Genomic DNA, 72,089 nt, shown 5'->3' with positions numbered 1-72,089 from the left:
GACGAAAAATGAAAGGAAGAAATGAGGCAAAGAGAAAAAATTATTATTGTCCCACTTTGCATAAGCCCCATTGTGAGAGAAAAGGAAGCTTTTTGTGGCTTTTTCCGCTTTGTTGGTCTTTGAATGGTGCTAAAAAGAAAAAAGACATCCCACAGGAATAATGGATGCATATTTGTGGAGTCAAAAACCTCACTGAGCTTGCACCTGTGTTTTTAAAATGCACTAATTTTCTATTTGAAACAACTTGTACAGTTTTTTTTTTCAGGTATAACGGAAATTGAGTTACTCTATTTTGACCTCTGAAACTAACATGATTCAATTAAACTCAGTGAGAGCTTTATACATTGTTTTAAGAGTGTTTGGAGTATATTGCCTTTGGTTTGAAGCCTGATCTAGATGAGGTCATAAAAAGGCCCTGCCAATTTCCTGTCAGAGGTCGTTGAGGTTTCAGTGGGGACCTTGGCTCCCAGCTACGTTCCACATTAATTTGCTCCTTTCTTGGTGATTAGACCACTTTCTAGCCGTGGGTCCCCACAGAACAAGAGAGAAGGGCAGCTGAAGATCACTGATCACAGGGGTGGAGATGAAAAAGAGGAAATCCAAGGCTAAAAAATCTACAAATTAACACACATGGTCCGATGCCCTTGGAAACCTTAAAGGCATCCCTCTTCTTAAATCAGATTTGCACAAAAGCACTCGTGAAAAGCAGCCAGGAGAGCTGCTGAACATTATTTCTTATTTCCTGTTTGAATCTTGGGAGATTTGTCTCGGTTTTCACACATCAGTCTGCAGATCTTCACACTCGCAAGTGATTCTTTTTCTTTCCTGTGTTACTGTCACACATTGTTAACATGCAGTTGTTCCAAAAATCTAATCTCCAATATCATCGAGAGAAATTCAGGGTACCTTGATTATCATTCCAGAAATGTTCACAAATATGTTACAAGAGAAAAATATATACATACTGATTGTAGAATGCACTTTACACAATGCTGATCTGAGTCATCTGATGTTTTAATTATTGGATAAAAAGTGTTTCATAGTTTGATTTCCTAAAAAGATGAGCTGAACGGCATCTCCTGTGGGTAATACACTTACTATTGACAAGCACTTCATACAACCAGAGGTAACAGAGTTGATGTTATGAAGATAAGTCCTTCATGACAGTTGACTTTTTAATTCTGTTTAGAATGAACAGAAATGAACATTATATTAACGATCGGCCCTGTTGAAATCTGACTGTCCACCATCACTTCTGCTGCAACAGAAAGGGTCTCCACTATCCAAGTCAAGCACAAGATTTAATCCAAACACATCACATCCATAAAGATCAACAGATTACATCAAATCCACAAAGGTCTTATGCTCTTGCTGAAGTTGTCTGTGATCCATCATATTATGTAAGAATGGGGTGTGGATCCATCTTCTTTCTTAAATGCTCCCAGTGATGGGAATTACAAGTCTTTTTAGTGATCCAGATCATTTGGCTCAGTAAGAACCAGCTCTTTTGGCTTCCACTTGCTCTTCTTAGTACCACTTTGGCTAACAAGGGCTGACTCTTAGTTAGAAAAGTTGTTTGTGACTGAAACACAGGCTACTCCCCACTTCAGCACAGATGCTGTCTGCTGCCACAGTGTTGCGTTTCTGCTGTGAAGTCAGATTACATGAAAATGACAATGTTAAAGGAAACTGAGTTTGGGGTGCCGTTGGCCTAGCGGTCTAAGCACCTGCCCCATATACAGAGGCTATTGCCCTTGTCGGGGAGGTCACTGGTTCAATTCCAGCCTGGACCATTTACTGCATGTCCTCCCCCACTCTCTACTCCCCACATTCCCTGTCTCTCTTCGGCTGTCCTGTCCACTAAAGGCAAAAATGCCAGAAAATCTAACTTTAAAAAAAAAGAAAACTGAGTTTATTAGACATTTAAGGTTTGGATAATAATTTTTCAAATTAACGTCCAACTTAAAGGTTGATTAAAAAATAGTAACGCTGATATTCAAAGTTATAAGAATTAACAGAAGTGTGTCCAGCTTTGCATAGAGCCCCTCTTTTTAAAAATGAGAAAGAGAAGAACGAGAAGAAATTCCACCATGGCTTATGTCAACAGATACATTTTGACCTTTTATCTGGACAGCTTCATTGTTCAGTTCAAACTGCATATATTGTATATTTTTCATAGACGAACAGAATGACTGCTGCCCCTGCTTCTTTGTAAGACTTGGTTGGCATTGGCTTCTCCTTTTCATTTAACACTGTGGGAAAAGACTTCCAGATTTCCAAGGACAGAGAGGTTTCCACCTTGAGGAAGAGATTGCTTGTGTCCTTGTGCTGACCAGCTAATTAGAAGCAACCTCCCACCCTGTTGCCATCTTTTTCCCCTCCTTATACAGAGAGGTCGGCCACAGTGGCAGTTCTCAGCCCGCAGAGCAGCGGGTGGTGTCCCTATACTCGCCTTAATTAAACATTGATACAATTGCACCAACAGAGAGAGGGCGAGGAAGAAGAAGTGAAGAAGCAGCATGTATCTTCATTAGACTTGGCCTGTTTTTGGGATAGGGTTATTTTAAGCTGTGAAAAGTGTCTGTAGCCAAAAATAAAAATGTCATTGTATGGTTCTCTTGTTGTGTGGGTGTAATTGTAGGCCCATTGTGATGAAGTGTTTGCATAGCTGGTGTCATCTGCATCACTTCACTCCACAGAGGACATAAGCAATCAGATGGTGAGGGAGAGGAAATCCTCCCCTCAAAATCTCAAGCCAAGAACCACAAACTGAAATCAATTCAGACCGATGGGACATTTGGGATTAACCAAACACAAAGGACTGCTTTTCTTTCTCGGTCTTGCAGCCATATTTGTGTTAGTGTGTGCCAGATAGTTAGGAGCCGCATGCCAGATCGGTCTGGAGTTGATTTGGGGGCAAGAAAAGTCCCTCCTGGTGCTTTCTGGGAATACTGCCTTACAAAATAAAAGTCCCAGTGGGTCACAGGGTGACGCTTGTATTGCCTCAGCGGTAATAAACACATGCTATGTCTTTCACAGTTGATTGGATTTGCAGTAAAGTTACACATTCTTATTAGCTGACACTTTTTTTTATATCCCACTTACCATTTTAACAGCTGCTCACTTTGTGTTACACAGAGCCTATCCGTCTCTTAATGCATCCCCTTTTTGTCGAAGTGTTTATAAAAACTCAAAGAGCCAATAGAGGCAAGGTTAATTTATGGGACAGTTTTTTTTTTACAGAAATAGCCTTTCCTTTCCAATTGGCGTCTTTCTCGTTATCACCAGCGAGCAGCCTGAAAATGGCTGTTTAACTGAAGCCAATCATTCAGGATATTAATTAAAGGCAGAGCCTCGTCTCTCAGGGAGGACGCCAGGCACTCAACAGAAGACCGGCACACAGACGCTGCTGTTCAAAACACAAAGGGACAGCTTTGTCTCGTGTATTACACACTACAATGCTGTTTTGCCGGCTGAGTGTTTGTAAGCCATAGGGTGGATTGTGAAACCTGTCCATCACTTGGCTTTAATATGAAAATATTACTGGGTTAGGTTACTGGAGGATTCTTGAAATTGGATTGTGATCATCACTCACCATCTTTCACTCCACTCTACTCTCCACTCTGGAGAGGGGATGTAATAATAGTGGTGACAAATCTCAGTTGAATAGATGATTGGATGCAGGGAAACAGGCCAAAGTGAATATGTAAGAGATAGTGTATAGTGAGCACATGGTTATGCAGAATAGAATCCTGACAGGGTGAGACAAGACCTTGACGTGAAGCGGTGGTCTTATCCACCCTGAACCTTCTTTGGTTGCAGGGCAGTGTCCTCTCTAAGCCAGCCTATGTAATGTGTGTGCTTACTTGGTGCCTGTTTCCTATAGTTTTGTGGTGCTCTTACTTCCTTATTTCCCTCACTAGTTCTCCCATCATCTTTCTGTCTCTGCTGGTGACTCGTCCGCCAATAACTAAGAATCTGAAGTTTTGCGTTCTCCAAATAATCCTCCATGTTTTTATAGACGTTATCAGAAACATAATTTTTGCCACATGGTCAACAGGAATAGGTGAAATTAAAACTCATAAACATGCCAGATTCTGCAGATTATTTTGATATGACATGTGCAACCTGGCTGTCCCTGACGTCACTCTTTCTATTCAGAATTCCCAACCAATGTCATGCTCTTTTGACCAATCAGAATCGAGTATTTAACGCTGCTGGATGACACGTGAGATAGCTACGTAATAACTGCAGATGAGTGCAGATGACAGTCTTAGATGTCGTCTCTATGACTCCATTCTCGAATCTCAAGCTGCTAGACAGACTGAGAGGTTATCAGGTATCTTGATAATCACTGGCTTTAGAGGTGACAGATTCTGAGATTGCCTTCACACTGATTTGGGTTTATCAGCATGTTTTTAACCTGCCTGCCATGACATCTGTTCCAAGATGATGAGATGATGTCTACTCTGATGCTGTTTAAAGGGAGATACAAAACGGTTCCTTGGTTTTTAAGCAAGTCTGTACATCAGCCCCTTTGTCCTTACAGAAAGAAGATGAGATGAGAAAGAATATTATTTATGGTTCTGTGTAATGTAGAGATGGATCAGTTAAGTTTAAACTTGCAGGAGGCAGTTGTATAATGGAAGAGCAGAGCAGTGGGGCTCTTTAAATCTTACCCCAGATGTATGAAGGGAAATGTTTTGCCAGAAGCAAATGTGATTGGATTCGTTGCCTGTTACTAAATGGATGCAAACTGGATAATTATTCTCGATTGTGGGTTCCGGATATGGAAACTTCGGAATGGAGGATATATCTTCAGCTTGCAGCCTTTTTTTAAACTCCTCTTCACAGGATCAGATCAGTCAAAAATGAAATCTATTGTTGTTGTTATTGTTAAAGCTTCATGTGGAAAACATTGAATAAGTTGAGATCCGAACACAGATTCACTTCAACATCAAAATAAAAAAGGGTTGCAATTTAAAAACATCAAACAGCCTACATGAAAGATTCCACTTGTGCTGCTATTTCCCGCCCAAATCCCATCTCTTTATCAACAAGCCAGAAATATGTATTTTTCATAACGTAATAAATTTTACACCTGTTTTGCAGCTCTGGAAGCTGAAAACCCCTCTCTGTGCTGACTCCATGAGCTTTCACTAAATCCTCACTGCTCTCTCCTGTAGCTGGCAGAGTTCTCCCTGTAGCCCTGCGGCTAATGAAGCCTTTGCTTGCCTTCCCACATTTTGAACATCTTTCAATTCGGGAGACTGATCATTCCAACTGCTCTGATATCTCTGGCCAACCCTAATTCTCTCCTTCTTATTTGTATGCATGAGAACCTGTCCTAAGTGGTCCTCTTGTCTCCTGCTTCGTGGCTTTTCTTGAACATAATTTAGCGTTAATAAATTCAAAGTGTACTTCAACACCTTGTGCAACAAAATAAGAATTAGGATAAGATCTTGAAGTGCCCACTACTGCAGCTGAAGTGTTTATTGTCACCTACAGTCTTATAAAACCCAAAACACTCACTGTCAACTCTTGTTAAGAGAGCACTTGTGGCTTTAATTAAAACAGCTCCTGTGCTGCAGTTCATTTAAAAACCCAAACAGTCGAAATGCTGCTTAGAAAATTAAATCAATACCTATGAAAGCTTGTCAGTCAACAGTTTCACATTAAATCCACATGCTATATCAGTTTTCTGTCAAAAAATCTAAATTAGTTTTGAAAACTTTGTTTTGTTTTTGCACCAAAGCCAAAGAAAGCGGAAGTGATATGTCTAGCCAGTTGTTTGTGCTCGCACAGGCTATCAGAGACAGCACTGGGCCTAATGCAATTGACAGTAATTACATTTGATGGTATATTTTCTGGAGAGTGGCTTTGAGCGTCGAGTCAGAAAAGCAGAACTGAGAGTTCAGAGGAAATACTCCACTGTGCAGCTCTCTCTTCATCGCAAAATCCTCCACCACAAAAAAGGAGGGCAGAATTGTAACAAAGAGACGTGATCTGAAGATTGGTGAAATACAATCAATTGACCTTTTACTACACCCCCGCCCAACAGTTGTAACTGTTGATATGCCTGTCATGTTTCCTGTTCCTGTACTGCGGCAGACTTACCTCTCAACCTTTACACAAGTTGTGGCTAAAGATGCAGGAGGTGTTTCGAATGTGTGTGAGTCTAATAGAACAGATACACATCTATTTTGAGTCGTCTCTACCTGCCATGAAACAGCTGATATTAGCCAGGAGATAAGCAGAATGATGCATCGTGAATGAGTAGTTATGCGGAGTAGCATCCTGACAGGGTGAGTTGGACCCTAACGTGCAGCAGAGGGGTCTGGATTCTAATTTTTATAACCACCCATTCACTAATACATATCCTGCTTTTTACCTGGCAGACAGCTAAAGCTATAAACAAGTTGCATTATCCCTTATGTGTTTCTGTGCTGTATAAATGCATGACTGGTACAACATGTGTATGATTGCACTGCTTGTGAAATACATCAACTTGTGATGCACCTGGACACATCATCAGTGATGTAACCTGGGGTCATTGGGTGTTTTGGGTCTTTCAACAATCAGACACCCTCAACCAGGCGACCCAGCCGGGGTTGATCAAGCCCCGGCTTGTGTCCAGGTAGCTCTACCCCACCCACGGGTCTCCTCTCCTGATCCACAGCCACCTTGAAGCAACTTCTGCTGCCTCTGTGGCCGACTCGATGGCCCTTCGCCTACTGCTCCCTGTGATGCCGAGCATATTGTAGGTCCTGCATAGGGACTGGCCCACAAACCCTCTGTATCCCACCTCAATGGGCTCGCACCTTGCTTGTCACCCGTTGCTTCGGCATTGTTCCACCAGCTCGGTGTACTTTGCCCTCTTCCTCTCATTGGCCTCCTCAATGCGGTCCTCCCAAGGCACGGTGAGTTCCAAGAGAATGACCTGCTTGGAGGTTTCCGAGATCAGCACTATGTCTGGCCTTAGCAAAATCTATTATCTGTCTTTTTTTCTGTGTATAGCTCCCTTGGCTCTGTATTAGTCCTGAGTGGTACCAAAGTGTGGGTGACCTACACTTAATTCTGTCCTCAAACTTATCCTGCAAGGTTTTTCTGCTGCTCTGCTTACACCAGCTGGCTCTGTCCATGGTGCTGAATTGGTAGCTCCAATTCAAGAAAATTTCCCAACAATAGACACCCTCTCTCAAACACACAAATACTGTTTTTATGCTTTTATAAATACAACCCCAATCCATAAATAGTTGGGAAGCTGAATAAAATGTTAAACAGAGAAAAAACATATTTTAATAAAAACAGATTTTGATGGTTTGCAAATTATTCAAACCCAATATTTAATTGAATACAGTGCGAAGATATGTCAGATGTTGAAACTGAAAAATGTTATCGTTTTATGAAAAATATATTCTTATTTTAAATTTGATGCCTGCAAAACATTTAAAAAAAAGTTGTTTACCATTCCGTGCACTCCTCTTCTCTTAACAACACTCTGTAAATGTTTTATAAAGAACGAGAACTGTTTCTGGAGTTCTTAAAGTGAAATGTTCTGAAAACATTCATCCCGTGATGCGGCAAATGTTTCCAGTGGATGAGCAGTAGGAGCTGCAGGCTGGCCAGTTTATCACTATGAAGCCATGCTGGTGTTACACATGCAGATTGCAATTTGGCATTGTCTTGCTGAAATAAGTCTTCCCTGAAAAAGGCATTGTCTGAATGGCAGCATATGTTGCCCTAAAACCTGAATATATTGTCCAGGATTAATAGTGCTTCCCCAGATGGGTAAGCTACCTATGCCATTGGCACATATGCATTTCCATACCATGAAGGATGCTGCCTTTTGAACAGAATGTCAGATTTTCAATCATTAGACCACAGGACAGATTTCCACTTCACCCTCAGTCCAATTTTAATTGGCTTTTGCCAAGAGGAGTCGCTGATATGAGCATATGGAACTTGTTTATACATGGTTTCTTCCTTGCATGGTACAGCTTTAACCTGCATTTGTGGATGCAGCGACAAAATATGTTCACAGACAATAGTTTTTGGAAGTGGTTTTGAGGCCATGTGGTGATTTCCACTATACAGCCATTTACTGTATGTTTTGAATGCAGTGCTCCCTGAGGGCCATCCAGTATAGGATAAATACGGGGACAAATGAGCGTTCAGTCCTTTGGGGCATTGTTTTGTAGACTAATGGACTTTATCATTAAGCAGTCCCTTGGGCCCTGCTGATAATCTTAAAAGATGGATGTTTCAATCCTGGATGGGATGGTTCTAGACTTGTTCTGCCTTCATTGTAACCCTTAAACCAGTATGTAGTTTGTTTGTTTATCATGCCCAAATCTTCAGTGTGCAAACTGATCATTTATTTCTTTTGAATGCAACAACATCATCTCTTCTGCTTAGAATGGCTGTCATTCTAATGCTACATGTTTCACTGGTGCAATGACACGTGTTTTGACAACAGATGGATTGATTTCAGATTTAATTAATGCGGTCTGAAGAAAATTGCGAGTTTGACAACATGGAAAGTGTACGCCAGATAGAGATTTTGAGAGAGACTTGCACAAAGAGGGAATGGACAGGATTTAGGGAAACTGACGCCAAGTCAAGACAGCTGTTCTGGATGAAATACAGAGGGCTTAATAGAGTGTCGAGCCAGAAAGGAGTTATAGACCTTGTCAGAAAGCAGGAACAGTCGCTGAACAAAAGTCTGAGGTTAGACAGAATCTGATGCAAATGGAAAATGCAAATCTACCAGATCACTGAAGGCTGATAGTACCAGTGTTATTGCGTAATGTCTGAGGCCATAAAATAGCTGTAAAATAAAGAACAGGGGGATGGGAGATAGAAAGATCCTTATTGTAGTCAGACCTTTCTAAGTTCTGTGCAAGAAATAGTATTCCTAAACTAAGTGTCCTTTAGATTACATAATTGGAGTGCTTTTACAGCACTTTTTAACCACTCTAATAAGCTATTCACTTACTCTAAATCATAAAAGTGGATGTCCTTTAAAGGGCAACAGGTCACCTTATTAGCTGCATGGGAATTGCACGGCTGAATTAGAATGAGGGAAACCATGACTGGCCTGTCACAAAGGCCGCGGAGGAGCGTGGAGAGAGGTAGTGGAGGTAGTGGGGGGGTGGGAGGGAGGGAGGGACAGATCAGGGCATGCAGACGCAGACGAGAGGAAGAGACAATGAGAGACAGAAGCTGTGTCGCGGTAATATGTGTGGGAAAAGTGGAAGGGAGCAGGTGAGAGAGGAGGTGAAAAAAGCGAGAGACAGTGTGGGATGGAGAGAGAAAAAGAGAGAGAGATGCCTTCCTGAAGTAAACGATTGGTGCTGTGCTCCCCTGTTGTATGCACCAGATGGTGTTCATTGATTATTCATTGCATGCGATGGATGTCACTGTCACCGCACACGGCTCTGCTCCATTCGGCTCTCTGCCTCAGTGCACCTGGGGGCAGGGGGGGGGTGGGTGGGTGGAGGAGGAGTGCATAGGGCTGATGTTGCGGTGGTTTGGAAACTCCACAGTGTCTCTAAATGCTGCATACATATAGATGTGGATGTCCTAATTTATACATGTGCATCTGCACAGATGTACATACAGGGATCAGTGGGATTTAAACTGGGATTTTCTATTGGTTTAGGATTAGTCTATGGGTCAATGGTCGCAGGGATTCAGGCATCCATAGATAACCTGCACTATTCTTTATAATGTCAAGTTGATGCACCGAGCATCATATATCGTAATGACAATATCTGAGATCTTTTATGGATTTATGGATTACAAAACACACAAGCAAAATGACACACAATTGCAGACACCAAAGAGCTCAATCACTAACACTGTGCCTCCCACAGATCTTGGCCGAGCTTCACTCTGTCTCCCTGTGATGGAATTTACGATTGCTCTGTCACTCCCAATTTGCATTCTTGATGACTGAGGCGGCGACGGTGAGAAATGAAAACGAGGTGAGGGAGTCTGCGACGGAGACAAGCGCCGCAATTACAATTCTAAGAGAGATGAGAAAGAGCAGCGTGAGGTGTTTGTGCGTGGGATGAAACCTTTGGAGTGCAGGTCAAAGAACGTACATGTGATTGAGGTGGAGGGGTTGAGTGCATAATTATGCGTTGATGGTGCAAAAAGGAGCAAAATGCCTGGAGGTATTGATCCGGTTATGTCTAATGCAGTTCTGGATGCTTGACTTGAGGTGTGAGGTGAAACAGAGTAATCAGGCTGAGCTGACAGGACTCCTGCCGCTGAGTCAAATGGAGAGACACAGGGCTAAATGACTTTCCAAAGTGAAGATACTTTACTATAGCTAGGCTCTCTATATAGAAATAGGCTTGCATGGTATTAAAGAAATCGTTATATTGACATCTGGTGAAGTTGCAGATCAGGACTTACTTTAAAAAACTGCACTGCTGCAATTTACTGACTTGGTAATCTTCCTCTGACAGGATGCTTAAGTTTGGATGCTCAAATCTGGTAAACAGATTACTGCTTTCTTTTAGGTTTACAAATCATACAAAGTTAGAGATCCTGGAAAACAGTTATCATTTCAAAGTTTTTAGACTGATCAGCAACTGCAAAAGTCTGAAGCAGCATTGAGCCATACTTCAAGGGAAATCAACAAATTGGGCAACCGGAGTGAAACAGCTAATGCTAGCATTACGACCAATACATAGCTTACATTGCATTGAAAAGCAATGTTATGTTAGTAAGCAGTTATTTGCTAGCACACAAAAGAGTGACAGTCCAGATACAGTAAAAACATGTAGATGCTGCCTCAGCCTCGGCTGCTTATAGGAGTAATACGTCAACGCTGGGGCCATATTGGAGAGGTGGAGCTGCGTCTCCAAGTGAATCTAAGTCTATGTTAGAAGGAGGTTTATCCTCAATGAGATTTTTTAATAACTAGCTGAAATGTGAATCAATTTTTATTCTGTTTTTTTTGTGTCAAAAATGTCAGACATGTTGTGATCCATGGTACTTAACCCTCTTGTTATGTTGCGGCTCAAATTGACCCATTTTAAAGTTCAAAAAATTGAAATTGTTAAAAGTATTTTTTCGCTATGAAACTTCTTCTGCTTGGCTTAATAAGCGTACAACAACATATACAAAGAAAATGGCTAATTTCACACATTTGCATTGCACATCTGTGAGAATTAAAGAACACCATTGCACTATATATTGATTTAAATGGTTAGTAATGGAGTTATTAATGAGATTTAAAAAATGTTATTGGGTTTTTTTGGGGTTTGGACACAAACATAACAGGAGGGTTAAATCATATAATGGTAATAATTTAATGAAAAAAATTAAGTGCCTTTTTTAAAATACCAAAATGCTATGTCTGATATAGAAAATTACAGTAACATCCCTATTATACAGGCTACTTAACCTAGGAAACCTTATTAACTGATGCCTAGTTTTGGCACCTACTTCACTAACACATGCAAAATCTGCATAAAAATTTAAATTTAATAATCTCTATCGTTTCTAACATGGGATCCAATGGTTGAGAACCCCTCTCCAGAAGAAAGCATCTTCTACAGGTCTTCCAATATCTATGGGGTAGACAGTATTAAGCTACCAGTAGCTTGCTTATATTACTTTCAGCGAATTTTAACTAGCTACGAAGTGAGCGCTCACTTGAATTTCAATGTTGACATTTAGTTGAAAACTCATTAGCTAAGAGGGTACCATTGCTGGTCACTGTGTCAAGAATTCAAAAGCAGCTTTGCTTTATTGTAGTTTACATTTTTGACTGTGATGTACTGTTATGAGTCAAGACTCTAAATCTGCCAATATGCATTTGAACATGTAACAAATCTTGTAACAACAGCAGATGTCCTGGTGAAATCTAGTCTTGTTTATTAATGTCAACAAATAAGACACTAAAATGCCAAATGTTCACTTTCGAAACAGCTTTGAACATCTTTTCAGTGGTGTGAAATGGGGAAATGTTCACTTGGTTCTTGATAGCTAGCTAATGTCATCTTAAGCTACGAGATTGCCCCTTTCATATCCTTAAGTAACACTATCAAGAAATAAGATGGCTATGTTTGTAAACCTTAAATATGGACTGATGCACCTCTTGATTTTTGCCACTCATTGTTTCTTCAGTACCTTATAAATCAGGAAGCCATGAAAGGATAACTGACCAGACTTCCTGCATAACACAGCAGACCTCAGACAGGCGTTTTAGCATTTGAGTGCTTTTAGCCTCCTACATCAAAGGAAAATGGCCGCCATGTGAATATAGTGAATGAGTCTCGCCACAGGTGAGGCATCTGTGTTGCTCAGTTTGAAGTTCTTTATTGGAAGCAGGTGGTGTAGATATATGACTCTGCGATAGGCTCAAGTGAGGAAGGGGGGATTGTTCTTTGTTAACGCCGCTCTTTGATTTTATTCAGCCACATCATTTTGATTTTCCGTCCCTTGGTTTCATTCCAGGTGAGCAGCTGACACTGAATAATTCATTGTACTGTCGCAGCCTTCCGTCAAATCAGCTGGAAGCAGGGATTAGAAATGCCTGTACTGAATCAGAACACACACAGGCTACCCCTGTCAACTACATCTCACTTAAGACCACGTTAAGGTAACTAAAGATCCTAATCCCAAACTTTAAGTCACTGAGCACTGATAGGAGCAATAGTGGTGGATGTGTTGGTGAGGGGGTTCTGTTTACTTCTTAAACTCATAGTGTTATGCAGCTGACAGTCCTCTTCTTCTCTCAGTCCTCGATTTAGCCGTCTGTGAATCCTTGCAACAAATGTAATGTGGTCTCCCTCGTGGAGAGAGCCCACAATCAGCTCATTAATGAATATTAACTAGAACTTTTTATTTCCTGAACCCATTGTTGTGATATCTGCTGGACTTGAAGCTGCTTGACTAAGGCTGGCCACACATGATATGATTTTGGGCCCGATTTGCCATCCCCAATGATCTGGGGGGCGTGGCCTGATTTGAGGTTTGTCATAACTGCTTAGTTTGTCCAAATAATCCTGAAGTATTTGGTGTCACTACAACTATTGTACTGCTCCCAACAGAGCCGGAGCCTCCCCAACCTGGGATTGTGAATATCAAACATGTTTATGATATCCATTGTAGGGATAGACCGATTATCGGCCGGGCCAATTATCGGATATTCAGCATTTTGACACATATCAGCATCGGCTTTTTTAAAAATCCGACAGCCGATAAGAGTTCTAAGAGATTTAAAACTGGGTTATTTTGGCTCAAAATTCTCTAAATCACGTGGCAGAAAATGATACTGTCTGCAGAAACTGTAGCCTAGCTTGTGTTCCATTTCTCCTGCAGTTTCTCATTGCTGGGGGCCGAGCTGAGCAGCATCTGTTGTGGCCCCTACAATTACTAGTGATTTAAAACTCATACAACCCCACTTAAAAAAAACTGAAATATCCCCATAAAACAAAGATAAGTGACTGATTAACATTTCGGTTATATTGATATTTTGGAAAACTTTATTTACTGCAGAAAACTTTAGGGAGCTATTTATTTGTTTAAGTTTTCCTTTAACTTTATAAGACATGATGCTGAGCCTGGGAGCTCCCTGCACTTTGTGTTAGAATTTTAAAACAAAGGTGGCTATTGTCTAAGATAAAAAACCTTTAACATGTTGCAAATCAGAAAAGCTGTCTAATAAACATGTGCTTAAAGGCATTTAAATGAAGTTAAATGTTGGAGTTTGTATTATTCAAAATTTTGACGCCAATATTTCCCCTTTTACTGCAAATGAATATCAGCTTCAAATATTGGTTATTAGCCTCCTTGACTACTAATAATCAGTATTGGAATCAGCCCTGAAAAAAACATATCGGTCTATCTCTAATCCATTGGATGCCTCCAATGGAATAACCAATGGCAGGAGCAGACTCAGAGACATCCCATTTCAGACAAAATGGTCTGAAGTGTCCTTATGGGTGTGGTTCCCCAGGGTTTTAAAATCAATGAAGATCTAAAAGTTGTCTAGTATGTGACCAGCCTAACATGTCTTAATATTGTCCTCCAAATACAATCAATCAGACCGAGACAAAACAACCAATCAAATCACAGAACAACAAGGAAAGGTCAAACACCAACAATCAGCTGTGTGTGATTAAAAAGAATGGTTAAAGTTCAAGGTCGTTTCTCAGAGCGAGGGCTTGGTGAGTGCTCAGCCCGAGACCCTGCTATCCCAAAAAAGCTCCTGAAATAAACTTTATCTCCTCACACAACACGCTGATACACTTCTCCTTACTTGTTGCCAAAAACAAGATACTACTTTTTCCTAAAATGAAAAAAAGAAACACCTATTGTTAAGTTGATGGAACATTTTCAGACTGCAAAAAAATCAATAATAGACTGACACAAAGAAACGCAAACAACACTCACTCCCCATGTGGAGACCATATATTATTGAAAATCGCTGTGCAAACATGTGACTCCCTAACAGGCTGGAGCTTGTTTCCTTTCCTTTCCTGTGATGATTGGCCAGCGTCCCTGATGAGAATACTGGCACATCTCAAACATGAACAAGAGTGTGAAATCTCCCGTGTGCACAGATGGCACGCATTTTGTCTCCACAGCTTGTTAGTAGTACATACCCACACACAAGTGCACACACATGTGCAAGGAGACATGCACACACACACACACACACACACACGCACGAACACACGTACATGTAAAAGCACGACCCTTGGTGAAAACACCACCCATATTGTCCGGGTAAAATACTGCATGCGGCATAACTGTCATCTCTATATGTGGCCACTTAAGTGTGAAAGCAAATGTACTGCATGCTTGGTGGAACACAGTTATGGTTAGTTACACTCCATTCACATATAAACACAAATTATGCACCCATAAACACACAAAACCACATAGCCTGGGGTGTTTTCACTGAAGGTATAGGAATGGTTGGAAATAAGAAGTGTTGTGCTCATTAGTCCCTCGTAAGCCCACAGGCACTCAGAGGTTTAAAGGTTCAAAGCCGACTATTTCCTACATCTCAAAGAATTAGATTGAAAAAAAGGTGGTGTGTAATAAAGCAGGCTGCCTGAGGATATTAGTAAGTGCCATTTTGAAAGGTCACAGCGTGTAGACTTTGAGATCCTTTTTTGATCAGCTGTACATACAAAGAACGTAAAACCACGTTATTTAACAGTTTTACCTCAAAATACCTGAAAATCATTTGTAATAGTTCCTACAGCAGCATGTTCTGACAGAAATCCCTGATGGCAAACTTCTCCCTCTTACCGTTTTAGTTTGGTATTATCAGTATGGACATCATTGCAGGGGCAGAGAGGAAAAGGAGAGGTTAATGGAGGGAGCTAGATGAGAAAAAGAGAGAGTGGCGAAGCGACAATAAGTGACTGAGTTGAAAATTAATCACATTCCAGTTGTAGGATCACCAGGTCACAGAAACTTCCAACTCTGGCAAAATGTTCCTTAAAGGGTCATTAAGAAATATAATGCAGAGGTCACATTTTTTATCTGTGAGGAGTTTTTGGCATGAGGCAATTTGGCGCCTAAGAATCAGAAATATTTTATTTATCCCAGGGAGGGAAATTCTGTATCTCTTTCCTGATTTTGTCCTGTACTTGTGTAAGGTGTATTTTCTGATGATCCTGCTGTCTTCTAACAATCAAATGTATCACTGATTTGAAAACGTTTGCTGTGGAAAACAAACAAAGACTGCTCTGACAGCGTGTAATTACTCATCTTACACCTTCCCTGTGGCAGCAGTTTCAGGCATTACAACAACAAAACACAAATAGTATATCTTGTTGATTATGATCTCATTTACCTTTGTAGCTTATACAAACATGATTTTATTCATTTCAGTAAAAAAAACTCCTTACATGAGCTTTAATAAGTGGGGTGTGTTGGTCAAAAACCCAGACTAGATTTCAAGTCCCATGTGAGAAGAAAAGTCAATAAGTTATTGATTGTCTGTTGTTATTGGTTTCTTTGTTTTCAACACTTACTCTATATTTCATTGCAAATTGTTTGTATAACTTGATTTTTATATTTGTTTTGTCATGTTTAGTACTGTAATTTTGCACCCTTTCCATGGTGTAGACATGCTACTCTCATTTTGCAGTCATTTCAATCATTTTCTGCACCCAGCTTCCAGAAAGGAAAAAGTTAAACTGTCTTCCTGTGTGATGACTTCAATTGCACTCGGCATCATGTAGTTTCTGTGCAGCTGTGAAGCTCTTTCAGACATCAGTTTGATAGTTTTGAGTTATGGATGGATCCAATTGGCCTTCAGTAGCGCCAACCACCTCTGCCAGTCATTGGTCATAGAGTAAGGAGGAGTCTTATTAATCAAACCAGAACTCCATTGGGTTGATTTACTTCATAGTGTACCACAATTTTCTTGAAATGCATGATTATAACTGGATGAATTAGAAAAGCTGTAATAAGTGACGCCACTAGACTTGTCCGCCTCACTTTTTGGCCTACCATGCTCTGCAGCTGCTTGCTCTTTTGGGTTCCATCTTCTAGGAAACAATAAAATACCTCTCCCTGCATTTTATACTGGTGAACTGCTCACAGCAGTGTATAGGACTCTGCCCACTTTTCAGATGAAAAAAGGTGTTAAAAGTGAGACGTATACACCAAACTTGACAGTAATTGTTAGTGTTGTTACCCATCTGATTGATGTGCCAATATGTGACCAGTAGCTGACATAGTGTGAACTTCAAAATGTTGATAGGGTAAGAGTTTCTTGTTTACAGCTTGTTTCCGAATGAACAAGAAGTCAGTTTATACTGTTTTCAGTTTTGTAAATGTCATCAGATCTGACTTTTAACCACACGGGGCATGATGTTTTTCTCAGAACTCCACCAAAACTCAAATATTTCTTGGACCAAAGGCTTCAGGAGATTAAATCTAACCACATGTGGAGAAGAATCTTGGCTTCAGACTTGAGGTCTGAGCTCTCTGTGATCATCCACCCTGACATTTGTGCAGTGAAAAAACATAATACATATAAATCTGAATAAAGTGTCCCCCTTAGATCTACTTGAGGCAGCATAAATGTGTCCCCCCAATATGTTGGGATAACAAAACACCCCCTAATAAATCAGTAAGTTTGCTTTGCCAGAACATCTTGCTTTTTATTTGTAGAGAGCAGAATAATTGAGCATGGATTTGAGTAACTGGCGCTTCTTTATGAGGTACACGTAGCTGTGTGTGTTTGCATGCATGTACCCTTATGAGCACAGTGCATTACAGAGAATGCTAATTAAAGAGACATTTTGTTACAGAGCAGGTGTTTGAGTTGCTGACAAGGACACATTTGTAAACAAAAGCAGTGCTCCGAGAATCACAAAGGGGACAACTAGTTTTAACTTTGCCTTTTTATTGGCCCATAATTAAAATGAATGGCCTTTATTGCTGTTGTTTTTCTCTCTCAGTCCTATTCTTTATGGTTCTATTGATTTATTATTGGCTGTTATTCCAACCCGCACCGGGCTTGTAATAGTTTTAGCACAGATTTCTCCCAGCTACAATGAAAACTTGAAACCTGGGCTTTATTTCTTCTGTGCTCCCCTGCCTGTGTGATTAATCTGAATGGAAAAAATTGTAATGGAATAGTAAAAAGAGAGGTGTGTTTCAGAAGCTGTCGGTATGTGTCTTCTTGCATTAAATATGAAAGGGCTCACAGTAATTGCTTGAGTGCGGGGCAGGTCCTAGGCCATGGAAATGTTATTACTGCTGTGGTTCTCTTGACAGTTTGGGATTAATCAGGTTTTTATATCTCAAATAAAACTTTAACTATTTGGTGGATTGTGGGACTCAAAGCGGGAAACTAAACCAAGTGTGACTGGAACAAATTGTCTTTTATATTAAAATAATGAGGACAAAAACCTTGGGATTGTTTCAACTTTGCAGTGGTGTCATTGAAAACTTTGTAATTTATGGATTGGTCTGACCTTTTCAAGTCATGTACTTGGCACCAACATCAAAATGAAGGTTGCTGAATAGACAGACACCTGGTTCAGAGTCTGAATGTTGATGAATTGAATCCAAACTGGAACTGATGTGATAAAAAGCAGAGAGTATTTGCATGCATGTGTGTCCGTGTTCATGCATAAACCAAGAGACTCTACAAGTCTGGTGGAGCTCATAGTCGTCTCTGGCTCTGGAGAGGGCTTTTGATTCGACATAGCACATCTCTTTTTGTTGTCATTAATTCAAATAGAGACATTTAGCTTTTCATTTTCATGGAGAAGCAACAAGTTTTACATCGACAACTAATTCCTCTGTAGGGCATTTATAGAAGGAGCTGTGTTGGTCCTTGTGGTTTGTGAAGACAAAAGCCTCAAGTCTCGGCAGACTAACACGTTCCCTGTTTTATTTTTATATATTTAAAGAAATCAACACCTTCTTTATGACACTGCTTGTCTTTGTTAAACAGCTGATTTCTTGAGCACTAAGGTATATCTATTAGAGGCTGTAATGTGGATAATAAAACTTTATAAGTGTATTTAGTTTTATGACTATTGTTTCACAAAGAATGGAAGAGATATGGGTGCTCTTTGAAAGTAATTTAGTTGATGTAGCCATTGTCATGATTAATCTACAGTTAGCAGAATTCTGTCAACTTTAATATCATAATATTAAGAGTACCTGTTCTCTATATGAACAGTGCCAGAAAAATGCAATGATATAGCTTCAAATAAGACTCAGTTGACTAAATGATGATTGAAAGAAAAATGTTTGCAAAGAGAGAAGACTTAAAAAAAACTTTAAAACTTACCCTCGATAAAAAAAGGATCCTATGGTGAGTCATAATTGTGAGATAGTTATAATGAGGTAGTTAGCCATGCTTGGGCGTTGGACATGTGCACTTTAAATTTGGAGCACCTGGAGGCATTTATGCTCATTTGCACTGAGAAATGCTGATGCTGCATGAAAAATTGCGATGTTCTCGTTCGTATTCGTTAAAATAGATGACAGTGTGTCAAACTGGAAATTTGATTTTTGATGAAACACACCATGAATAATGAAGTCATGGAGAACAGGGCTCTATTTTTGACTTATATACTGAAAATAGAATTTGAAACTCCAGGCTGAGAGTGACTCCCACTCTGGCTCTAGTGACGGAGGGCCGGGTACATCGCTTTATTCTCACACAAAGGAAGGATGCAGAAATTAGCCTTCAAAGCTTGATATAGATAGTTCATTAAAGACCTACACCTGTAAGTAAAGAGCTACATGAAGGTATCAGTTATATTAAAGCACCTTGTACACCTGGATGAATATGATAATGCGTGAACTGATGAACAGCCCATGGATGCTGAAGCATGAATGAAGCAGCTGATGCCAATCAATCAGTGCAGGTACACCTTCAGCGCTCAGCTTGAGCTAATCCTGTGTTTCACATACCCTCAGTCAGATCTGCAGTCAGCTGTATTTGGGATCACTGTTTCTCTTGCCTTCTTTTGTTTCTGCCGTTGTGCTATTTTGAGACATTTCCCCTGGTAGTATTGCATAATTTCAAATAGACTTGTAGCACGTCTTAAGTGCAAACACAGCTCAACAAATGAGTCATATTAAGTGGAATATCAATTGACTGTTTGAGTCAGATTTAATAAGGGTTTGACAGTGAGTTTTTCCAGATTACATAACTTAACCTTGAAATGAACAAAGAGGCCGTAGAGACGCTGCCTCAGAGTCAGTTGTGAAGGTGTATTATGTAACATGGCAAGGGAAGGGAGACTTTCTAAACTGTGACAACATGCCTTTAGATTCCATGCAGCAATCTAAGGAGTAAACTGCAGTGCAATGCAACATTAATGCAAGCCTCTACAATGCTTTCTATCTGATAAGTGGTTTTGTCCTTGGGGGAATGATGCACCTTACAGCTGGCCTGAGCAAGGTTAAAACTCTCACTGTGTCTGTCCTTTTAATCCCAAAAGTGCTGCTGCAGTAGCCGTGGCATTTAGAGGGCAAGGTATACACAAAGCAAATTAGCCCATAGCACCTATTTAAGTCTGCAGTAAACAAAACAGCAGTGCAGAAATGAAAAGACAGCCTGACAGGCAAAAATGATGAAATAAAAAGCAACTGTCAGGTTCGCGTGTGTGTTGGGAATTGGGGAACTGGAACGAGAGGGAGTGGTGCGATGTCTCTTGATGAGCCAATCACCGCTTAAAGATGTAAATATATTCAGCTCCTGACTGACAGCTCATCCTGTCATACGCTGCGAGACCTTCCGACGAACATGTTTCTCTCTCTCTCCCAAAAACTCAAACTGTTTCTGGGGAGCAAAGCGGCATGTGTTGGCCAAGCATGAGGAGTGAAAATAGAAGCAATCATTTATTCATCGATTGAAACATCAGAGGACTAAGAGGGAGCGAGGGAGTGGGAGCAACAAAGAGCAGGAAAGATTGACTGGCTGGAGGATAAGGGAGGAAAAAAACAGAGGGTGGTGCTGGTTTGGGTAAGTGGATTGGATGAAGAACAAAGAAGGAGAGAAACTGTTGAGTGAACAAAAGTGGATCGTTTTTCCTTGATAAGAAGAAATCAAAACAAAGAAATAAATCAAGTGGAGGGAAGGGGGTTATACCAGTTACAACAATTTTCACAGGGTGATAGATGAAAGACAGTAACTGAAAAGAAAGTAAAACTCTTTCTAAAAGCATTTGTTATCTACTGATGCTTCCAGGGTGATAATCAAGCTAATGGAAGTGGTAAGAATTATTGAAACATCTCTCAATGTACAGTTTAGGAGCCATTACAGCTTTTATGTTTTCCCTTTTATGATGCAGCATGTCTGTGGCATAAGTAGCAATTAGGCTAAAATGTTTTTAACTAATCAAGATTACATTAAAAAGGAAAACAAATGTGTATTACCTTCTATACTGAACAGTGACAGGCGTTTGGTGTTATCATTAAAACCTTATAGATAGCCTGGAGCCAAGTTACAATGAAGGTAACAAGTGAAGTGTTCATTTGCAAAAACAGATAACTCACTTTTTAAAAATTAAAAAAATGTTTAAAAAAACATATTTCAATCAATATTATTGATTGATAATACCTAAAGCTAGTAACAGAAAAAATATGTTTTTTTAAACATTTTTTTAGTTCTTAAAAAGTGTTTAAAAAACATTTTTCTATTACCAGCTTTAGGTATTATCAATTAACTGAAGTTGGGTTGCTTTGAGTAAATAAAAATGACAATAATTAGAGGGATCTCAATGTTACTTTATTAAAAATGTGTATTAAAAGGAAATATGTTTTTTGGAAATTTATAAAAACAAAGTTCTCTGTTTTTGCAAATAAAGTATTCAAGTGTTGCTAACATTAACTATTACTAGCAAATTGATGCTTCTTTCATTACCAGACCAAGACTGGCTTTAGAGAGTGGTGGCCCAACTAGCAGTGCATTTTAAGACCTCAAAGTTTCAGTGTGGCCAAACTGCTCAAGCTAATAAAGTTTTTTACATTAGCAAACAATTGAGACACTGGTGGCAAATAGTAGTTAGATTCCATTGCCTGCAAATATGTCTTTTCACTCATAAGGTAAAAAAATCTGGGCATCTGAAAGATACAAATCATATTATAAGACTTATAAAACAAAGCAAATAGTAAATATGAAACAGTATAATCTCAAAAGTTGAATGTATTTTTCTCATTCCCCAAAATGTGTGACCAAGTGAAGTGGCACTGCAGCTAACAACTCTTTTCTACAGTGATTACCTAAGTGAGTGGTAACCATGTAGGAAAAATAGTATTTGTTAAAGCAACTAAAGTGTGTAATATCAAACCTTTTTCTACAACATCCCTTAAGTTATAGCCTTTTTCATGCAGAAGCAAACAAGCTAACAGCTCTTCGGCTAACTAAGGTCCTTGATTCGTTTTAGCTGCTGTATGCTAGCAGACAAAATGAGGCTCTAGTTGCATAACCTCAGTATTTCGGACCTAGAAACAACACTGTCATGTGCCCTAAGCTACAACAACAGATATTTTTTGTTCTGTAAAACCCTTAAGTACCAGGATGACACAACTGTTTGAGTGAATACAGTTGCATAAGCTGATTTTGAGCAAATAGTCAACAGACAAATTGAGACAGTGGTAGGTAAAGTCATGAATGTAGTCACATTTCATTTCCTGCAAATGTATCTTTTTGTTTTGTAAGGTAAAACACTTTGCCATCCAAAAGATACAACACATGCTTTAAGACTTTAAAAACCAAGCAAACAGTAAATTAAACCTATAGCAGTGTCAAAGGTTTAATTTAGGCTTTTCTACTGAAACCTTTAATGTTGGTCCAAGTAGCTTACATGCCATTATCAAGGTAAAAACAAGCAAATTTGATAAAGCACCTAAAATGTGAAGTGTCAACTCTTTTCCCCAAAATCTTAAAGTTAGCCTAGTGCCAGAGTAGCAAACAAGCTAACTAAGATTCAAGATTCTCAGTAGCTGTCCTAAGCTTCAATGACAGATGTTTATGTTCTTTAAAACCTTTAAAATCAAGCATGGCCGAACTGTAATATTAACTAACTTCACTGTTAGCTACTTGTCATCAGATCAAGTTAGACCATAGCAACAAAAGCTGAGTGTAGTTGTTTTGCCTGCAAGTTCATCTTTTGGCAAATGAGGTGACACCCTTTGGGATCCTCTTCAGATCTTCATGTTAGCCTTTTTCCCAAGAAGCAAACTAGCCAGCAAGGTTCTGAAGACTCGTATTAGCGTTTGGATGCTAACAGACCAAGCAAGACTGTAGCAGCTAGTGTTGTAGTCAAGACCACATTGACCAAGACATGTTCGAGACCAGAGTGCACCGAGACCAAGACAAGACCAAGACATTTAGGGATCGAGACCGAGTCAAGACCAAGACCGAGACAAGACCAAGACCATATATATCAATGAAAAATCATTATGAGAGTTAACAAAATAAAAGACTTCTAGTTATTTTATTTAAGTTTGCTTTGAATACTATTGACAGCAACAAACAAGGTTTGGTTTTGTCTTTGTTGCCTTTATTTTGACTCCTTAAGTTTAGTTTTTTCAGGGACACAGAGTGCATCAGTGGTGGTCTCAACCGGTCTTGATATAAAATACGGAGCCTGCCCAGTCCAAGACCGAGACAAGACCGAGTAAAAATGCTTTCGATTCTGAGACGAGACCGAGACCTGAAATAAGCGGCATTGAGACCGGTCTCGAGACCAAGACCGGTCTCGAGTACTACAACACTAGTAGTAGCAAAACCTCTTAGGCAGTGGACCAAGGCACAATCTGTTTTTTAAATGTGATATTTTATGCTAATGCTAAATATGCTCTTCCCTCTCAACTGAGCTAAAAGCAAAGTTTACTCTGTAATCTTCTTAAGGGTAACCCAAAAGGAGCGACATAAGAGCATTAGATTTGATGTTAATGTGATCTCCATATGAACATACTTAGCACTAAGTGTGCTGTCACATGGCTTTCTGAGGCAACAATCCCAAGCATCAGATTTCTCTGTTTTATTGACACGAATCATTAACTATCTCATCTCAGATACAACACATGTCCAGCAAAGCGCAAAAAGAGTGAAAAGCTTTTGTCCTCAGTTAAGGGTATACATTTAAACAGCATTATCCTTCACTAGCAGTGGGGGAGAAACATGACATGAGACAGGATTATCCTCTTACAGAAAACTCTCCCTACTACAGGCGCATGATGTGAATTGAAGATACGAGGACCAGGATCCCGGGATACAATACTTGATACATTCTGTTATTTTTTTTTTTCTTCTGAGAGATGTGAGCTAGATAGATTCCTCCCACACAGTCCAAATAAATAAATACAGAGAGGCAAAACCGGTGCCAACAGTTACAGTGATACAAGAACATTTGAAAAATCAAACAATAGCAAAGAAAAAGAAACAAACAAAACAGGGACTTAATAGTAAGAAGCAGGATAAAAAGTAAACATCTTTGCAAATGCTCAAATCCCAAAGGTATTCTACCTTGTTTCCCCTCCCTCCCTCATTTTTTTTTTTTTGTATCATACAGCAAAAGACATTCAGAAGAGGAGACCGGAGTGATAGAAAACACTCATGCAAAGAAAGCCTTTTTCACACGTAGTCACTAACACAGGAAAATCATCTCAAACAACAGCGCTGTCAACAGTCAGTGCCTTCAGGTCTTTTATAGCGAATGTTGTTATTGTTTGCTGTTTCTCTACAGACTTTTGATTTGCTACTGTACTTGATAAAAACGATATGACAGGCTTCACCCATTAGGCTAACAAGGCTTCTGACAAGACTCACCTCCCATTTCTCAGTCTCATGTTCATGGAAATGAGGGGGGGGTCCAACAGTTCATTACCAACAGTCTTTGTTTCCAGACCCCCCCCTCCTTTTGGCTAAAAGAAAAGTTCAGCTGGGAAGATTTCTGCAGAAGCACCAGAGCCATGAAATGAGCTTAGGTTGATATTCCGTTATATAAAAAGAAAAGGCGTGATGTTATTTTTTTGGCATCTGTTCTTATTCTTTTAAACTTTTTATATATTCATCTACTTTTACAATCATTTTCTATGCGGTAAACAATTAAAGAGTTTCATTCCAAAATAAAAAACCTCTAAGAAAAGGATGGCGTCTATCAAAATAAAGTCCACTATGGGTAAATATTAAAGATAGAAGTTGTATTAAGACCTTTTATTTACAAAACAGCTCTGTTTTTGAACAATCATCTGTGATTTTGTGATATGAACTTATAAAGCTTTGTTTTTCTATAACAAATATATCACATTTTGGAATGAAACCCTTCAATTTGACTTTTTTTTTTTTTCAGTCTCATGTATATGCACATTCAATCCAGTTTGCATTCTCTGATGAAGCAGTCTTTCAGTAAAAGTTTCTTGATATTATAAATAGAATGGTCTTGCCATGGAGTCTTTTTCTTTCGCAGATATATTTTCGTATATAGGGAGATCTCTACACAGACAATATGTATTCTTGTATGTAATCCATTTTTCTGTGGTTACAGTTCTTCTGAGCGGATCACGTGGAACAGCGTGACGTTGTAGAGCACCTGGTGGCCATTGTTCCAAGCATAGAGGGCTCGATCACGCGGGTTGTAGTCCAGCATGGAAATATGCGAGTACTTATTCTGGAAGGCAATGTCAATGTACTCGTACGTAGAAGAGTTGGTGGAGTAGGCGTAGTAGACCTTAGTACCTCCTGAGTATCCATTAGTGACGTACAGTGTGCCACAGATCATAAAAGACTCGCCCGCACTCCTTTTGGGGTGGTTGGTGGTCCAGCTCTTGACGATCTGCAGCGTGTTAGGGTTCAGCTTACTGATCACGATATTCCCGGCGTTCTGGTTGGTGGCGTAGACGGCCCACAGGCCTCCCTCGTCCACCATCAGGTCAATGTCCGAGTGGCCGCCCCAGGCGTAGTGATACGCGTTGTTAAAGCCCGCGTAGTCGAGCTGCCGGGACTTGCTGATGGTTGACGTGCGGAAGTCGAACTTGATGATGACGTGGCTCTGGAATTTGTTGAAGTAGATGGAACCGTTGTAGACCACCTGACCAGTTCCCGACCACGGGTGGGGCAGACGATGGGACGTGAAGTTGTCCGACGACATGAAGTCCTGCATCGACTTGTACTCCCGGACGAAGCGGTTGTTGTGGTAACCATCCATGTACCAGACCTAAACGACATGGAGGAGGGAGAAACAGAAAATGAGAAACAAACATAGGAAAGCTAGAGGCTAAAAGTGTACCAGCACTAGTGCTGAAAAAGCCTGTGATACTAGTGTAAATGCAGTACTGGCGAATAGGCCAGTCTGGGCATCTATCCAACACCAGAGTTCACAAGCCCCAAAATAACTCATCTTGCTCGACCGCAAACCACTTCCTCTTTATCTTTCAAAAACAGTAGCCTACACAGCACTTTCCCTTATAGTTGTTTTACAGCTGCAACCAAGTAACTGCTGTTTTGGGCTGTATTGGGATCGAACAGTGAATAGAGTGGTAAACTGGGACGAGACAGCAAGAAACGACGAGGAGAAAGGCTGTGGGTTGGAATCAAACTCAGTTACCCACACTGAGGACTAAAACCTCTGTACAAGGGATGAGTGATGTAAAGGCTAAGCTAAACGGCACCCCCTAACTGCTTTTTGGAGCAGCAAAGACAAACACCTTCTTTCCTTTCCTGACAGTCTTTCCAATGAGATAGCTACAAGAGGGGCGCTGGTGGCCTAGCAGTCTAAGCGCCCCACGTACAGAGCCCACAGTCGCAGGGGTCGCCGGTTCGGTTCCCGGCCGGTTGACCATTTCCTGCATGTCTTCCCCTACTCTCTACTCCCCAAATTTCCTGTCTCTCTTCAGCTGTCCTATAAAATATAGGCAAAAAGGCCAAAAAATATAACTAGAAGAACAGTACAACACCATATGGGGAAATAGTTTAAGTCACAGCAAAGGAATACTTTACTGTTAACTTAAAGTAGGTGTTTCTTCAAATTAAGTCTGGGGGGCTGGGAGCTGAGCTGCCACTAAAGTTACCATAAGGTGCATTTCCACCAAGAGTTCCGGGGTCTTTTAGCCCCCAGAACTACTTTCCCCAGAACTAAAAGGTTCCTGTGCCCCCACTGATGTCTGCGTTTCGACTGCATGCTGAAGTCCCGGATAGATTGTGCAAATCAGGCCTGTGACGTATGGAGGAAATAAATTATATTAAATAATCTTTTGGAATCTTTTTTTTTTTTTTTTTAAGTTATATTTTTGGCCCTTTTGCCTTTATTTGACAGGACAGCTGAAGAGAGACAGGAAATGTGGGGAGTAGAGAGTGGGGGAAGACATGCAGGACATGGTCGACCGGCGATCCCTGCAACGAGGACTATAGCCTCTGTATGTGGGGCGCTTAGACCGCTAGGCCACCAGCGCCCCATCTTTTGAAATCTTAATAAAAAACTAAACTAGTTTGCATTCCCAGGAACTCCCTCTGTGTTTCAACAACTGTGTAAACTCCACAAACACCCACAAGTCCCAGGACCTTTGAAAAGTACTACCCCTCAAGTAGGGGCTTTTCAGGGGGGAGATTATCTAGCCCTGAACTAAATTTAGACCCTGGTTCCTCCAGTCTTCCTTAACCACACAGAGGTCTCTTACTCTCCAAACCGAAAAGACTAGGCCGTTAAAACCGGAAACAACTCAAAATCAAGCCGCCTAACTTAGAAAACAACTAGTTTCCATGTTGCTCATAAGCAGACACTTTTGATGGATGGATTCTTCTCCATATTTTATCAGTCTGTCTTCCTAGATTACCTTCTCATGTTCTTGTTCTGTTACAACTGACTGTCAAACCGTCAAATAAAAGTGCCTGTCATACATTCTTTGAGACAAGCAATGCTAAAATGATAACAATCCAATCACAACCATTCAGGGTAATAGTCTATAGCTGTTATGTTTGAAGTCTGTAGTTCAGTTTGAAGTCTTGCGCTGGTATTGGATCAGTTCTCAGTTTTGGCTGATTCTCACATTCAGTTCATTCAGAATTGGCATCATCACAGTTTAAATGGCATCTCCACAATAAACCTGTATCATCTACATTCTTGTACTCAGAGTGCTTTGAGTACAGAATCTTCAATGCAGATCACACCAAGAATGAATCAAATCACATCGTCGACAAGCATCCCAATTAAGTTCGCACTGAGACGTCCTCCAGGAGGAGCCGCAGCAGAGATCCAGCAGCTTCTGAATACAAACACTCAGGATGACAGCCGCGGGGTGGCATGAGCCGGGCCCCGCGGGGATAATGCCCATCATTCCACATAAAAAGCCCGTCTCAGCTGCTTCGACCCGGCTCCCTGCTGGCCCCGGTGATGGTGGGCAAGAGAGAGAGAGAGAGCTCTTATTCCGGAGCTGCTGGCAGCTCAAACACTTCTCTATCTCACCGGGACTGAGACACCTGAAGCCCTTCCCTTACCTGCTTCCTCGTGCTGCTGTGATTGACTAAAAAAATTATTCAGAGAAAGGAAGTAGGTCTCCAGGGGGCCAGAAAGAAAAAAAAAACAGAGTGAGGAAACCACAAGATAAAAAGAAATAGAGCAGACCTGTCTGCTCTCGTCAATTACAATCACTCTTCCTTTTCGGCCCTTTGATAACGCGCTTCATCTTTTATGTGCTCTCTTCAAAATGCATTAGTTTCTACAAAAAACTAGCCCTCACAGTATGCTAAATATACTCTCAGTCAGCACTTAGATTCACCTTGCTCCCTGGAATATCTTAAAATACATGTTAGTTGTGTTGTCACGACAAACAACCTCCAGGAAGCAAACTGCAACATCTCTATGCTCCTTGTCCAGATCCTTTTCCCTGCCATGTCCCGTCTTTGATTAATGGTCCCCATAAAGCCCGCTCAGGACGAGTATTTTCATTCTTAGCTGACGAATAAACTCTCTTTATTTCCACCTCCCCGTCTTCTGTGCAGCTTTGTTGTATAGATTTATCCCTGGCCTTTGATTTTAATGTGTCCTAGTGATGAAGCGGACTCATTTATTGAGCCAACAGAAGCCACACTCGGATGTAATCAACTGATAAAAAGAACATTGAGCAATTAACAAAGAGTGTTAAATCTCAATTTGTGAGTCCATCTTCACCCCAATTGCAGTTAGCCCCTTCATTTAGAGTCAGGAGGACTATTTGTTGCAGATTTTGAGACACTTGTCTTTTGATTGAAGAGGAAAGACGAGCATGGGGTGTTGACTTTTTTCTCCAAAAGGGTGCCAGTTAAATATTGGCGGGCTGCAGAGGCGCTGGTTTGGCTTAGTGGTTAAACCGCAGCCCCCTGCAGCTCGCCATGTACAGAGGTTACAGTCCTCACAGCAGGTGGCCCTGGTTCGACTTTGGCTGTTTGCCGCATGTTGCTGCACACCCTACTCTTTGAACAGAGCAGGGAGTAACATGCAGTTTCCTTCTCTATCCACCACCCTATCTTTCTAAATACAGGAATATAAGCCCAAAATGAAAACTTCAAAAAACACAAATGATCCAATTTGGTGTCATAAGTTCATGATGTGCAGCTTTTCATTTTCTAAACCCAAATCACAACATTTAAATTCCTGGTCTTGTTTGACCAACAGAATAAAACCCAGTCATTATGCATGTCTTACATTTTGCTTTCAATTTGTAGAACACTGAAGAAATCAGTTAAAAAATCATCACTGCAGTTAAAATGTGTACATTTTTGGGTCAAAAATTCCATGTGGATAACCCTTCAGTCAACTTGTTGAATTGACAGTTGTCACATTTTTACCCTGTGCCTTCAGTGTGGACATACAAAGGAGAAAGTGGTTTTAGTGAAACAAATATAGTCACTGTTTTTATTCAACCTTGCACCTGGCCTGTCAAATGAAGCGTTGCAAAACAAAGCCCAGCCAGAGAGGATAAAATCACAGGTTCTGTTTCTGCCGGGTGCTGTTTTGGATTTCAAATTTTGAGAATAAAAACTAAGGTTTGATAAAAGTCTGAATAATGCATGCATGGAACATTTCAAGAACCTTTCTGAACTCATTTTGAAAAGTGATTAAAATTTGGGGAAAGAAAAAGCTGTATTAAATCTGCTAACATAACATTATTGAAAAACCGTGGGCACCTTTAACTCACATTAACTGCTCATTTGGGCGGCTAATCAGAGCTGCACTGACACATGAAGCACCAAATGGAGTTGATTAAATGAAAAGTGGCCAAACAATTCATCATTAGCATTTGTTTGCAGGTAAAGAAAGTTGGTTTAAAAAATTGTTGTATTCCCCTTATAGCTCAGTTTGGTTCTCCTCCAGCTCCAGAATACATTCTTTGGCTCCATTGTGTTCACTAGATCGTCGCTAGCTTTGATTTTTGGTGCAGGGTTGGTAGTTTCGGAGGGAAAAATAAAACTACATAAGGACATCAAAATGCTCCTTGTAGCTAGTGTTGAAGTTGAAACACCAAACCTCAAGTCTGAGTTGACTCCTAATTATATTCATTTAGCTGTATTTAATCTTTTTTGTATTCAAAGCTGTATTTGATCAGCTAACATAACATTATTGAAAACTGTGTGCACCTTTAACTCACATTAACTGCTCATTTGGGCCAATCAGAGCTGCACTGACACATGAAGCACCTAACGGAGTTGATTAAGTGAAATGTAGCCAAACAATGAATCATTAGCATTTGTCCAGGTTCACTAGATCGTTGCTATCTTTGATTTTCGGTGCAGGGTCGGTAGTTTGGGAGGGAAAAATAGAACTATAAAGACAGCAAAATGCTCCTTGTAGCTATAGTGTTGAAGTTGAGTCTCCAAAACTTAAGTCTCAGTTGATTCAAGTCCTCAAGTCTGAGTTGAGTCTTAATTATATATTTATTTAGGAAGCATAGAAAACACATCCTGACTGATGCTGTCTGGAGATTTAAATGATCAGTAAAGTTACAGCACTGTGCATCGTGCACAAATGCTCACCTCACAGGTGTCCAATAAACTCAAAAGTACCTGCAGCCTGCATGCTATTAAACCCAAACCTTAACCAACCAAACATCTTGGATCCAGTCGAGTCACCTTTGTTGCTATCATCACCGTTAGCTTTGTGACTCTACTTTTATCAACAATCCGAGTAAGCAAACATCAGCATCTTGCTTACTTTCCTGGGTGCATCCTCGACAGATCTGTTAAAGCATAAAACTGTCCCTGTGTTCTCCTCAATGGTCCTCTTACAAGTTGAACATGTTGCTCTGCTCTTAGCATTAACTGTAAAGTCTGTGAAGGCAGAACACACAATTCATGGCACAGCTAGGCATCCTGGAGGGAGCTGTTGTTTAACAAGACAGCACACATGCAGGTGAACACACGTGCCAACCCTTGCACGTTGGTAACAATAAACAGTCTATCAATAAATAAGTCTGAGTCCTCCTCTCCATCCATGAGTCTGAGTCCAAGTCAAGTTGCCAATCCTGAAAATGAGGACTCAAGCTGGACTTGAGTGCCTAGTTTAAGATGATAATCCTCAAGAATTATCACTCATATCAACAACTGTCACATCACAAATACTGTATTAATCCAGTGCTAATGCAAAAATGTTAATTACAGCAGCCTTCCCTGTAGAGCTGGTTATCATTTGATATTTTCAGCAAGGAGCTGATGAAGTACCTCAGGTTCATAGCACCAAATAAAAATCTAACACCTTACTTTGAGAATGTCAAGGTCGTCTGCCAACCCTTTTTTCACTTAGATAAAGAGACAAAACCAATCAGAAAGTGAAGAAGAGCACAAATCTGGGCGGTGATTTGATGTCAGTCTGTTACACATTCATCCACAATGACAGATGATTCAACCTGTTTGACTGTGTACGTACCCTTGTGTCTCCCTCAGGTGCCAGAGGGTCGGTCATCCAGGAGCCGAACCTTGACCCTGACGTCTTGATGGTGATGGGGTCGCTGATGCCCGTCAGTTTGCCGCATGCTGCAAGGACAAAAGCATGATGGGATGATGGGAACATCTAGAGTGACACCTATCCAGGGTATTTAGAATAATTCAAAAATCTATTACCAGGGATTCACTTTCATTTACTTCAAATCCAAATGAGTTTGCCTGCAGGATAGTGGAGCTGCTGTCCAGGCCGCCTCTCTCTGCCTCTCTCTTTGTGTAATGCACTCAGCAAAGAGGTGCTTATTATTCAGTTCACACATGCTAACGCCTGTTTTCCCCTCTCTGTGTGGATGTGTGAGAAAGTGTGAGGAACAGGGGATAGGGAGAAAAAAAAGGGAGAGCCTCTGTGTGTTCTGCTCCTGTGTGCAGCTTGTAAGCTGCTGTACTGTTAATTAGTGTTGATTGAGGTGTTAATGCGGATTTGACAAACCTAGCGCCGGGCTCTGCGGCTCGGGCTAATGTTCCCCTTCTAATGAGCACAGACGAAAAATGGAGACAGGATTCTGACCAAATAACAACCCGGCTGCAGCACATGCATTCATTTTCTGAGGTTACTTCTGCAGGATGGAGGTCAATTACATGATTTTGATGACTTCATTCCTTCCCATGAATGTAATGAGTCGTTCTATTATGCTAATTTAAAAAGTGCTACAGTGGCGATGGCTCATTTCTGCTTTTCATTAGCATCTCTCACTGCCAGGCGTTGCATCCATTAACCTCTGACTGCAACACTCATCATCACTCTTTCTTCGCAACATCTATCATGTTTCTTGCTCTTTTATTGTCGTGAGATGCCATTTCGCTTTCTTTCTTTTATCTCCCTCCATCTTCTCAGCACTTTTGTCACTTCCATGAGAAGAATCAAGAATCGTGTTTGGGGGTTTTTGTGCGTCAAACATCGTGCTGTGATTGTTTGTGGTCTTCACACCTCTGCGGCGGCTGAGAGACAGACACACACGTGGTCACGTGAGCATCATCCTCTCACTCCAGAGAGGGGGTTGAGTCCCTTACGTAACTCAAAGTGGGATTACAGACGACCAGTAATACACTGGACATTGATTTATTTATTTTCTTCTCTAATCGGGCTTCTATCTTTAGATGACACTACTTTCCCCCGGCTGCTGGAGAGCCAGCTGATGGATCTGGAGATTCAGACAGGCAGGGTCTAATCCCCCTTTGGCCTGAATGTGCCCCGGTTAAAGCGGAGAGAATGGGAAACTTAATGGTAGCTGAAGCTGAAATGTGAGGATTTAAATACAGAATAAAAAAGATTGTCCTGAGTAGAGAGGATGGTCGTTTTTTAAGAGGATGTTTTTTGGCTTTATGACAAATTGGATCTTACTGTACTTTTTGTAGTTAAATCATAATAGTGCTCACTGAGGTAGGAATCCTGTAAAAATACTGTATTGACAACCCTTAAGTTTGGCAGGATATAAAACATGAATTAACCCTTCAAAGCACATGGATTGGTCAGATCTAGGGTTGCAAAATTCTGGGAATATTCAAAGTTGGAAACTTTCCATGTAAATTAACAGGAATTTATGGGAATAAACCAGGAATTTATTAAATTAAAGGTTGGCTCTTAATAGGGAACTTAAATATTGTTGGGGAAAATGTATGTTAGCATAATCCTGACTAAAACAACCAGATTTCATGCAACTACAGATGAATATCTATGCTATTCCTCAATCACATGCACACAGCACACTTCTTACTGCAGGGCTATTGAGACCAAGCCTCCTACATGCACTTTTCATGTAACATTTTGAATGGGACTTTTTTGGGATTGCATTTTTGTTATTTTTTGAATGGGTTGGATCAGGGGGGATGAGTAATATTTAACTCAACATTCATGTTTTTGTTCCTCAATGAAATATTTAACACTTGATAAAGTTCTACTTACAAATAAATCTGTTTTAATTGTATTATTCTGGATTGATGTCTGCTTATAACAAAACACATATTTATGCTTGGATATGATACCTTTCCATTAAATTACACTCAATTCCCAGTTAATTCCCATTAATTCCCATAATTTCCAATTTGGAATATTTCCAAAAATTCCCCAGCTTAACTTCCCATGGAAATTTACTGGAAATGTTCCACCCCTTTGCAATCCTAGTCAGATCTCATGTCTCATAAATCTTCAAGCTGATACGCTTGTTCCCGACCAATCAGCGTCATTCTAGGAGAAAGAGGCGGTAGCTACGGGCGCGGTTTAGTCGTGGCGTTAGCAAGAAGCAACTGCAAGCCTGTAAACAATGGCTTCCCATAAAGAGATTAGCGTGGATGCAGAGCAAAGGCCTTCATTGAGCGACTACTGTGTCAAATGTTTTGTTGCTCTTATTGGCCCATAACGAATGTGACACACAGAACATTCGTCCAATCACCCTCCAAGTTTGAAAGGTTCTGCCCTTTCCTAACACCGTCTATAGGGGTTCATCTGCACACATGAGTAGTTTATATAAATACCACTTAATGTTATAACTTGACAGAAATCTCACCAGGCTCCATTTTCGCTCACTGCGAATATTAGCTTGGGAAAATGTCAAAAAGGCTGTTTCCTCAGCACGCTGTCATCGACTTGTCTGACACCTGCCCCGAGAAGCGCTAAAACATGTTAAAAATAACCGAACAGGAATAATCAGTCCTCTTTCTGACAGTCGTGTCTGCTTCTGTTTCTCCTATAGAAGCATCAGCGTTAATCTCAGGCTGTTTTATAACCAGCTGAAAACCCCTTACAGGTGCTTTAAAGACCTTAAATACTTTATTTACCAACCTGCTCCTTACCATCTGCGACAGTCTCCTGCACGAGTAAATCTTTACATGAGTTAGAACAAAGCCCATTCTCTTTGCTTTAAGGTGGGCGGGGCTCAGCTGGCGAAGGTGATGTCATTTATCCGAATTTAGCAACATTTGAATCTCCCCTCTCTCAAACTCTTCCACCCTTCCTTTCCACTATAGCACTTCCAGCATCTATCCAACACAGCACATACTAATCACACAGCTGTATACAATCCTGTCAGTCTACATTATCATTACATTGAGCTTAATGACCTCTGATCGTGTTGCCTACACATCTGTCAGTCTGTGAGCACATCTGTCATTACTCTGTTTACGCCTCAGTGGATGCGAGGACGCCAAACAAGCCTGTTTTTCTTTCATTCTGTGAAATATGACCTGCTGTGAGTGAGACATTATGGTATTTCTGGCTTCCTGCATTTGGCGTACATGCATTTGGATGCAAGATTGTCCTGGCACATGAGATATTGTATTGATATTGCAGCCATAGACTCTAACACTCACTACGCCTACGCATGCTTGCTCCTGCTAAGCTTTATTATAGGCAAAAATAATTAATTTAATTGAGAAATATGTCAAATTATAATAAAAAATTGTATTATGTGACTTCCTTTAAGTGTTCATATATCTCTTTTTAACCGATTCATTAAAATGACAGACCACCAAAACGAAGAAACGAGGTGATAACACAAAAATTCTTTGCTTTGAATTTCCCTCTCATTCATTTTTACTCAAGAGTAACTTTGAGGTTGTTTGCAAACAGAGGAAGACTGATTCTGTGTCACCTTGTTGTGATGTTTTGCCCTGTAATATTAGCCTGTATGATTCTGTACAGAGGAAATCAGCAGGTGAAAAACAGTGGTAAGAGGTCTTTATGTGCTGGTATGACTTCTCCAGCTCCATTCATCAGTACTTTGGCGCGAAGGGTCTGGATTTGCCTGGAGCCCTCCGTGCCTCCATGTTGCTGGGGCACGACACGGGGTGATTTATTTATTTGATTATTGCCCAGCAAGCTGGCATGTCCTCTTGATCGATGGCCATTGTGTCCCAGCAGCCACCGGGGCTGTTAGTCTCACCGGCACAAAACAGCTTGAAGGACAGCTCTGCAGGGACTCCACTTACTCTCTTTCACTTTCCCTGCTCGCCTTCACTTCATCACTCCTTCTCCTTCTCCCTCAGCACCTTCTATCAATTCCCCCCGTCACTCTTTCTATTACCCAATGCTCAAGTTTCTGCTGCCCTCTCTAGTTTTTCTCTTGTCCCCCTGCTGCTGTTGATCTGCGAATGCAAATTTCGCTGACTGACCTTCGCGAGTTTCATCTCAATAAGGGGGAGTGTACGGGAGTGAGTTTGTGCGCACGACGCATGAGTGCCTCTGCAATCGTGTGAAGATGAAAGGAGTAGCCACCCTCTGTCCTGCCTCAGCCGGTCCCACGCTGAGTGACCTCGCCTTTATCTTGTCTGATAGCACACACACACACACACACTGAAGTAACTCCTGTGGTCGCCTGCTTTGTCACGTCGCTGGCATCGAAACACCGACACGACTCCTGCTCAAGTCTGCCAGGTAGCGAGAGCAGCTAATGAACGAGTGTGTGTGCATAGAGAAACAGAAAACCCACAGAAGTTACTCAGAGTTGAGACTCCTTGTGTCATTTTGTTCTCACAATCATCACGTTTTGATTCGCTTTTCCAAAAAGAACAGTATCTTTTGTAAGCGAAAAGCTTTTCCCAACTTCTCTCTGTCATCTTGGACAGTGAATAATTCGAAACAGGAACACAATATACCCGTGATGTGCTGCATGGAAGTGTTTGTGCTCTCGTAATACATCTTAGTCACTGTCGTGTGGGTGTGCATCTATTAGCACTGTGGGCTGTGACAGAGGTGTGAAGAGACTGAGACAGGGGCTAAAAGCACAGATAAGACTGTGATAAGAACTCGAGCAGGCAGCAAGTACCTCTCGTACTCTGTACGCTGTTCATTTGTGTATGTTTGTACGTCTGTACTACTGGAAACATTTAAGATAACTCAAGCCTGGGCATGAAAATATAAACATCCCATCTGTTCCATCAGAGGATGCTAGTTTGTGGGAAAGAACTCTTCATTGTTAGACACTTTCACATAGGTCTAACTGATTTATAGTTACAGAAAGTCTTTGGATTGCATCATTAGATCCCTTCAGCATGCATCTGCAAAGTGAGCTGCAAAGTGAGCTGCAAAGTGAGCTGCAAAGTGAGCTGCAAAGTGAGCTGCAAAGTGAGCTGCAAATAACCCTTTGGGGCAAGTGTGCCTGACCACAATGTGCCCACTGAACGTGCCTATTTATGTCCCTGACAGGCTCAGGTGGTTGGTGTCCATGTACAGGTAAAGGATGCCTTCATAGAGACTTTATTTTTAGGGGTACGATGCTTTACATAACACCAGAAACAGCCCCACAATGCTCTCATCAAAGCCACCAGACTCTATTGACAAAAGCAGTTTTTCTTTTGCCTTCCCTCCTTGATTTGTTAGTTTTTCAGGGTTACAACAGTATTGCATTTAATATGAAGCAACCTTTTGAAACACTTGAGTCACAAAATATCACAAATAAACAAACCAATAAGGGCAGCATGGAACAAGTTAGTTCAACATTCTGAAAGGTAAAATCAATTTTTTTTCAATGGAGTCTGGTGGCTTTGAAAAAAAACACTGCAACACTTATTCATATTTTTTTTTAAGAAGGATATTACCTTAACCCACAGGTCCCTATCTACTGGGCTCCTGTTTTTAATTTTGCCAGACACCATAAGCTTTTGCCAGGAGGTATTTCACTGCAGCCTGTTCCAAGGTTTCCTGCTGGCTGAAGCAACTAATGAAGTACTCCCAAAACTTTTTAATACCTATGAGAAATTTAGACCCAAGAAACACTTTGGCAATTCCAAAAGGTAAAAAGAAGCACTGATCTTGAATTAAAATCCTTGATTTGATGTTTAGGGTTTAATGTAGGCTTGTACATATTATTTACATTTTTTCAGGATTAATGCTCATAGAGGGCAAAGTAGCACAGGAAGCCTGGCCAATAAAGCTGATTTGATTCTGATACTAAGATTAGATTTAAAAAAAACAATGGTAGGAACAAGCAGCCTTCTGCAGGGTGTAGACCACACACCCTTTGTGGGTTGTTACTTAGCTTGTTTTAAACCAGACCTGTTTAAGAATCTTCATAATGAAATAGCTAATTAAATTAAGGCTTTTTTTGTTTACTTTTCTAGAAGGATGGTTGGTTTATGCACCTTTTTGAATTTATGCTTCCACACCAAGGAGAACCTTCATTACACAAGTCCAAACTCCTCCTTTTAAAATGACAATATTTTCCTCAAGAATTTGGGATTTTTAAGAATGCAACTGATCACATTTGCACTATAGATTTTTTTTTTTTACTAACAATTTATTCTATCAAATTTTAATTTTCCATTTTAAGCTATTTTCTTTACCAAAACCCTTAAATATTCAAATCACAATGACATAAAAAAGACTCAAACTGGAGTTGCTATGCCATCAATAAAACCATTGGATGATTGAATGGTAAATTAAATGGCAATAACTTTTCATCAGTTGACCAATGGTTGAGCACTAGTACCTCGTTTTTTGTCTTCAGTCCCTGGAGTTACAATAACGTAACTCAAGTACTGAGTACATGCATAGCTCTTTACTGAACTTCATTGTTGGTTTATCTTGAAAATATAAGACACCAACAGCAAAGTTCATTGAAGAGTGAGCATGGACCAATAGAAAGACACAAACAGAGCAGAGTAAATGAGCAGTGTGTTATAAGACTGTTATAAGCATTAGAACCATAGAGTATTGCAGACACACATAATGACCCCCGTGATGTTCTGAATCATGTAAATGTGCCTGAGCGTCTCTCTCTGGTCAGTCACAGTGGAAGTGTTGCATGCCCGTGTTTGCAGCAAAGTGTGTGTTAACTTTCTGTGCCTACCTAATTTTTGCATGCATGCTCGGAGTCTCTCCTCAAGATTTGACACTCTGTTGTGGAGCTCCTCGTAGTCATAGGCCCCCATCTCCTCCTGAAGTTCGCTTAGAACTGACGTCAGCTCCTGGACCTCCTCCTTAAACTGCAATACCAATTTGGCATCGGCTTTGTACTCCTCCAACACTGGTATCAACGGTCTAATCTCGTCCATTTTCGTTTTTATGGCCTGAAAGGATTAGAATGAGCTCGGTTGAGTGTCATGCGCGACAAAATGAGACTGTCCATAAAAGAAAAAGAAAAAGGAAAGAAATAAAAAAACACCTGTCTGAGCCTGGCTACTCTGACTCTACCCTGCCTCTCTCTCCCACTGACATGAAGACCCCCTGTTTGTGTCCATGTTCAGTGTTTTTTGTGTGTGAACAGCTGTGGTGCAGGTGTGTGTCTGAGCAGACAAACCCGGAGAATACTCTCCACCCGCTGGACGAGCAGAGCAGGTGGCTCCGTCCTCAAGTGAGCAGCCGTTAAAAAGCAAGCCCTCGGTACACCGACAACAATTGGGAAAGCTCTTTATTGGTCATCATCGTTTAAAATGCAACATCGTATTAAGGGTTACATGCTTTTACATGTCACACACAACAAAGTGTCTCGAATTTACGTCTATAGTTTTACGTAGAGATTTGTTGAGTAACCAAATATGCATAGACAAAAGCCAAAAGAAAAGAAAATGAATAACAGCAATTAATAATAATAATAATAATAATAATAATAATTATAATAATAATAATAATAATAATAATAATAATAATAATAATAATAATAAATGTATTTACGATTGAAAAAAGCTTTTAGATGGAAAACTTTGACAGCAGTAACATGCAGGAAGAGATCAGTGGTGGGTTGGTTTGGGAGAGGGGTGGGGTTTCTTAGTCTTAATGGTGCTAAAAAGGTAAAATTAACTGTTTGACGCCCAAATGCTCTCAGTACTGTGGCCCAGTTCAGGGGAATCTGGAATTGACCTGCCTCTTCTTCCCTGTGGCTCTCTTTACATGTCTTAAAGTTAGCCCTGCAAGCAAGAAAATGACAAACTGTTGACAGGGGCTGGAGCTTGCTAACCTAGCTAACAGAGACACAAACAAACAAACAACTGCACACACACTTTAGTATTTTTGCACTTAGGACAGGTTACAGACAATTGCAAAGCATGCACTGAATGTGGCGTTTGGATGCATGGGGGGGTTCTGGAGCATGCAGGGGTGACAGGATCACGATACAGACATGAAGCTGCTGTTAAGTCCTGAAGTTAAAGAATACATGTTGGCAGAAGCAAAATACTTCTTTGGGTGAGCATAAAAAGGACTGGGTATCAAAGACTGTGCATAAGAAGTTGACATAGCCTCTACAATACAACCAATTTGTTTCTGGACTTTTGTCTTTAAGCCTCAAGTTTGGAATTTTGGCCATCTTTAATTTTTTTATCGTGCATTTTTGTCTTTATTAGCAAATAAAGCTGAAGACAGGCAGGAAATACCAGGAGTAGTGAGTAGGGAAAGATATGTAGTAAAGAGTGGAAGCTGGGAGTCAAACCAGCGACCACTGCAAGGAGGACTGTATATGGCAAGCTAGCTTTAACTACTAAGCCAAAGCAGCACCCCAAGCTGTCATCCTCTTAGTATTTTGGAACCACAAGTGTCTTTAGTCAGACAACAGGATGTATGGAAGGTAGCCAGGCATGCTTTTTTCCAATTCAACCTTTAAAGGGGGCCATTAAGCAGACTTTAACAACCATAAACTCATTCAAAACATGATTAGTAATGTAAAGGATCAACTGAGACTGGGTTTATTTTTTTATCTAGTTGCATACAAGTGCAACTTATTTTTGAACCAATGGGATCACTGCCTGCTTGCCATTACTAAAATGCAGGAAGAATGCACTTCTGCATGAACTCTACTGTTGGAACCAAGAGGCTACGTCCACTATTATAGACAGTCTATGACAAAACTAAAGAAAAAAGCAATAAAGCTCTTGAAGGTGGTTGCAAGCTTTGCCAAATTTGTAAAAAAAAGTGTAAAATTTTCTGTTTAGCTTGTGTTGAAACATTATTTGGCATGCTAACACTAGCAGTTAGCACTGATTCCAATGCCTTTAACTGAGATCTGAAACAAGTAGTCCCTTTACCAATTTTTAAATGACTGCAAAATATCTTAAACAGCTTTCATAGTCGATCAACATTCATGTCTTTTTTTTTTTTTATAAAAATGAATAAAAGTTGTCACTTCCATCTACATAATCCTGAAGTTTTGCTATTTCATTCACCCTGGAAAGATGTTGTAATAAAACGTATAATTTGAGGTTATAGGTTTTGGCTTTAAGAAACAGATAACTTCATTATTACATAATGAAAGTTATGGCAATTAGCATTTCTTTTAAAGTTGGTATAGTCAGACAAAAACTGGCCTGTAAGCACCAGTTTCAAAACATTTAAAGCTCCTGTGAGGATCAATGTGTTTGCAGGGATTCTGGCGCCCCCTGTGGTCAAAGGCATAAGTAATTTTGTCCCATTTTCTCAAAAAAATCTCCCACTGTTGACTTTTAACAGTCAAACACATCAATAACAGTGAATCTTCCCTGTAGAAAGTGTAAACAAAGTCTGATTCTGAAGCACTGTCTGACTGACACCTACCCCTCAGCAGTGTCTAGAGGCATCAGAAATAACCATGTAGAAAATTGTCAGTCATGTAGCTGATGGTCTGGTTTGCTTTTGTAGATGTTAAAAAGGTTTAAGTCTTAATTTTAGTGTGTTTCATGGACGGCTAAAAATTCCTTACAGGAGCTTTAAACGACACCCTTCCCTGTCTGATTTTGTTTCAACTATTAAATCAGATTGGATGAAAGATGTTTGTTCCAAGTGAAGACAGACATCTTGGTTTTCAAAGTACAAGTTAAGACTCTTAAGTCACTCATTATTCAGAGTTTATTACATTTAAATTTAAATAAAGGGATTCAATATGACTACTTGTATTATTTAACCTCTTAGTTTATGCATAGGTTATGGCATTTTTGACATGGGGTGAGGGGGGTTTGAGCAAAAGTTATCCAGAGTGGGAACACACAAACACACAATGGTTTCAGGCTGTGCTTAATGGGCTTCAGAGCAGCTGTGATAAAATGGGCTGTTGGGTTTAATGGCTGGTCGTCTGTCTCCGTACCTTGTATTGCTTGGCGATGTTCTGCTTGTGGTTCTCCTCCACCTGCCTGAACTTGGTCTCCAGGCCACGGAGCTGCACCTCCATCTTCTCCACGTACTGCAGGTCCCTCTGGGTTCGCTGGTCCAGCACCTGGATGGACTGGGTCATGTTCTGGACCTGAGGTGCCATATGGACAAATTGGACTGAGCAAAGTGGAATCAATATGTACCTCTAATGCTTTAATGAGGATGAGAAAAACGCAACAGATTTTCAATATGTTGCTTTGGCTTGGCTTTCTTATGTACATGACTCACAAATTCTGACATGAGGCCAGCTAGTCAGTGGCCTCACACGCATGGTGGAGGTGTAGAATGCATACTGTTAAGACATTTGGTTTTTCCAGACCTGTTGCAGCCTAGAAACTCCACAATCTTGGCACTTTTTGTATTTGTTGATGATCTTATTTGCAGCTTGTGTGAATCAGTAGGCTACTTTACATTATCCGGGGATTATCTGCATCTTTGGATACAAATGATCTCTCCAATTATGTGTTTAAAAATTCCTTTTGGCAAATGCAGTTTCCTCAGCTTGCAGTCAATTGGTATAGAGCTGTGTTGCATCATGAGATTTACTGCTTTGGATGTGTGTGGCACAATAGAAACTCACAGAAAGTGAGCGTATAGCTGCCTCCCATGATGCCTGTAGGGTTTCCAGGGAGCTCATTAGAGCATGATTCCTATTCTTGTCTGGCGGGCAGAGAGGGAATTGGAAAACCTCAAACATGGGTATACTTACACATGTGCATGAGTGTGGATGTGTTTTTATTTGTGTGTGAAGTCGCTGTGTGTGTTACTATGTGACTTTGACTGTCAGGGTGAGGTGATGTTAAGCAGTAATTACCTTCTCTAACAGCTGCCTCAGTTGTTTGGTGCGGGCATCCCGTGAACACATGGACTGCTGGGGCGCCACCACCGTGCAGACACACCTTCCTTCGCTATCCTGGGCTGAACTGTACACCTGCCACGACTCCTCGGGGTTTGCTGGCAACACCTGAAGACAAACAAGAGAATAAGTGGAAGAAAAAAGGGGGAGGGGAGCAAAACGTGAGCGGTAAAGATGAACGAAAAACACATAAAATGAAAGAAAATAACAACAGTAATAGTAATTTCCCTTTGAGGGCGTTGTGCAGATTTTAATCTGAAGCAGTCTTGCATTTTTTAAGCTCCACCTCTTTTGCACTATCATTTTTTTACAGCCACACAATGGAAAGATCAGCCAATCCGGCCTGCAGCTGAGGCTACTCCCATTATTCAATGAGCTGCGTGTGTGAAAGCTCAGAGAGTACAACTGGGAAGTGCATGACGTCAGGAATAGAGGGGCTTTTTTTCTCTTTTCAGAGGGGGAGACAACTCCAACCTGCTGAGTGCCTGGAAAGGAAAAGATATCCAGGACTGCATCAGAGCCAAATATAAATGCTGATTTATTCTGTTAGTGAGAAGGAGTGACTTCACAAAATGCCAAAAAAAAAAAGAGCAATCGCAGCGGCTGTCAGTCAGCAGCACTGCTTTCTACCTCAGGATGTGCTGACAGGACAAAGAAAATCACTATCAAGCACCTGCCGGGACAGCTCAGATTTCCTCTGTGCTAGTCAATCAGTGCCATCACACAGGATGCTGGTGAATATGCAAAAATGAAACCTGGGATTCCTCCCATAAATCATGACACAGACAGAGAAATCTGGAGTGAAATTCAGCTCATTGCATACACTTTTTTAAAACTATCTATTTCCTTGTCTTCGACATCCACTTGACAGATCTCTCATGTCATCCTGGCACAGGAGCTGCTCAGGATGTGCCGACAGCCTGACAGAGAAACAAAGAAATGCTTCATCTTGACTCTACAACGGTATCTTGGCTTTGAGCGCCTCGCTCATTCACACAGACCCGTGAGAGGAGGAGAAATGAGCTCTCCTGCTGTTTCAGAGGAAGAGGGGGAGAAAAAAATTAGATTGTGCTGAAATCTGAGATGTCAATCCTACTTTTCCATCACAGATCTCTCTCTGTTACATCGATATGAGGGGAGGAAAAACAAGTGATAACTTTCCACTTTGTGCAGGGGGCACAAATCACAGAAAGAGCAGTGCTAGTGGCAGCTGGAGGAACATCAAACGCAGGAGGATGATATCTCTAATGCCTCTCCAAGTCCTTACTACTTCTGCACCCATTCCTCGTTTTTACGCACCAAAAAGGCGCACACATGTTGCAGGTCTTTGGACTCATTTAACTGCAAAAATTCATTCAGAAAAAAAAGGGAAACAGGGGCAGGAATTACGCGCGCACTTACTCCTGTACTCCGGTCTGGGTACCCTCCCTGCGCTGCCGTCAGCTTGGTAGTATTGAGCCCCACCAAAGAGGGGAGGGTCTGCGACATCCAGTTGGTAATCATCGCCATGGTGCTGAGCACGACGCCGATCTTCAGCAAAGGCACCGACATCTTTGCTCTGCTTGGGACTGCTCGGACTTCTCTTTTCTGTTTTCTTTTTTTTTAAGCCGTCTTCATTCTACAGACTCCAGTGAGAAACAAGGGAGGTGAGGAGGCATGGTGCAGCCCAGAGCAGCTTGCTGTTTCACCCGGGACTCCGGATCGGCTGGTGGTTTTTTGGACATCTCCAAAGAGAGCAGTGGCGACGGGACTCTACGTGGAGAGAGACGGCCGAAAACAAGAGGGTCGTGGTGGTGGTGGTGGTAAAACTGCAACACTTGCTCCAGTTTGGGAAAAAAAGAAGTGGGAATTTTTCAAGCTGGAAACGTCCTCCTGGATAAGCTCCTCTGTCTGCGTTGTCCCGCACACTGCTGCCTCTCCGCTTCACAGTTACTATTTCGTTCACGCCCGTCGGTCCGCCTCCTGCCTCTGTGCGCTCTGTGATTAAGTGCCACTGACTCCACACACAGGCTGCTGCTCCAAGTGGATGAGAGGAGGAAAGAGGAGGTACTACGGATCTATCTATATCGCCAGACGCAATGATGTCAGCCAGGTTGGGGTCCGCTCGTGGTGATATCTGGGATTGCGCCTGGTTCGTTCATATAGCCGCCCGACGCCTGCTGCTGCTGTCCCCCCTGAGAGAATGACAATGAGCAGTGCGGCTGACCCGGGTCCTCCGACACTGATGCTGAGGGATTATTTAGAGCGGGCAGTGACATTTCTCTCTCCATGCAAAGCACAGGAGGCTTATGTGCACCTCTCTGGTATCTGGCCTTCATTTCAACAACAAAAGCACTGCAATGCATGACCACAGAGCTCACATGTCAAAATAAACTCTCATTTCTCTACAGTGTCGCAGTTCAATGACAGCGAGGACTCTCAGAAAATGTGTTATTGATGGTGTTCAGGATGCCTCGAGCTCCGAATGAGCACGAGGTTCTGATTCGTGTGGCTCTGGCGCCATCTTGTAGCAGATTGTGGCGTTGCCAACATCAAAAAGTAACCTGGAGGTCCCAAAATAGTACAAATAGCTCAGCAATATAATGCAAAAGATGTGATTTACAACAGAACTACAAAAAAAACTGTGTTCCAAAATCAACTTTTAGACCAGCACTGACTTTAAATGATAATAAATACATGTTGTTTTTATTTTATATTATTTTATTTTATTTTATTTTATTTTATTTTATTATTTATTTTTTTATTTTTATTTATTTTTATTTCATTTTGTTTTATTTTGTTTTTTGTTTTTCTCTTGTTTTTTGTTTTTGTTTTGTTTTGTTTCTTTAAACTTGGGAAGCTGGTAGCTTTATTTGAGAAAATGTAGGCTAGGCTTAAATAAGCATTATGCTTATGCCTAGGCCTTTTCAGCCATCACTACTATGCACTACAGGTGCTTTATTGAAAGTGTCTGTACTGTAAAAATATATTGTTATGTATGTTCACTGTCAAGTCAAGTCAACTTTATTTATACAGCACATTTAAAAACAACCAACGTGCTTTACAAGGTAAAAAAGACTGAATCAAACTACTATTACATGCTATAGAATCTGCTTTTAATGGAGCTTTTAATTGCAATTTCCGCTGTCATAGTGTGTAAGCTTCAGATGTATTTATGTATTCATTTTATTTGTACAGTGACCTTGTACAATATTTGACACAAATGTTACCATTTGAGGAATTGTACCAGAGTTCCCTTGAAGCTAATTGACATCAGCAGTCCTAAGGAAGCCTAGGATATAATAACTTTAGTATAAGGTACAATATTTTTGGTAACATGCATTATAAATACATTTTTCAACTTTGTATAATATTTTAATATAGCCTACATGTTGTACTTTATGTAAGGTATACATTTTATTATATGTATAGTGTGATAAAATGTGTATGTATTGTAATTTACAAAATGTAATATTTATGTAAAGGGAATATTCCATGTATGTATTCTTATTAATACACTGCTACATACTTATTTGTTATACTGCGTACTGCACTTTAAGTTTTTGATGGATGAGTGTGTATGAATGCTGTGTTTTAACATATATTTTAATATATATTTGTATACTGTATTTTGATTGCCATATTTTCTTTATTACTATATTTTATAAACTGATCTCCTGGAAAAGCTCTTTCGTTTTGTTTTTACAGTGGTGTGAACAAAATGAAAATAAAGCTTGATTTGATTTCTTTAAATTCAAGTGAGCATTTGAATACATTGTTTTGTGTTAGAAGTTGTCTACTGTATATTTAACATACTGTACAATTTTACATATTTTATTGGTGTACTTTGTTTTCCATTTTTAAAATGGATTATCTATAGTGATACAAAGTAAATTACTAATATTTTTACATAGGTTTTGTACAGATTTGTTTATATTTTATCATATCAATGGTGTATTTTTTAACATCTTTGATCTGTTTTTGGCAGATATGACATAGATTCTTATATTCTTTTATAATAAATGTTGTATTTAAACCATAATGTTCTATATTGTTTAGTTTTTTTGTGTTTGTGTTTGTATTTCTCTCCTGAGGGGTATATTCCTGTTGTTAGTATGTTGAAAACTTGCTTCTATAACAAAAAATAATAGTCCATCTAGCTATCTAGTTTTCTATCTTTTTATAATGTCTTGCTTTCGTTTTCATATCCCCTTGAAAAAAGATTTTAATGGAAGTGTGTGTGTAGTGGAGCAACACAAACAGTCTTTTATTTTGAAGGGCAAAGGAAGCTTATCTGGGATTTTAAACTATTTACAAATATAAAGTATGAAAGCTTTGAGTGCTTTGTAGTGAAACCGCTAGCTTAGATCAGCCATCCCCTTCTAGTTAACTCAATTATCTAAGAGATATCTGATTTGTGGCTTGATGTTGTGAGAACATAAATTAGTCTGTTGGATTTCCAGGCTGTTACACTGTGCAATGTGGAAAAGTCCAAGTTGAGTAAAGACCGAAATGCTGTTTCAATATTGTTTGGAAACAGAGCTCTCAGACGCAACTCATTATTCATCTGTCTGCAGTCATCTGCAGGCTTATGGGCTAATGCTGCAGCCTATGGGCTAAACTGCAGCACTGCATGATACATGAGGTCCCCAGAATAGCAGAGAGAGAGAGGCTCTGTGTCCACAGCTATTTCTGTCAGCACCATAATGCACTTCTCTGGTAGAGTGAAAGATAGAAGTGAGTGAAGTTTGCACTCTCTGCACATCCATATTTCACCCTCTCTCTCTCTCTCTCTCTTCCACTCTCTCCACTCCTCCCTCCCCCTGTCTCTCTGGTGTCTCTCTTATCTCTCCCACTTGTTTATGACCTTTGAGGTGAGAGCTCAGAGGGCTGATGGCTCCACAGATTGCTGTGAAGTATCGACCAGGGATTGGGGTGTGTATGTGGGGGGGGGGTTAGCCCACCGCTGTGCACTGCTGATGCCCAGAGTCCAGTCTGGTCTGGTGTAGTCTCAGGACAGCACAGCAGTCTCTAATGACAAGCTTTCAATGGAAACCGCTTGTTTCCTAAAACTCAAAGGCCTGGCTCTAATTCATTTCCAATAGAGGTGAGACAAAATGACCCAAAGTGGTATTTGTCACACCTGTAATATAGACTCCTAGGTATCCAACAAACTAGGTGAAATGCCACAGGTGCACCGATAACAGACAACTGATGCAAACGAAAAACCAACCAGTGAGACTACTTATCTGCTGCATTTGAAGACAGATCTTTGCATCGTAAAACCTCCAATTTCAAAGTACTTTAATGCATCATTAAAACCTGCAACTGATTATTTTTTTAATTAGCAATTAAACTGCCATTTCTTTGACAATTAACAAACAGCTTTTTCAATCTGTACGAGTCAAAAGTAGTGAAAGAACTCATTAAAGGGTCCAAAAAGTCTAAAAATCGAATTATAATAACACAAGAAGAAGAACCCCCTGCATTAGGAAGTCACAACCAGCAATTGGGGGCTGTAATTGCACAGAAAACCATCAAAACAATACATCAATTATCAAGATACTTGGAGCTAATTTTCTCTTCACTGAGTCAGATAAATCAATAACTCACTGTGGCTTTAACAACTGCACCCATTACAGATGGGCTGATGAATACTTCTGTGTCATGACTCCTGTCTAAATTCATAATGAAAGCCGACTTTCAGCCTTGGATAAATGAGCTTGTGTAAGAGAGGTTTGAGCCAATTATGTGGAAACCGTTTGAGGAATGCTCTAAGTGTTGTGCTGTTTTGAAGGAGTACCTTTAAAGTTATTCTACCTCCAAAATCAAGGACAAAGATAACAACTTAGGCTTGGTGAGAAGTGTAAATGGGACTGGAGGGGAAAACAAGTGGAATATTTCACAGAATTCCTCAATAGAATAATAAATGGTAAAAAAAAAAAGACTCATCAGAATGATCAATACACATTAAAACTGGAAGATTAAAATGATATTAAAGCAGTATTTTAGACTTGGCTTTTGTGCGGTTCAGCATTACAGCTAACAGGTGTTTAGATTGTACTTATACAGTCCAGGAGAACCTCTATGACACACTCAATATCAAATGCAATAAATGGTCACAAAGTGGTGAAAAATCCCATTTCCAGCCTGCAAGTGAACTACAAAATGCACCGTGTCTCCGCCTACTCCTCTTCTGCTCGCCTTCTTTCTTTCTCTCTCTCTCTCTCTCTCTCTCTCTCTCTGCTTCCTAACTCAACCAGCCATACTGAATAATAAATAGCTTCAACCCCAGCTGCCAATCACACCACGCATATTGCAATTCAGCTCCACTCCGTCTCAGTTTCTCACATAACACCGGACTGATTTTCTTCTATAAAAAAATAACTCTTCAAAATATTCCCCTGCCGGAGCCCTTATAGCTTAAACTTCAGCTGCACACACATAAACCGAATAATGATATAGACATTCTTACTTATGCGTGCATGTAAAACCTTAACATGTGCAGGTGTTTCATGTTGCCTGCTTCTAGGATGGTATGTAGGTTGCCTGGTGTCAAAGGGGGAGGCTATGGCAGCGCCATCTGTTCAGTCAGGTGTCTGCGAGATGCTTTAGGATGTGGGCCTGAAGCCGAAGGGGAGCCACTAGGTGAGGAACAGATGCCGCTGCTCTGGCTGCTTACTATTCTTCTCTGTGTGAACACCAGGCAGAAGCCAAATCCTTCGGCGGAGGGGATAGAGGTGAATAAATGCGTGAGGAATTGAAGGAGGAGAGTGAACTACTAATCAGGTGTCTCCCAGTTCCCATGACCAGATGTTAAGAAAAGAGACACAGCTGCCCGACTCTGTGTCAAACTGGGTGAGACTTTTGAAGCAAGCTGGTAAATGTGGTCATTAAGAGAGCGGCCATTGTTCAGGATCTAAGGTCAAGGCCAGAGTCAGTGATGGCTTATTTCTCTCATGAGTAGGGGTGAGGATCTGCAGAGGCCTGACCATACCACACTGTCTCAATACTTCAGTCTTTACACAATGCCATACCATACAACACCACACCATACCGCACTATACCATAATACACAATATACCAAGTAATACAAGATGCAGTATGACAGATAATCACAATACTCTGACCTGCCATACTGAACCATACTGTACCATGCCATTAATCACAAAATGATACAATGCAATATCATAAGTTATCATCATGATACTTAAACAATATGATGCAATATTATCGCAACCCATTGGTCATGATACTATATAATATTAGCACAATAATTCAATCATGATACCACACCATAGCATACAACACCATTACTGTCACAACAAAAATACACAATGCAATATGATACGACATTATCAAGATACTTATGTCATGATACAATATAATATCCTGTCATGATACAACATGAAATATCAATACCCTACTCAAATTATGATACAATTTTATCTCAATACCATACTATGTCTTCATATTACTTTAGCTATGATTTGCTGTTATCACAATATATATCATGATAATGGGTTGAATCATGATACAGTATTGCAATACTACTGTAGAAATACATTGCTTTTTGTTCCTGAAGTTCACACAAAAAGGAACTATCATTAAAGTTCCCTCATCTCTCTCATCCACTTGGACAAACTAAGCAAAAAACAAACATGGTGACATAAACAACAAAATATTACAATACATATTTGTACATTTGGGGTCTATTATGATACAATATCACCTTGCAAAATATTGTGACAAGCTTTGTCAATTCTTTTTAACCACCTTTACTAAGTGTGTAATGTCTGTGCACCACCTGTGGTTTGTATGTTTTCATTAGTCCACATTACATACACATTAAGTTCTATTTAGATAAGCATCAGTTAATCAGAGGAGGCATGATGATCCAATATTATCATGATACTTTAGTCACAATATGATGTTATGGCTGTTTAAACATTTTCATTTTGTCAAATGCAATAACTTACATTAATATTAATGCAAACTATATTTACAGTGTTTGTTCTTACTGAACTCAAAAGTCATATTTTTATTGGCAAGTAAACATAGACGTGAATATTATTACAGAACACCTGGTGCCCTTGCGTTGAGTCAGTATTGCACATTCTGCAAACATATTGTGAGGTTCTGAGAATTGTGATAGATTGTACAAATATTGTGATATCTCACTTTTCTGACTGCGAATACATTGCTTGTTTTCCCGTCAATCTTAAGACCAGACGTGATTAAAATGCTACAGGTACTTAATGCAACCTGTCAATAAAAGTCCAGATAGTTCAAAAGAGATGTAATTTACTGTGAAATAATGATGCCTTCAACTTCATTTTAAACCAACCTCTGCTGACTCCATGGAAAAGGGCTCAGCAATATTTAGTGATCTGAAAAAGCTGTTTACGATTCTGCTACTGAAAGTTAAATTTGTGCTTGTAATACACTGGAAAACGTATAAAACAAAGTGTGACATAAGGCGTACATGAATGAACACAAGGTTCCCAACCTTTAAAAGATATTGAGATCCAGCCAAGTATGGTGATAACAATTGTTGTGATATATTTCCTCCCTTCAACTGTAAATTAGGTCACCGCCAAAAAAAACGTCCTCCTTCATGTTTTAAAAAGTTTTCAATCAAAGTAAAGTTCAGACGCTTCTGAGCTTCTTCAGGGATTATGAACTAAAAGGCTCGATTTGTATTTACAGCATTGCTCCAATAAAATATATCATGAAAGATTGATACTTGGGATATATTTCCAGTGTAACACTGCCTGACTAAATTATTGCAATACTGTGATGTATGGCTGTTTTTGCATCCCACCCCTGCTCATGAGTTATTTGGCAATGATAAGGCTCTCTATTTGTAGATACACCTCTCACTTTTTATATCTATGTTCAAACAGAGATGTGCGGAGGCCTGGTGGTGCTCTTGGCTTCTATAGCCAGGGCAGTATAAATAGAGGCTGTCAGTGTCTCTTGTGTTTCTGTTCTCCTGGAAGAGAGCAGACTAATATCGACTTACCTTCAAACAGATGTCACACAACTCTCAGTCCATCAGACGAGGACTGTCACTGAAACGCGGGCCCTGACCTGCGCCGCGCAGAGTCCGACTGTCATGAAACCCAAAGTGAAACACGCTCTCCTCGCCCCCTCTCTCTTCCTCCCTGACTGATGGCTTCCATCAATCAGTGCAAACAGCCCCATTGTTCGATTGTGTCAGCATCTTTGTGCACTCTGCAGCTGCACTGTGAGAGCGTAGTTCAAATTATTGGCTGCACATTTTGATGCTTCAGTAAAAAAAAAAAAAGGAGGATCCAGATTTGATTTAATTACAAATTAGGCTGCACACGTGCATGTCAAAAGCAAGCTGTTGCTCCATGAATAAACAATGTCCCGCAACAGCATCCTGACATTCCTCATAAATTTGCGAGAAATCAATCGCCGGCATATTTCCACCAAGGCAATAATACATCAATATTTTTCTAACACATGGGTTATCAGGGCCAGCCGGGCTTGCAGCAACCTACTTTCCAACGCATATTATTGAGTTTGTCACTTGCAGAGGAGTATATTACAGAAACACAAGGAACAGAGATTAATTTATTGATGGTACCTCAGTGGCATATTTGATTTTTGTTTTTTTCTCTGAGCCTCCAATTACCGACCACAATTGGATTCACACAAGAGTGAAGAACATGAAATATGACTCAAGCAAGGGCAATTAAATCATCAGATTCTTCAATCTAGTGTTGGCGGGGCCTGGCAATAAACAAACCCCTCCTTCACACACTCTCTCTCTCTCTCTCTCTTTCTCACTCCCAACCTTGAGGATTTATAATAGCAACAGTTTAATGCAACTATTATATGTATTGCTGCAAATTGCCTTGCAGAAAGCAGGAAGTAATTTCTTGTCCCTGCATGAAATCACTGTTGTTTACTACTGCTGGGCTGAGTTGCTTTGCATTGCTGGACTGAATGTTCTTCCCCCCCCTCCCACCACCACCACCTTACACACACACACACACACACACACACTGTCAACAGTCCCTCACACACACTATGGTCACTGAGCATGCCCGAAACACCTTCTTGGAGACACTGCATTTGATTGTGGTGCTTTGATTCAAGAGCAGCAGCCCACAATCTAACAATTGCCCCCTTTTAAAGACTAATCCACGGGCTGCTTTGTGTTGGAATAACGGTGCAGTAGATTAATGTGGCTATTTGCTAATGAGGAAATTGACAGATCGAGCAATGCATCCTCATTCTGTATCTGGTTGGTGATACAGAATGGGGCTCCCTGCCCGTTAAGCACAATGTATTCACATCATGTAATCCCACCCGTTAATCTGTCTAAGCTGGGTAGAGGGCTAATTCAGAGAGGGGGCTTTTTTATGCGAGGTAACCCTGTAATCTCTCCCAGTATATGGAGGCAATTAACAACAGGGTTACAGCTTTTGATATTTTTTTAATCAAGAAGTGGAAAATGGCGTTAAATTAGTAACCTACTTGGGTGAGTTCTGTGCCCATGAAGATGAGGAGAATCAGAGTCAGGAGCTTGTTCGCAGGCTGCATCTCTTGCCTCCGGTGTTGGTGGACCAGCAGGTCTCACATGCAGATCGAGTCCCCTTTGCGTCCCCCCGCGCGCAGCAGTCCTTTCCTCCTGGATCTCTCGTGCGTTTCTTTTCTTTAACGCTATGATGATTTGATCCCCCTCAGTAACCCAGTATCAGAAAGCGACCGATCTGTTTCACGGACTCGTCTCTGTGCATATTCATTTCATATCTGGAGCCTCTCTCTATCTTCCCTCGGTGCCTCTCCCTCTCCGTCTCTTCTGCGTGGCCGCACTTATTTCTCGCTGCGTCGGACTGGGATGAACATTGGGCTAAAGACGCGCAAACACTGTGGTATATACACGGCTATAAAACCTCCACTCCCGGTATTGCCAAAAGTTTACCTCCCCGCCTCAAGCTGCCGTATTAAAAGCTCTCGATGAAAAAAGGAGAGTGACGGCGCTGTACATGGTGCTGAAAACGGAAGTTGCATCGCTGGGAGAGGGAGATTTAAATTGGCAACAATACAAGAAGGAGAAAGCGCCTTTCCAACAGGATTTGTAGTTAGCCATTCCATTATAGGAAATCTTGCCTGATCATCATTTATCCCTCATTCGTCTGGATGGGATCTTTATTGAATGACTAATTCATCAAAATTACTGCTGAATGAACACCTCAGCATTTTATGGGGCTTTTTTTTTTCAACTCACACTCTCAGCTACAGGGGCATTTTCTCTCTCCTTCAAGCAGAGATTATCATCTCTCTTTCTTTCTTTCTTTCTTTCTTTCTTCCTTTCTTTCTTTCTTTCTTTCTTTCTTTCTTTCATTCTTTCTTTCTTTCTTTCTTTCTTCATTTAACAAGGTAAAAAAACTCATGGAGATTTAAAGGTGACATATTACACTCTTTTTAATCAAAATATATTGGTCTAAGAGGTCCCCAAAACATGTCTTTAAAGTTTATTGCTGAAAAAAAACACTTTGAAATCAGATTTTGGCATGCCTGAAAAACCCTCTTTTTCAGCCCTGCTCAGAACAGTCTGTTTTCTCTCTGACCACGCCCCCTCAGGAAGTGGATGTGCCCTCGGATGTTTACATGTTGCATGCATAGACATGGCTGCTCACAGACCCGCGTTACTTCAACCCTCTGAATTTGATCCACAATCTGATCCTGACGGAGAGACGCCTGCAGCAGGACCTTTCTGAACCATTGGTCACAGATTTTGTGTTTCTTGTTGTTTTATTTGTCAGTATGTCGACGTGTGTCTTGGTACACAGCTACGAACATGTAGCTATGTAGCTATGCTAACTAGCGCTAGCACTTTTCCATGAAAAATAAAAATCATCCACTAGATCTTCAAATCTGCAGACGTGGGGAGTAAAACCGACCTTTGTGTTTATTAAGACAGTCTGCAACTAGCATGCCTCCCTCCTAAGCTCCTTGTTAGCACACATTTGTGCAGGTAATGAAAAACAGAGGAGGAGTTGAGTTGTATTTTGTACAGTCTATGGGCTGAACAAGCTCCAAGCTCTGACTTCCGGTATAGACCGGATGTTGTTGTGACGTATGAAAAACACTGAAAACTGAAACGGCTCGTTTCAGCACACATTTACAGAAAGGTGGAGAAATCAGAACAGGGGCAGAATGGATTGTTTTCATTTTCGGGGGGGGGGTTTGTAGACATGCCAGGGACACATATTTCAGGTAGAGAACCATTAAAAAGTCGATTTTGCATGATATGTCACCTTTAAAACCTCTTTTTCAAGAGTGACCTGGCCAAGACGGCAGCACAAAACAGGTTACAACACACACCAAGCACACAAAACAACACAAATAAAATACGGTCACAGTTTCACATGGTTACATGATTACACAGTGCAATCACAAGATCCAATTGAGCTTGTTTCTTTGTCTTTTATGATTGACTCGAATTCCCCCAGAGTTACAAGATGTGTCAGTTTCAAGTCCTGAAAATTTAAATGCCTTTTTGCCCAGTTCAGTTCTGACTCTCGGGACCTGCAACTGTATGATGTCCTGAGAGCACAGGCCATATCGGCTGAGGTTTCTACACATGTATACACACAAGTATGTAGGGAGAAGTCCAAGATTAGATGTATAAGTAAAAATCAGCCAGTGAGAGAGTCCATACAAAGATGGACAGTGTGCGACAGCATATGGAACAGTGATGTACATGATAGTGTCGTATCTTAACAGACCGTGATGTGTAGATGTAGAATGAACTTCGTGACACTGGCCATCTTGGATAGTAATCAGATTTATTACAATCAAACAGCATCAGTAACAAGCATCGCGACTGCTTGGAGGACGACCGGGCCAGATGAAGTCGCCTCTCTTCTATCTCCACGTTCTGGCTTAAATACTATGAAGGTGCACTCAAATTAGAATGAGGGTGTCCTTCAAACATACACATATATGGGCTCTTCAACACAAGTTTCAAGTTAGCTGCTATTTGACTCCATTTATGGACGCCTTGTTCTGAGTATTTACAAGGACATCAGCTGTCACTGTCAACCATATATTTGCCTAGGTCAAAGGTGATCTTTTTTAAGCCTTCCCTATAGAGACACCTGGAGCCATTGTGCTGTAACACATTCTGTTGGACAAAATTGAGTAAACATGAGATACTTCAATAGCTGCAACTGGTAATAAAACGCAAAGCACAGTGATATATCACAAAGCACATATTTTCTTACTGTTGGTTCTGCATGCCTCAGGGGCCTAAAAATTAAGACCAAAACACAGTGTAAGCATTGCATGACAGTTTTATTTATGAAGCACATTTTGTAGGCTTTGCAGAGGAGATTTAAACATCTACACTCCCCCCAAAATTGGTTGTGTCTAAAAAATGTGGAGGAAATATGCACCTAAAAACATAAATCTTTAATCTACATTTAAAAAAACACTGCTTGGGGCACTGCTTTCATTTTAAAAAGTTTGAGGTTAGGTAGTGTGGCATAAAGTTTGAATTAAATCAGCTGTGGTGTAAGAAGTGTGTAAGTAAATTTGGGGATAAAGCTCAATTACAGCACTTCATTGCTGGTAAAAGTCATGTCATGATTTGATATTAATCCTTCTTGAGTAGAAGTACAAATGTATGCCTTTAGCCTTAAAATGTAAGAGATTTTTAAGAGTGAATGAGCACTCTCTCTAGGGATTGCATTTCTTGGGATGAAGTCAATCAAAACTTAAATAACAAAAAAAAAAGAAGAGTGAATTAGTAACTGATAGGGTAAATTATGAATGTTTGTATTTTAAATACTGGTCCTAAAGTTACTCCAGTGATTATTAAAGCTCCTGTAAGAGACTTTCTGACGTGTTGACTTTGGCGCCCCCTGTGGACAAAGCACTACCTCACATCTTTGCTGCTTTTGTTCTGCATATGTGCAAATCCTCATTCTGTCTTTTAACAGTGAAATGTTTCAATACTGTGAATACTTGCTGTGGAAAAAAGTAAAATTGAAAAGGCAAATTTCTCCTACCACCTCACAGCAGTTAGCAATGTGCCAGTTGCCAACAACCTAGCTTTAAGAACCGGCTCTTGTACGTGAATGTTGGTTTCACTTTGTCCCCTCTATGTTGTTATATAATACAGAATTTTTTTCATAATGCGGCAATTTCAAAGATATTGAGATTACGAGTCTTCCAATGAGAGGCACAGCTGACTTGATTGACAGGCGGGAACACTGTAGCTGTTGGCCAGGAGGCTCAAAGCCCGCCTCTTTACCTCACAATCACTCTACAGCAGCAATATGGCTCCCGCAGACGATTGGCCTCAAAACAGCGCTTCAGAAACAGATGGGTGACATCACGGATACTACGTCCATTATTTATACAGTCTATGGTCCACACCACTTAGCCACAGGCTCGTGCTGTGTGACCCATAAGATGCAGGGGAGGGGGCGATGACGGTGGACTGGTGCCTGGTAGTATGAATATTTTTATACCAAATGGGATGTAGAATAGTTTTATTCTGGGAATTAAATGGGTTATTATAATTACAGTTAATACTTAAAGTAAAATTCATGCGCACATATGAGTCATAGGTTAAAACATTGCTTCAAATGGCTGATTTAATATAAGCAAAAAAGGTCTATGAAGAGATGTTGAGAGCCGAGAGGCCCGGTTTTTATTGCTGCGCTGAGCCAAATGATGTGGATCACTACTAAGAGCTGAAATTTCCATCACTTACAGTGGTTCAAGGCTTTAAAAACTTCAATACAGAAGTAGTCAGTCTTGTTAATGGTGGTCTTGTTTGCCTTTGTAGGTCATAACAAAATGTCAGTTTTATAACCCGATAAAAACTCCTAACAGCGGCTTTAAGGAAACACGATGGAAATAAAAGGATCTAAAGAGGATACAGAATTACTAGAAGGATGATTTAGATTATTGTGCTTGATTTATACCTCTGAGCAGAGTTAACTCACTGGCCTCCTTCTTGACTTTGTCACACCAGTTAGTGCCGGACCAATTACCGTACATGTTTATCCTTCTTACTGGAGCCTGATGATTATGTAATTCCTGTTGTAACTCACTCTCATCAGCCAGAATAAATGAAAACACCTGTGGGGATGCGCAGCACCTCTAATTTCAAACGGTAGGGTTATAAACGGATAGATTAAGTTTGTAAATATTCACACATTTCCCCCCTAATAACTGCAGTCTCTCTGTCAGTATGCTTTTATTCCTCAAGCTATGCACAACACTTCTTTGATACTGCGTCTGTGTGGGCAGTCCAAGCACTTCTGCCATTGTGAATGTCAACAATAGGCACTTAATTGGGTGGTCATGTGGTGTTTTAAACGGCTCTCACTCTGCCTGCCTGTTACTGTCTGAACCTCATTATTCTCTAACAGATCTGTAGCTTATGGACATCTGAAATTAGTTCTCTGTTTGAGGCACTTAGAAGCATAAATCATTTTGGTAAAAGCATCAGGGCAAGTGCAAAGCTCTACTCTAATGTGGACTCGTAATTGTGTGTTGAGTAGTTTGGCAGGTCCAGAGCAAAAACAAGATCAGACCGTGAGGAGATTCAAGCTTTAAAGGTAAGATAATGGATAGTTAAAGTTTAAAGCTCCTGCTTCTTGTGCTGCTTTGAGGATTGCAGTATCCACCGTGCTTTGTAACTTAAATGTGTTCAGGTCATAGACTGGACTCGACTTGACTGCACTGCATTTTGTGAAACAGGCACGAAAATCTGGACTTGAGATTTAAAATCTCACGCTCAAATTTATCTTTTTTCAGTATCAGTCAACACAACCTTATATTTACAGTAGGTCTTTCAAAATTCAGGTGACATATTATTAAGGGCAACAAAACTCATCTTGGTTGGTAGATGGGAGTAATGGGCAGATCAAACAAACAATTAATAGTACGTGAAAGTCACCCATCAAACGAAACTTCCCTTATTTTATCTTCATACCTTTTTTTTTAAAGGAATGCTTCATTTGAACCACAATTTTTTTAAAGTCTTACAAAGGTCTGCTGACATATTTTAAGGTGACAAAACTCATCTAAGTCAGGAGATATAAGTGATGGATGGGAAGACAGAAAAACTATCTCTACAAGAACGTCACTTATCATCTACATGAATGTCCCTTAACAAACATAACTTCCCTTTCGTACACGTGAACGTCACTTATCAAACATAAATGTCACTTATCAAAGTTAACGTCACTTTCGTCCATGTGAACATCGCTTATCAAACCTAACTTCATTAACTTTCTATGGGGTCATCCCTATGTTCCCACAGCCCAATGGTCCCACATTTGGAGGACATTTTCAAAATTAGGTCCCTTCACATTTCCCTTCAATTTAAGTCCTAAAATATTCTTTTGGAAGCACTTTATAGCAAATGAATGAATGAATGAGTAATTTTATTTCGATCAGAAACAGCAAAAATCGTCACAATCATTACAAGAAAAAGCAAAATAGGCCGATCAAAAAGGTTTTCGGCTGAAGCAGAGCTTTTATTTGCCGAAATGTGGGAACATAGGAACGTTCCCATTTCTATAAGAACGTTACTTATCAAACTTAACTTCAGTTCATTCTTCAAGAACGTCACTTATCAAACTTAACTTCACTCACTTCTACAAGAACGTCACTTGTCAAACTTAACTTCCCTCACTTCTACTAGAACGTTATTTATCAAACTTAACTTCCCTCACTTCTACAAGAACGTCACATATCAAACTTAACTTCACTCACTTCTACAAGAACATCACTTATCAAACTTAACTTCCCTCACTTCTACTAGAACGTCACTTATCAAACTTAACTTCCCTCACTTCTACAAGAACGTCACTTATCAAACTTAACTTCCCTCACTTCTAAAAGAACGTTACTTATCAAACTTAACTTCCCTCACTTCTACAAGAACGTCACATATCAAACTTAACTTCACTCACTTCTACAAGAACATCACTTATCAAACTTAACTTCCCTCACTTCTACAAGAACATCACTTATCAAACTTAACTTCAGTTCCTTCTACGAGAACGTCACTTATCAAACTTAACTTCAGTTCCTTCTACGTGATCGTCACTTATTAAACTTAACTTAGGTTACTTTACTTCCTTCATATTTCTTGGAGAAAAGTTTCAATCAAACCACATTTCTCTTTGGACTAAAATGTTACGTTCATGTCGTGTTTTGGTTTCATGAACAACAACCATCTTTGTGAAAGAGAGACACAAATTATGTGTCTAGGCAGCTTTTCTGCCACAAGGCCTTGAAAGCTGCCTAGACACATAATTTGTGCCTAAACCAGAAACTACAGCTGTGCTAACTTACAAAGGAAAACAAAGACTATTGTGTAGCAGGCACTTATTTGAAAGGCATCTGTTTGAAATTTGAGCCGGCTGGCATTGGCGGAAAAAACACAGAAATTCCAAACAATGCTCAGAAATCTTTCCTCAATTCATCAGGGACTATTTCACATACTGCAGTGAGACTGAGCTGAATGTTTCTGCCTCAGCGCTCTTATTGAGGATGTGATTATGGGGAAGGGGGGATGGATCTTGGTGGGTAGTGGAAGTGGGTGACTATACACATAAAGAGGAACATTTGTTTGGCGGCAGGAGCTTGTCCCTGCGTGGTGGCACTGCAGCCCACACACTGGACAGCAGGAGACACATCGCACTGGTTCGTTGGCCAACATTAAAGTTTGTTAGAAGGCATGAAGCCACAGTAGATACAACTAAGCACAGTGGACAGTGAAATCAGCCCTGATGAAATGCTCTGTTAATAAGAGTCGTGAAGGGAGACAGAAGAGCCTCCGTGCCTTTGTCTTCGGATATGTGTTGGAGAAGACACCAAGCTCCAGTTAGATAAATTAATACACAGTTGTTTCTGGCACATCTTTAACTTGCAAAAATAAAAGCCCCATTACAGTGGCAGCTCTGATTATTCTTGGCCATCCTAGTTAGTGTGAAGTAAAGACAGGATAATGTGTCTCCTCACTTTGTAGAGGACTGTGATAAGGGCAGTGGCAAAGGAGTAATAAATGGAAAAACAATAAGTGATTGAAGAACACCAGCAGAGGATAATAAGAGATGATGGAGCACTGCTGTGATTTGGAATAACTTGAAGAAAAAGATGTTCAAACAGAGCTGAAACTGAACGGGGACGTTGATTTAATACGGCTGCTCGTACAATTATTCCTCCTCAAGATTTATCCTCTGCCTATTGAGCTCAAAATGCAAATCCCCGGCCTGTCTTGTTTGCATGTAAATATATGTAAAATGTCTTTATTGCAGGTGCATTGAGGGGGAAGTCAATCTCAGTTAAATGCATAAATCACACAGTAACCCACACCTTCTTTACCTTTTTTTCTTCAGCGTTGAAAGTATACCTTAAAAGCTGTGATTTGGCATAGTTATCCACAGAAAATGGATGTACCTTCCAGATTTTGTCCTGGTTTGAAAAAAAAGGCAAGCTATTTTACCAGTTGAGCTCTTTTTTTTTTTCCTTTTTGTCCCTGTTGAAAAATGTGTGAAAGAGAGTGGGAGCGAGAGACAGAGAGAAAGTGAGTAAAAGAGCTCCAGTTTAAATTTAGGTCCTAATAGAATTTGTGTCTTTCCTCTCAGGCGTGCTGCCATTACTTCCCCCTTTCATCACTTTTCCTCCCAGTGCTCTCTGCAGGGTTGATGCCACAGAAAGCCGTTAAAGCTTTTCCTTACGTGTCAATTAGGTCTTAGTAATGCTCCGTAAGTTACGTGTGCTGAAAGCCTTGTTTGGATGAGTGAAGGACATTGATCAGATCACCTTCTAAAGGGGAGAGCTCTGTAAAAGTATGATTTAACAGTTTCCTGTGAGTTGAACTTGAGTCAGTGTTAATGTATTATAATCACTCAGCATTCAGCCTTCAGACCTTCAGAGGACAAAAAAGGGGAAATGCTCGAGTTTTGCACGGAATATAAAAAGAGCAAAGATGAAGAGAGGAAATGAAAGGAGGAAAAGTGCTGAAAAGATGAGTAGTGTTCATCAGCTGATCTCTTATTAGAACCAATACCTGTGTGGAACAATGAATTAGTTGAATAGCTGCCATTTGTGCACAGTTTCTTTGCAGGACAAGGCTATTGGACAAATAATGAAAGGCATAAAATCCACATTCTTGCAGCATAAAAAGCGTGGTCTGATGAATCGACACATTACCAGAACCAGTTTCACCTTCAAATGTGAATCATGTTTTTCAGTCCGGAGTGATAAAGACAGCTGTCGACTGCAAAATGTTGAACCAGATGATTGCTTTCCATGATTGAAGCCTCTACCAGCAGAGGGACATTACACTGTGTTTACAGCATCATGTGCACACAGCGGGGGCAAATATTCCTCCCTCTTGGTGCTCTTGTCCCCACGGTAATGTCACCCGGCACACCTCTGGAGTAATTCAGGAGTGATTTCATCAATGTCAGGATGAAGTCAACCACATTATACGACCTCGCCCATCACCACGTCCGAAAATCATTAAAGCTTTATGGGAAGTTCAGAATCAGGGAGATGAATTAGATCGTTAACATCCCACCTCGGTGATCTAACCTTCTTCATCAAAGAGAGAAAGAATTTGAGACTGTGTCTTCTATGATGGACTAATATCTCAATAAAAACTACTAAGGACTTTTTCTGACATTGAAGCAGTTTTATGCATTTCAGTATCTAAACCTATCCATCTAAACAGCAGTTTTTTTAATCATAATTTCTCCTCCAAGCCAAGGCAGATCAAGCTTTGGATTCCCTCCATGTTACGATTTTTCATTATTTTGATAGTGTATCTAGACAACGGTGTCTGCTTGTAAGCCATCCCCCAAAAGCTCAAACTAAAAGAGGAGCAATGGTTACACAGCAATTTGCTCTGTGACAAACAAGCTGTAGGAACTGATGCTTCACATGGAGAGATTATAGCTATTTCTAGTTTCCAACATCTGTTCCTAATTACACTTTCAGTAGATTTAAAGAAAAAATATATGCATCAAGGATACAAAAATAACATGCATACAATAACAGTTGTGTTAACAGAAAAAGAAGACCAGAGGGTACTTTGACTTTTGACCCTTGGTTTAAATTTAAACAAATGCTGACCTTCCAGTTAGTCATAGACTGTATAAAACATGGACACAGTCTTATTGACCTCACCCATTGGTTTCTGAAACTCAGTTTTGAAGCCAATTGATGGCGGCCACCATATTTGAAATGCTGACTCAACTTAATTGTCAGTCGACCCAGCAAGAGGCAAAGAGGTGGAGTTGAGGCAGGTTTTTGGCCTTCTTGCCTAACCCTAACCCACAAATAAAGAAATGAGCATATCAGACCAATCAATCTGTAAACATGTTTCTTTTGTAAACATCGGCACTTTAACATGGGTGTTAATGGTCTCTTCTGAGCTTTTGGTACCAGCCTCAAGTGGACACTTGAGGAACTGCAGTTGTTTATCACTTGTGCATTAGCTGCATTTGTAACACCAAAGATTGCTGCAGGGTTAAAGTCCTTTAAAGGTTTGACCCAACCATCCAACTCCTTTTTTCCTCTCAGTACAAATTCATGTGTGACTGATTAAACAATATAACTTGACTTCCTGCAATTTTGTCATGCAGACACCAAATTAAACTCTTCTTGGTTGGCATTTTAAAAAATGTAAAATTTGTGCCTACAGGGATCAAGATAACATTTTATGATTACACACAAACTGCTGTAATGCCGGGTCTAATCAGCATAACCTCTGTGTTGCTTGTCACCCACCAGGTGAGTTTTTCTGTAAGCCAACAGGGAATGTCAGAATATATTAACTGAAGTTTTTTCTTAAACTAAATGTAATGTTGGACTGGTTTCTACCCTGTTGTCCAACAATCTTCTGCCTTGAACTTCTTGCTTTGGCAGATTCAGTCTTCAGGCTTCATATCATGTTAGTTGCATACTCTGGTGTATTTAAGATCCTATAATCCCTTATATTTATATCATTCTAGCTTGCTGCAGTGCTTTGGTAGACAAAATGCACCAGCTGCATTTGTTTCAGTTGGCAACTAATGGCTTGAACCAATCGTCCTGCTTTTGTCTACCTCTGCGTGAAATCATGGATTCATGGTTTCAAGAATAACCCAGATTTTTACGTGGTAAATGTGCCTCGTCGACTGACATAGAAACCTGAGGGTGAGTCATTCAGGGCTTGTGTGACAAATTTGATATGGGCTGATTATTCTTCTCAGTTGTGTGGGCTGTTCTGTGTTTCTGAACCCACACAGTTAGCTTCGGTAAACACGGGCAATACTAGGCCTCGGGGCGGAGAAGCCTACAGGCCAGCCCTCGGGCCTTGCCTTTGATTCACTGACTAAGCACTGTGATTTGACTAATGCTGACATTTACAGCAACAGCAACAAATCCTAAACCGGCAAACACATGCTACCCACGTATACATATTCAGCCATAGATGCACCTATTCCTGACACAGTCACTATGCAACATGCTTACACTAGATGCTCTTTTTATTTAGTACTTCCAGACTAATAAACAGATGGCATGAGCTGCAAAGAAGCACATTGTCAAATACCTTTACAGTCGAGTGACTGTATGAGTTTGAAAAGGTTTCAATGCGTCTATATTTGTTTTCCCTTAAACTCAGTCGGCGGCTTCAACCCTCTTTTTAGACCGACATTTCTTCATGTCTTAATTATCCGTTCCATTTATTTCTTCATTCACTACATCCAGAGTCTGTGCCGAGATATTATCATCCCCACTCAGACTGTGCAGCCAGTTCTCCATGTTTCTCTGCCCCTGAATAGGCTGCAGTGCTGTTTTTCGAGTGTGTTGTTGCTGGAGGGCTTATGTCAGCAAACGACTGCTGTGGCTCTGATTTGTGCCCGTGTGTGTGTGTGTGTGTGTGTGTGTGTGCGTCCGTTTGTGTGTGTGCATGTGCTTGAGTGACATGGCGCTGCTCACAGCACCCGAAGGGACCTCTCTGCCATCGGGATCCATGCATCATAATACATCAGCAATACAAAATTGATGGCCGGAGGTTATGTAGGTCAGCCAGGAATGATGCAGCAGACACACACAGAGGGATGTTTACGGACAATGGGACACAGGAGGAGGCTGAGTAGACGAGGCCATCATGATTTAACAAAAAAATGGTGAAGTAGTCAGGAGGAATTCATCAGGAGATGGACAGATGGACGAGGCAAACAAGATGATGGAGAGAATAGAGCAGCGTAGAGCTCTCAGTCGTACTTGATGTTAGTGTTTCTGTCATACGGTACCATCCTTTGTTTGCACATCACACACAGCATCTCTGCGTGGTTCTTGTATTCATGTCAGAGCTAATTACAGGACGATGCTGCCAGTTGCCAGATCAGTAGTTAAGAGGACAGAGCTGCTTCTCAGCAATGTGCTTTCCACCCTACTGGGTTGCCAGATTTGTGAGTGTCTTAATTACACTGTATAAGCTTGCAGCCATGCCTCACCTTCTGCATGTCCTCGAATATAAGTGTTGCTAGGCTCCAGATTTCTGCAGTACGTTTGCCTTGAAGGTCAACACATTGTATTTTTTGCATTCATTTAAATTCTTCCAACTGTACATGGGAAGAATACAGCAGCTTTGAGTGCACTGTTTTGTTGGAGGCTTCGCCAAACAGAGAATGGGGCTTCAAAACAAAGAAAAGGCAGCGTATTCTCTTCCACGGTTTGTCTCTGCAGTGCAGTTTCTAAAAAAGCTGTAGTTAGTAATGTTAGGCCTTATAGATCTGTTGTTTTTCAGCAGCGTGCTCTGATAAAACCATGTACTGAGCCTAACTACCCAGCACCAAGCAGCTGATACAAACTTAAAGATAAAGTGGTGAAGAGGGTTATCTGGGGTTTTTTATGGGCCTTTTTAAATTTGAAATAGTCAAAGAACAAAAAGAGATAGACTCTTCAAATGCAGATCAAGAACAAAATGTGTTCAACATCAATGTTGAAATTGAGAAAACAAAAAAATTAAGAGGTGTAGGTTGAAGAAGTAAGGCAATAAGCTCTATGATGAACCTAATCGCCAAAGCTTCAATTGAAACTGTTACCTTGAACTTATATCAACCCCTTTTGTAAATGTATAGATACATTTTCGATACAATAGATACAATAGATATAAGAATCTACCATTAAGTCTCGTGTTGAAATATGAAGCCAATGTGGAAGTGCTAAAAATTGCAGTTCCTCAAGTGTCCACTTGAGGCCGGCACCAAAAGCCCCAGAAGTCACATACACACCCATTCTAAAAAGGTCATCTTTAATGCCCCCACTCCAGCTCTTTATCTCTTGCTAGGTTGACCGAGGGTTAGGTTGACTTTACATTTCCAATATGGTGGCTGCCATCGATAAGCTACAAACCTCTGCTTCAGAAACCAATGAGTGACGTCACTGAGACTACGTCCGTATGTTATACAGTCTGGTTTTTACACAGCCTCACAGAGCCAGTTGACTGACAGGTGGGCACATTGTATGTTTACTAGGAGCTACTGCCTCAGCTGGACCTCCTTTGCTTGGGTCCAAACCATAGACTGTATAAATGATGGACGTAGTATATGTGACGTCACTCATCTGTTCCTGAGCGCTGTTTTGAAGCCAATCCTTGGTGGGAGCCATATTGGAAATGCGGAACTCAACCAAACTTAGTGTGACGTAAAGAGGCGGGGTTTGAGCCTCCTATCCTACAGCTATGTGTTCCTGCCTGTCAGTCAAGTCAGTCATGTCCTTATTTGGGCAAAACTCGTGATCTTAATATTTTTCTGAACTGTTGTGTTAGAAAAAAATTGACACCCGTACAGTATGTGCGAATAAAGAAATTAGCTATGTAGACCCAAGCCGTGTTTTGAATCAGGCTGTAAACATGTTCATTTATGCTGTAAAGATCGTCTTTTTTGAATTGGTGTGTATGTGGTTTCCAGTGTTTCTGCAGCCAGCCTCAAGTGGATGCATGGTGAATTGCAGTTTATAACACTTCCGCATGGGCTTCATATTTTGAGACCGGTCCAGGCTGAATTCAAGTTAGGTTGAGTCAGCATTTCCAACATGGCACCTGCCATCATTGGGCTTCAAAACACCTCCCCAGTAACCATCATTACTGAGTGAGACATCACATGTTTCAGATAGTCTCCGCTTGAGCTGCATTTCAGTGTTGTTTCAAATAGAGGGGATGTCTATGAGCTTGTTCAGGCAGGCAACTCAAGCTGAACAGACTTCACATTGTTTTACACTTGACATGTGTATTTCCTACAATCACTAGACAAGCGTATCCTTCCACTTTGGCGACCACATTAAGCTGCCAGATATCCTGTCTCTTCCTCTGCTGTCATTGCTCTGCTGCCCTGTACCAGAGCTGCGGCCATATTTTCAGCCCCCCGCCTCCCCAGTACCCACCTGCAGGCTGCAGTGAGGGTATAAGAGACTATCTCATCACTCCTCTGTTTTTATGGAAAATAAAACCTTGACAAGTGATGAGGTTGGAGCCTTGACGTCAAACACAAACAATGTTCTGCTGCTGCAATAAACATTTCAAACCATTACAATGTGAGATTGAAATGCTCCTTCACTGTTCTCTGTCTCAATGAGCCATCAAATCTAGTAATACAGGTCTTAACAAAACACCTTGTTAACTGTGATCCCATTTAAGACAGTTCCTCTAATATTTCACACTAATATATGATGTATGAGGTGAGTCTTTTTGTCACTGCACATGATTTGGCCGATACCTCACAGCAAATTATATCTCACTGGGTCCTATTGTTTGGAAATTGGGTCTGCAAGCCTGACACTGTGCAACTGTTTCATACATAAATTGTTCAATTATTCATCGCGGGTGAAATTGGTTGAACAGCACACACAAAATTGAACGCCCTGATGAGTCGACAAGAAAGTGACTTAGTATTCAAAGTGGGTCCCGGGTAAACTTTGCTTAAGCCGCTTGCTTTGATTTATGAGGATGAATATGTGTGATTTGTTCCTTTTTTGAAGAAAAAAAAAAAAGCTGCCCTTTCAATTCGAATGCAGCTCAGGTTTCTTACGGTAGCAGTGTTGGGTTCAGTTAAACACCATTTCAAAGCCCATCAAAGGGAGCATTCAGATTATAGTGATGTATTTGCTACTTTGAGATATCACAGTGCGAGTGCTACAACTTCAAAGTGGCGGCTGCTAGCTCCTTGGGTTGAACATTGGGGTGCCTGAGAAACCAGAAAGAAAAAATCCTGCTGTGATAAAATGTAGACAGCCCTGAAATCAGACAGAGTTGAATATCCTGAGTCTGTTGTAAAATGATGATCTTCCTAACATGCCAAAAAATGTCTGGCTTTTATCTGCCGAGTCCTTACAGGCTGTTTGTGACACCTGTGTAACCGCTCACAGTTGCATGTCGCTGCAGACTCCAGACTCTGTATCATTAAAAATAAAACCAGGGGGTGGGGGGGTTTCACAGCTGTTTAATATTTGAACATGAGGAGTATTGTAGTGGTGAATTACACAGTTGGTTTGTTACTGGCAGCCAAAAAGCAGAACACTGCATAAAGACAGCCGGGTCCATTAAGAACAGAGAGAAACTAATAAGGGAATCCACAGTCTTGGAATCCACCAGATATTGGCTAATTTCTATTAAATAGACTCATGTGTATAAATATTGACTCTGTACACAGGGGTCTGGATTTGTTGGCATGGGAAATATTGTAGTTTCTTTTTGTAGTAGAAGCAGAATTGACCAATCAGGTTTCAGCAGGCTTTGGTGTATGCAAGAAAAGCAGTATTTGGAAAGAGCAAAAGCAGGCGGTACACACGCCACTGTATTGACAACACGGCTCCTAAGCAGTTGATGATGAGTCTGATGATGACTGGTATATCTCTATAAACAGATTTGTTCATGCAAGTGAAGCTAATTAACTGGTCAACTTGAGACATGAATCTGCTCGATGCTGTACAGCCCATCAGTGGATCGATTTCCTGACTACCTGGAATGCATCAGAAATTATTGATGTGACCTCCATTCAAAAAATATTGAAGAGTTTTTTCTTTCCATCTTGAGAACACTTCTGACAAAGTTTGCATTTTTATCATAATGTTGTTAATTCTGCAAACTTAACCCTCCTGTTATGTTGCGGGTCAAATTGACCCATTTTAAAGTTAAAAAAATAAAATTTTAAGTATTTTTTTCACTGTGAAACTTCTTCTGCTTGGCTTAATTAGCGGGAACAACATAGAAAATGAAAATGGTTCATTTCACACATTTGTAACCCCCCCCCCCCTTCATATATTTATATTACTTAGATGCTGTTTGTGGGTCAATTTGACCCTGCAGTCAAAGTGGAGGCTAAAAGGAGTCAGAATAGTTCAATTCAAATTGTTTCTTTGCAACTGTGTGACATATTTTACTCCAATCACTTTCCAATGTACATAAAAAAAGTTTTAACATGAATTTTCATTAAAAAAAAGAATGAATTATCCTCATTGAACTATGATCTGTGAAAATTAAAGAACACAAATGCACTAAATATTGATTTAAATGGTTAGTAATGGAGTTAATAATCAGATTTTAAAAAATGCTTATTGGGATTTTTTTGGGGTTCTGACACTTTTGAATCATTGAATATACCCTGTATTGTTGTCCCTAAGAAACAAACATAACAGGATTAAGGTTAAGACCCATAAGTTGTAGGTCCCGATAAAGCAAGCACAAGAGTGTGTCTACCAATGAACTGAAAATTCTGTCTAATCAAATATACATCTGGGCATTTCTTGCATACACAAAATCACATACCATGTTTATGTACTACATTGACAGTGTGACACCATACTCAGAAACATCTAATTGGATCATCTACACTTATGTGCAGATGTTGTCAGAGGATAGTGTTGGGTCCCAGGATTTCAACATGGTTAATTGATCCCGCTTCCTTTGCTATCCACACACTGTTTTCATGTGTACAACCAAAGCTGGCTAAACAAGAAGACAATACTCAAAGCATAACCAGACATCCAGATGCCACCAACACAAAATATCTTGCTCCTCGCCTACTGATTGCATTTATATGCAAAGTCTGTTTGTAGAGATTAGGAGACACATAATGTTAGTTAGGATGTTTTGTCACTCTAAATTTAAAAGTAAAAGCACTTCCAACTCATCTTATCAGCATTTCCATAAATCTAAGCACATATCCTTATATGAGGCGAAGTAAAGACAAAAAATATGTGTACACAGTTTGTGAAACTCACCCTAGCAATGTCTTAAAGCTACCAATCAAGTATATGTAAGTCCCCTGAGGGAAAACAACCACAAACAGTCACTCCAAAATAAAAACATGGGAACCACTGTGTTATGAGTAGAACTAACTGGCTGTATGAACTCTGGTCCACCCACAGCAAGAGGTAAGAATCTGTTAAACATGATGTGTGTCTGTCATAACTTTTGAGGCTGTTGTCAATTCATTGCAAACCATTATAATACCACAAACTATACCAACTATTTCATCCAGCTTGCCAGACAGTGCATTTCTGACCACATTCACACACTGAGCAGAGAGCCTGGTGCTTCTCCCTTTCTTTTATATCTACGTCTCCCCCCTTTTCCTTTCTGTGTGACATAGTTTTCATCTTTTTGTGCTGTATCTGGAGGCTGCCCAGGCAGAGGAATTCATCATCCTAATACACCATGTATAAGCACTTGTTAAAAGCCCCGCACTGCATTTTTTCGATATTCATCATGGTTGTAATATTTCTGCTTCAACTGCCTGGGGCAACTTCTGCAGCCAGTCAAAGAGCATCATTGAAAAGAGTGAAATCAAGCAATATCGTGTGGAACTCCCAGATATGAAAGGCTAGGCTCTTCAATAATGCTGTTTTGGCTGGAGGAGTGGTCCAGCACACATAAACAGAGCATGTCCAACGCTTAGTAGGTAGTTATTGTGCAATGATTTGGATATTTATGAACAATTCTAAGCATGAAAAGTGAACACTTGCATGTTACATTGAAACCACTGAGCTGTCACATGACTTCAGTGTCAACAACTACTGCGAGCACAATGTACAGAAATCAGCAGTACACATAATTACACATGTACATTAAGATATTGAAGAAAAACAACCCTCTGGTTGCACATGTGTTCAAATGTCCACATACATGTTCATCATTCAGATTCCACTACACATTTTCCACAGTGTGGACTAAAGCCATGTATGCACACAGAGACGCATAAAAAGCCAGCAGCTTGCCTATCTAAATGTAATTTCCTTTGACTTGTTTATCGCCTGCGAGCCACACACAAACAGAGACACACCTTCCTACATTAAAATGAAATGAGTTTGCCTCGCTCTATGGATGATAATGATGCTGTTTAAGTGTTGGCTTTGTCGATTACCCCCCAAGCAGTGCAGTCCTCTGGGTTTGTGCGAATGCCATTAAAGCCAAGTAAATGTCATTGAGGGGGACAAATCACCGTCAGTTCCAAATAGCTGCCTGGCTGTGTGTTTTTGCTTTATAAGAGCATTAGAAGTATAAACATGAAGCAGATTTAGAAATGCTGAAGTTACCACTGGTTCTCTGGTGCAAGATCCTCATTCCAGTCCTTGAGGATGACCTTCTTTTCCTTCACATTTAGTTTCTATTATTTTTTGGCAACATTAGACTAAATTCTAGGGTGTATTCTGATTTCTTGCACAAAATAGTTCTTTCCAGTGTAATAATTTGTTAAACTAAGTGAAGTGATCTGTATGTGAAGGGTGAATTTATATATCTGTGAAATAGTGTCACAGTCTAGGAGATTGGTCTTGGCTTCTGGTATTGACTTGATCTGAGCCATTCAAAATATTGGTCTGAACTCTGTCTTGTCATGCTTTAGTCTTGTTATTGACTGGCTCTAAAGCTATCAAGTATAGATCTTGATTAATCTAGCCCTCGCCTTGGTCTCTGCTCATTCTCAAACCTGCAAAATATGGGTCTAAGTCTTGTCTTGGTCTCCGGAAACCTTGGTCTTGGCATAGACTCATTCCCAATCCCCCAAAGTCTTGGTCTGCCTTTGTCTTGACCCTTGCTTGCCCTGCCTTGGTCAGTCTTGTTGGGGTATGTTCTAAGTCTTACCAGCCTTGATCTTGACCCTTTCTTGCCTGCTTCGGCCTTTCTCATTCTTAATCCTGCAAAATAGGAATTTGTCCTGACTTTATCTTCCCTGACCTTGGTCTTGATTTGTTCTCAATCCCCTAAGTCTTGGTCTTGCTGAGGCTTGTTCTTAGTCTACCCTGCCCTGGTCTTGACTAATTTGTAATCCTGCAAAAAATAGGTCTTAGTCTTGGCTTTGCACTTACATCGCACTCATTAGTTTGAAGTCTTGGTCTTGACTTGGTCTTACTAGGGCCTTCTTGACTTGTTCTTAATCCCTTTAAGTCTGGCTCTTGGCTTGGTCCTCCTCTGCCTTGGTTTAAGCCTTGTTCTCAATCCCTTAAGGCTGATTTATACTTCTGCGTCGCCCCTACGCAGCAGGGGCTGACGCGGACATGAGCCCACATACTTCTGCGTCGATGTGTCTGTGTCGCGCAGCAATTCTCCTCCGAAACGCTTGAGGGCAGTGCGGTCTCTCTGATAGCCGGTCGCCTGCTTCCGGTCCTGCTACGATCTCTGTTTACTTTTCCACATCGATTCAGAGCGTGTTATGTTAATCTACAGCTGATACATGTTGCTGTTTATCATACAGACATGATTA

The 72,089-nt window shown here is 40.5% G+C and overlaps 1 protein-coding gene across 2 annotated transcripts; it reads right to left on the bottom strand.

Annotated features, from left to right (window-relative positions):
- Positions 1-23,174: 23,174 nt before the first annotated feature.
- Positions 23,175-53,391, bottom strand: olfm1b (olfactomedin 1b). Of its 2 annotated transcripts, none has more exons than XM_034709957.1 (6): positions 52,834-53,391; positions 42,301-42,450; positions 41,422-41,577; positions 38,221-38,440; positions 31,365-31,471; positions 23,175-25,685 (listed from the first exon to the last, which is right to left on the bottom strand). In XM_034709957.1, the coding sequence occupies exons 1-6, from the start codon at positions 52,897-52,899 to the stop codon at positions 25,011-25,013; spliced, it is 1,374 nt and encodes a 457-aa protein (XP_034565848.1). In that variant the 5' UTR covers positions 52,900-53,391; the 3' UTR covers positions 23,175-25,010. The 2 variants fall into 2 exon arrangements, with proteins under 2 accessions (XP_034565848.1, XP_034565847.1); XM_034709956.1 differs by lacking the exon at positions 52,834-53,391 and adding an exon at positions 43,744-44,854.
- Between the last annotated feature and the right edge of the window lie 18,698 nt (positions 53,392-72,089).

This window comes from Notolabrus celidotus, chromosome 19, assembly GCF_009762535.1.
Source record: "Notolabrus celidotus isolate fNotCel1 chromosome 19, fNotCel1.pri, whole genome shotgun sequence".
Taxonomy (NCBI): Eukaryota; Metazoa; Chordata; class Actinopteri; order Labriformes; family Labridae; genus Notolabrus; species Notolabrus celidotus.
This window is presented reverse-complemented; position numbering and strand designations above follow the sequence as displayed.

What these genes read in the sequence shown, in the direction of transcription:
- olfm1b (XM_034709956.1), bottom strand. Translation starts at nt 43,893, where the DNA reads ATGTCGGTGCCTTTGCTGAAGATCGGCGTCGTGCTCAGCACCATGGCG. An exon ending in TGAGGCAGCTGTTAGAGAAG is followed by an intron (nt 41,578 to 42,300) that starts GTAATTACTGCT and finishes ATGGCACCTCAG; the next exon opens with GTCCAGAACATGACCCAGTC. An exon ending in ACATCGCCAAGCAATACAAG is followed by an intron (nt 38,441 to 41,421) that starts GTACGGAGACAG and finishes TAATCCTTTCAG; the next exon opens with GCCATAAAAACGAAAATGGA.